The sequence below is a fragment of the Symphalangus syndactylus genome, chromosome 14, assembly GCF_028878055.3.
Source record: "Symphalangus syndactylus isolate Jambi chromosome 14, NHGRI_mSymSyn1-v2.1_pri, whole genome shotgun sequence".
NCBI lineage: Eukaryota > Metazoa > Chordata > Mammalia > Primates > Hylobatidae > Symphalangus > Symphalangus syndactylus.
The window spans coordinates 22,110,209-22,182,297 of record NC_072436.2 but is presented as its reverse complement, the minus strand read 5'-3'; the positions used below and the strand labels follow the sequence as shown (position 1 = coordinate 22,182,297).

The 72,089-nt window shown below is 40.6% G+C and overlaps 1 long non-coding RNA gene across 1 annotated transcript; it reads left to right on the top strand.

The window, feature by feature from the left end:
- Positions 1 to 34,926: 34,926 nt before the first annotated feature.
- Positions 34,927 to 70,214, top strand: LOC134732436 (uncharacterized). Its single transcript, XR_010115598.1, has 7 exons — positions 34,927 to 35,026; positions 53,959 to 54,101; positions 58,784 to 59,165; positions 62,358 to 62,465; positions 63,741 to 63,823; positions 68,513 to 68,666; positions 70,046 to 70,214. It is a non-coding gene; the product is annotated as an uncharacterized lncRNA (long non-coding RNA).
- Positions 70,215 to 72,089: the final 1,875 nt, after the last annotated feature.

Below are 72,089 nucleotides of genomic sequence, written 5' to 3'. Positions count from 1 at the left end.
AAAAGATGATTAATCATTTTAGAAATAGATACATGACTACAGCCTAAGTCTGTGGTGAACCAGTCATGCTCTCTTCCGTTCTCTGGGTTAGACTAAGTCCTACATTTCACAACCTTCCACTGTGTTCACTTGATAACTAGGAAAAGGCAAATGGACCCCATGTCTTCTACACTCTCCCTGTGTCCTTCCACAGATGTTGCTGGCCATATTTTATGAACTGGAAATCTGGACTTAGGGTCAAACTCATGAAACAGGGTATTAAAAATCATGAGTCATCTATCCCAGAAGAGTCAGGAACTATAGTTGCCATAACTGGGCACATATGCTAAGCCCTCACTTCCCTTTAATGTTCTAGATGCAGCCTTAGAAGGAGGAGTCAGTGGACACAACCGGAGCCCATGGTATCAGGTCTGGACAAACCAGTTTCAAAGCTGAGTGCTCAGTTTTGCAAAGGAAGGCAGTAACTCTGACTAGCAGCAGTAGAATCTAAGCAGACAGAGGACCCGGTAGCACCATATCTTCATGATGTATTTATTTTTAATTCTACAAATAATACATGAATATTCTCTCTTTGTAAAATATTTGGACAGTAGACAAAATTTTAGAGTGATAAGTGAAAGTCTCCCTTTCTTCTTCCTCTTCCCTATCTGATTTTCTTCCCCACAGGTAACCATTGTTGGTTTGATATGACTCCTTCCAATGCTACATATACTCAAGTAGCTTTGCCTCTACCTTAATAGTAATCAGATAAATGCAAATTAAAACAATTGACAATAGATCATTTGTTTCTTATCACATTTTCATTGCAAAAAAAAAGTGAACAAAATATCCAGAATTGACTAGGACTTGGGAAAGAAATTGTAAATTGAAGAAACTGTTCTGGAAGTTAATTTGGTAATGTAAATGCATACAGACTTTATATCAGTCAGGATCCAGTTAGGAGATGAAAAGCATACCAATTATTTGAAAAGGAAAAATTTAATAAAAATAATTATTAACTAGTAAAAGCGATAAGACATCTACCTGTAAAAGGGATCTAGAAGTAGCAGCTGCAAAAAAAATAAAATAAAATAAAGAAGCTGCTACATCTAAGCTGAGGAAAAGTGGATCTAAGGATGCGGAGGGTTCCCCTACCCTTAAGCCAAGGCTGAAGTTTAGACCTCATTGTAGAGAGCATGTTTACCACTGGAAAAACTTTCTGGATAGCAGGCCATGTTGATCTGTCAAAGAGCCCATGGGAAGGGCTACAGATGCCTGAGGCCATAGTCAGAGCTACTTTGGAAACAACCACAGAGTGGTGGTGGTGGGTAGTGTGACTTGATAGTGTGGTTGGAGCTAGTTGGTGAAGGCTGCAGGGCTCCCATGCTGAAATAGAATTGAGGACTGGGACCCAGAGAAGTGTCTTCTTGCAACTACTGCCTTGCAGAGTTCCTCCAGCGCCCTCTATTGACAAAGCCTATTATTGTGACAACTGGTAAAGGAGAAATGTCTAGAGGGTCCAGCTCCAGTTTCATAAAGCCGAACAGAGAAAGGTAGGTTTGGAACTGAGAGGCAACAAATTCGTAACTGGTACAGACTTTGACTTCTGAATTCCATTTATAAAAATCTGAGGAAATCATTAAAGTTGTATGTAAATATTTAGATAAAAAATGATTATTACAGTATAGAAAAAATGGAAATAAGTGTAATGTTTGAAAATTGAAAACTGAGCAAAATAATGGTTCATCTATAAGATGAAGCTATATTTATTTATTTTCATAAAAAGATGTTTATATCACTAGATGGAAAAGATGTGTTAATAACAATCATATCATTACCCATTAAAAACATATTTATATATATATTTCTATGTATGCATAGATTAAAACTTTGAGAAGTCTTTCTTCTTTTTTTTTTTTTTGAGATGGAGTCTCACTCTGTTGTTCAGGCTGGAGTGCAATGGTGCGATCTTGGCTCACTGCAATCTCTGCCTCCCGGGTTCATGCCATTCTCCTGCCTCAGACTCCCGTGTAGCTGGGACTACAGGTGCCCACCACCATGCTCAGCTGTTTGTTATTTTTTTTATTTTTTTATTTTCAGTATTGACGGGTTTTCACTGTGGTAGCCAGGATGGTCTCGATCTCCTGACTTTGTGATTCACATGCCTCAGCCTTCCAAAGTGCTGGGATTACAGGCGTGAGCCACCACACCCAGCCTGTTTGGTGTGTCATACACCAGCTCCTTAGTAAAATATCTGAGTTACAATCATTCAATAAATATTTACTGAATAAATATATTAGCTTCCTCAGGCTACTGTAACAAATTGCTATAAAGTTGCCATAAGCAACCAGACATGTGCTCTTCCAGAATTCTGGATGCCAGGAGTCTGAAATCAGAACACTTGTCATTATATATAGGGCCTACAAGATAATCCAGACTTGTCTCATTTTGAGATCCTTAACATAATTACATTTGTCTTTGCAAAGACCCTTTTCCCAAATAAGGTTACATTTACAAGTTTTGGGTGGATGTATCTTTTGGAAGGTGAGGTGAGGGATGAGTACCACTCAACCCATTGCATGCATAAATAAATATATAGCAACGTTTTGCATTGGTTTCTTTGGGTGGTGGGATTTATGAATAATCTGAATTTTCTTTTTCCTTTTTTTACTTACTAGTATTTTATGATTTTTAGGCAAAGATCTTTACACTACTTTAGAAATAAAAGGAAAGTAAAAATGTACTTGGCATATGAAAACTGAGAGACTACATTCAAAAATGCTGATTTGGTCATCTTGAAGTTATGATTGAACCCATGGTTCACAAGCTCTAAGTAGTTGTGTGCACTACAGAGAAGGAAACAGTAAGAGAAAATAAAGAGCCTCAGGATGAGGGCAAAGTCATCACACAGAAACCTAAGTTAATTTATGTTCTATGGGTAAGCTACAGACCTCCCAGCCGAAAGCTGACACACGGAAGCTGATAACCAGAAATCCACGCTTAGCCTTCTGGGCATCTCTGAATTGAGCAAACTTGTGGTCTGCATAACACTTGCCATTTAGGACAGCAGTTTGGAATCTTCCTGCACTCCGGACCTCCTCTTCCCCTTCCTTTTTGTGTTATGATTCATTGATGAATTTTTAGAAGGTGCTGCTCCATTAAAATAGGAAGGTCTGTGACGTCAAAAGATCTGAAGATAAAAGGCATTTTAAAAGGCTGTCATCTTCTTTCTTTTATTTAGAGAGGCAATCTTTTCAAAAGGAAAGACAGAAAAACATTGGAATTAGGGCATACTCATTTTTTTATTTCTCTTAAAGCAGTAGATATTTTATTTCCAGTCTCTTTTGGGGACTAGCCTTTTTTAAAATTAATTAATTAATTTATTTATTCCAAAACCAGAAGTTTAAACCTCTATCTTAAAACATGGCCGAATATCAAGTGTTGGAGTCAAGATTCTAATGTCATCTGAGAAAAAACACAAATGTCATCTGGGTAGAAGATAATTAAAAAAATTGATTAATTAAAAATAATAACCACCTATTAATCAAAGAAAAAGAGCATGCATTATGATCTTTAAAAAGAGTTATCTGATTTCAGATTGACACCTATTAACTGTGATGTTAACATGTTAAAATATCAGTGAAATGAGTGGATAAATAACTGAAATATAAAAGTACATGATAATTTTTAAACTAGAACAGGGGTTGGCAAATCTTTTCTGTTAAGGGACAGATAATAAATATTCTAGGTTTTGTAGGCCAAATGGTTTCTGTTGCAGTGACTCAACTCTGTTCTTGTACTACAAAAGCAGCCATAGAGAGTATTTAAATTAATGGGCAGGAATGTGTGCCAATAAAACTTTATTTATAAAACAGATGAGTGGTCAGATTTAGCTTGTGGGTGGTAGTTTGCTGACCTCCAAAGAGAACATCAGAGGTTTTCCATAGTACACCAATAATAGTGGCTCTCTGAAATTGAGGAAAGCAGATTTTTATCTGCTTTGTTGCTTTTCTTGTAAGAAGGAAATGCCAACATATTTGCAGGTATTCATGCTTTGCTTGAGAGATTAATTTGTGCTAAGTGATGATTGACATAAAAGGAAGGAAGAGAAAATGAACCTTTATCTTTGTGAAATAAGTGGTTGGATTCTCAGAAACAAGGACCTTTTCAATGAATTCTGTTGACAATACTCTTGGCCATTATGTTCTGGGAACATATTTAATACCTGCCTTATAAATTAATCTTATTATATTGAGCTTTTGCCATATGGAGTTATGTGTTGAATGATTGTGATTTATACCATACTATAGCTGAATGTGGACAGTATTCGGTAACGACGCACACAAAGGGCCTCGAATGCATTCCTTTACTTGTGATGTTGTTAATTCATTCTTACTCATTTTTCCTACATATTTGATTGCAAGATAAAACTTAAATTGAAAGTAAGACAACAGAAATGGACATTTTGGAAGGACTGTTGATGGAGTATGGTTTTATTCTGGGTTAAGAGAGATAAAAACCCAGAGAGGACTGAGCACATGAATGGGAAAGTGAACTGCTTTCACTAAGAACATCTGTGTCTGGTAGTTTTGGTAAGTTGAAGAAATCATTAACCTACCTCTTCACTTTGAAAGTAAATGATTTTATACATATTTAATCAAATCAAATAATACATGTTAACTTGTACAGCCTCTTAATATCCAGCTGGGTTTTCTGGCAAGGAGATGCTGAAACAGAGTTAGGTCGTCAAAAGATTAACTGGGCAGAAGGAACTATCTGCCTGTGATGCAGGTCTGATGGGCTCTATCAGCCTGATGGAGAGCTCTGGAACAAAGAGGGCCTGTTAGAGAAGTCCAGTTTTGGGTGGAAGTTTTGTGCCATGCATTGTTCAGTCATTGGCAGAGCTGCACTGAGAAGTGATCTTCACTTACCGTGTTACTCAGTGATTGGCCAGGAGCTAGCCCAAGAATAGTATGACCTTAAAACGGAGGTAGACCATGATGGAGGCTGTCAACCAATGACAGCTGGAGGCTGTCAACCAATCCCACTCCTTTCAGCTAGGCAGTGAGTCCTTTCTCGACTCACACTTCTTGTAGCTAGGAACCTGAGCAGGCCATCTCTAGGTCTGACACATCGTTCTAACTTTCTGTCTCTTCCTTCCAAGTGTCATTGGCTGACTTCTCTCCCTCTGCTTTTTGCATTGAGGTTCTCCAGAAATTGGTGCTTATTTTCCTCCCCATTGTATAGATTATTTCTGGAAAATCTCTTCCACTCCATGGCTCTAACGTGACCTCTTATCCTCTGTGGGGATTACCTATAAACAGATAGTGATTTAATGTATCATTTAGGATTGTACTTTGGGGGATAAAACATAAAACCCAAATAAAACTTGACATGTAAAACAAATCTGGAGGTGCTCGGTCCAGGGTTGGTACGGAGGCTCCACAGTAATTAGGAATCAAGGGTCCTCTTATCTTTCTGCTCTATTTTCCTGCTATATGGTTTCCATCTTCAAGGTCACATCATGGCCAAAATGGCTGCTGGAGCTCCAGCTATCATATTCTTGACCTCAGCAGAAGAAAAAAGGAAGAGTGAGAGGGCAAAGAGTCTACCTCCCATTTGAGTTACACTAGTTCAAGTAGTTTTCTTCAAAGTCCCACACAGCATTCCTACTTAACATTAACAAACAGAACATAGTCACATGGCTACATCTAGTTACTAGGGAAACTAAGAAGCATATATATATGTATTTTAACATTCTAGCCTCTGCAGGAGAGGAAAGCATGCAAGAAGAGGTTTGGGATGGGTATTGAGCATGTACATCCCAGTATCTTTCACACTCCCAAACCTGTGTTTCCAAATCTTTCTTCTGAGTTTTGGAAACATATATTTCCCTGGCTACTAGATATTTCCACCTGTATGTTACATGGGCAACTCAATTTGAACATGTGCTAAACTGGACTCCAGTATATTGACCCACAATAATTACAATCTTCCCATTTATACAATTATGCCATTAACTACTTGGTCAGCCTACGTTCTCATTTTATACTTTTCTGTTTCCCTCAATTTCCATACTCAATCTTATGAATTCTCTCCTAATTATTTTTCAAAAATATCCTTTCCCCTCCATTGCCATTTTCAGAGTCTTTGTTCAGGACCTCATGATTTTCTGACTAGAGAATTTTTATTTTGCTTTACGAATCTCAGTCTTGAACATTCTGATCCATCCTTCATAACGTTGCTGAAGCTATTTTTGCAAAACACAAATCTGATCATCTTTGTCCACAGCTAAGAGTCTTACACCATCTACACTATTAAGGCCAAGCTCTTTCAGAAGACATCTTTCATGATCTGACAACTACTTCTACTTTGGCTTTATCATTGGCCACGTCTTACCATGTACTGTGTGTTTCATCCATGCCATTGTGAAATGGCCAGAACACCCAGGCAGAACTAAGCCATATTAAGACAAATCTGAAATTCTGTCTGTCTCACCTATCTGTACTATACCCCCTACTTTGGAGCTCTTGGAACTCATGTCCTTTTAACAAAACTCAACGGGGTTCTTCATCTTAATGAAAATGATAAAAGGCTTCTTGATGTTAGGCGAAAACTGATGAGTTGGATTTGCATATGTTGCATTAAGCTGATGGTATGAAATCCAGGTGGAAACAATGGTGCCCTGAGAGTCTAGGAGGTGGGGAAGTTTGGAAATAAAGATTTTCATAAGGTCAGCATAGACCTCACAATATATTCTGTGAAAATGGATGACAGAAAGTTTCAGAGGAATGCTTCAATGTATTTGGTTGCAAATAATACAAACTTAGCCAATAGTTCCCTACTTATATCTATACCTGTTGTCATTCCAGTATGTGTGTAGTTGTAACATTGACTTGGCAGTTCCAGATGTCAGGACACAGCACTGGTTTCCATATTCTTCTTGGCCTTTTCTCATGGTGGCAGGATGATGCAGCTCAATGCTTTATGTTTTTAATGTGCGAATATCTCAAGAAGAAAGGGAAGGGCAGGAAGAAATGTTTTTTTCTCATTATGTGCCTTTTATAAGGAGTCAAATATTTCCCAAGACCCTCTTGGAGGTCTTCCTTTTACCATTGATCATAAATGGGCCATGTGCCTGCCCTTACATCAATCGCTGCCAAAGGGGAAGAGTTTCCCATGGTTGGGGCTGATCAGTTGTTGATAGACGGTGAGAATGGCAACTGAAAGTGCCTGCCACAGAGTTCACCAAGACTTAGGATTGAACCACAGTTTTAAAAGAAAGAACATGAGGCTAAGGTCAGAACATGATCAACAATGTCACATGTAGCAAAGATGTCAAGACAAATGAGGACTGAAGAAAGACTGAGGAGTGACAATGAAGAAATTGTTCTTGAACTCTAACAGCAATTATTTCAGTTGAGTGATTAGGCTGAAAGCAGAAGGTCAGGGAGCTATGGAGAAATCCAACAGTGTGGAAATACAGGTAGAACATGTGGGGTGATGTTTTTAGTTTTCTGAGAGTGAAGAGAAGGTGAGTGAAAGGGTAAGATAGCTAGAGGTGGGAGGGGACTGCAAATAAAGTGAGAAATGAGAGGTTTTTTTTTTTCAAAGCAGGGAAGCCTGGTGATATGATTTGGCTGTGTCCCCACCCAAATTTCATCTTGAATTGTAGTTCCCACAATCCCCACATGTTGTGGGAGGGACTAGGTGGAGATAATTGAATCATGGGGGCAGTTACCTCCATGCTGTTCTTGTGATAGTGAGTTCTCACAAGATCTGATGTTTTTATAAGGGGATTTTCCCCCTTTTGCTTGGCACTTCTCCTCGCTGCTGCCATGTGAAGAAGGATGTGTTTGCTTCCCCTTCCACCATGATTGTAAGTTTCCTGAGGGCTCCCAAGCCATACTGAATTGTGAGCCAATTAAACCTTTTTCAATCTCAGGTATGTCCTTATAGCAGCATGATAATGGACTCATATATTTGGCTATGTTTAAAGGTAGGGGGGAAGGAATCAGTGGAGAAAAATAGAAAGGATGTAAGAGGAATGGAGAAAAGTGGATATACTAGGTACTATGGGGGATAGAAGAGAGGAAGACAGGCATATAATCCAAGGCTGGAGGGAAGGATGGAAAAAGGTAGGTTTGCCTGTATTTTGAAAGCATAACAAAAGAAATACAAAGGCTTAAAATAGCATTTAGAGAATCAGGAGGCCTGGTCATCTATGGAATTTATTAAGAAGTAAAAGAGGAGAGGAGAGGTAGAGGAAAAGAATAGGTTAGAAGTGACAGATTAAAATGAGAGGAGAAGATCTATAAAATCAAGAATGTGGAACATTCTCCAAGTTTAGAATAGGAACTAGAAAAAGTAAACAAACCCCAAACAAAAACACAAGTCCTGGGAAATTAAATTTAATGACCAAAAAGAAAGGAAGCCAGAAACCTATAAATTTCTGTGAGAAGGGAAGGGTTACAGATGAAGAGAAATTTGACATGGAAAATCCATTTTTGGCTTTTCCCAACCTCATGCTGTTTGTGAAATAAATGATGTTTCTCAAGCCTTAAATGTTTCAATTTCCTGAGTTGAAAGATGCCATGTTACTGTTATGCTATTTATAAAGTAAGGCTTTGTTTGCTCAATCTTACTCAGGATGAGAAAATGGAAAATATGCCTCTGGGATAGAATTCAAGTCAGTTAAATTGAGACACCTATAGCATATGCGTAATATGTATGAGATGTTAGGTTTGAGATGACCTAAAAAACAACATCCTTCCAACCTGCCTCAATTGGAATGCGTTGAAAAATAGACATAAGAATCAAACAGATGTAGATAAAAATATCCCTTTTGTTACTCATAAAGCTCTATATCATAGGGCATAGCTTAGATCTAGCCAAGAGGCTTGCATGCACTACCCTGAGTCTAATTTATATCCGTCCCCCAAACTGGAGGCCTTTCATGCAGGAATAATCCTGTCGCAATTAGGGACATCTCAGTATATCCTCATTTGTTCTTTCTGGATGGCCAAGAACAAATGAGGATATACTGAGAAAGCAGGTTTCCTATAGGTGGCTGGATTTTCAAAGAGAGATCGGGGGGTGCTAAGTTAAGCAAACTCAGATCATTTCGCCAAACTCATGAATCAGATAAGTCACCTCTTCTTCTCTGGGCAGAGTCACTGAGGAAGGCAGGGAGAGTCCTTCAGTCTAGCTCTAACTGACGTCCTTCCCATGGCTTGCAGGCAGATGAAGTTTCCTCCCCAAAACGAGGAATTGTATTAGGGACAAGGGCACAGGATATATAAAGATAAAGAACATGGCCAGGCACGGTGGCTCATGTCTGTAATCCTAGCACTTTGGGAGGCCGAGGCCGAGGCAGGAGGATCACCTGAGGTCAGGAGTTTGAGAACAGCCTGGCCAACATGATGAAATCCTATCTCTACTAAAAATACAGAAATTAGCCAGGCATGATGGTGGGTGCCTGTAATCCCAGCTACTTGGGAGGCTGAGGCAGAAGAATTGCTTGAACCCAGGAGGCAGAGGTTGCAGTGAGTGAGATCACATCACTGCATTCCAGCTTGGGCCACAAAATGAGATTCTGTCAAAAAAAAAAAAAGAACATGCCTGAAGATCCAAGGAACTTATAAGCTAGCATGAAAGAGAGGAAATGGCATGAATAGCAATACAGACATGCAAACATTAGGGCAGGTGGTAGTCAGTGAAGGGTGAGGGAAATTGAAGAAACTGAAGTTGTAAGGGACCGGAACGTGAAGACCTTCATAAGATTTACCAGGGAATTTGGTCTTTATTAGACAAGCAATAGGAAACCATGGGAGGTTTCTGAGCAGGGGAGTGAGAAACTGAGTATCAGAAAGCAGTGTGTAGGATGGGTTAGAATGGAGGAAGGGCTTGAGGCAAGAGGAAACGAAGACCTGAATAAGGCAGTATTCAAGAGAAATGTTGGAGATAGAAACCATGGAAGGTTAGATATGAAGTATCAAAGGACATGGGGGAGTTAAAGGACATTCCAAGGCAATGTTTGTTTCAGGATATATGGAGTTTGGTAGGTTGGAAATATTTGTGCTTTGTTTTTTTTTTTTTTTTTCAAGACTGTTAGAAGCAAACAAACCCACATAGACAAAAACAAATAGATGAGCATTTACTATGGGGTGAGCCCTGTCCTAGGGTATGGAGATAGCAGCAGAGAGGTCCAACCTGGTCCTGTTCCTCATACAGCTTACAAGTGATCCAAACTGTTCTCATTTGTGAGTGACAGGGCCTCAACTCTCATCCACGCAGTGTCCTAGATACTTAGGAAATATCTCCAAGGGGATGGGCCCAGAAACAGATCTCTCTCCTGCATTCACCACATTGCATATGTTACACCCATACTCTCTGCCTCCGGCTTCCCTTTGTTCTATTCCCATTGCCCAAAAAACCAGTGCTCACGAGACCATCAATGTCGCATGCAAGGGTGCGACTCAGGTTAGGGCTTTGTGTATACTTTGTGTTATGCCTTGTCCTCTGCACTCATCAAGTTTCTCTTCTATTGTCCAGAGTTTCACAGCAGCTGTCATGGCTTGTCTCTAATGTCTTCACTCCATATTCTGGAGCTCCAAGGGACCTGGTGAGGTGGACGGTGCACAGACATTACTTCATTCCCATTCATGTGTCCTTCATCACTTCTTTTGGTCCATTCCCTAATTGTGTGTGTGTGTGTGTGTGTGTGTGTGTGTGTGTGTGTGACAGAGAGAAAGAGAGAGACAGGTGTGATCTATACTAGCAGCTGACAGCTCCAAACACTTTGCTACTTAAGCAACTGCAACCAAATACAATGATTGTTTAGTGAGGGAAGGTAAAGAGCATTACAAGGGCAGATTGTACCAGTGATAAGAGTCTAGAGCAGAGATTCCTAAACTTTTGGGGTTCACAGAGGCCTTAGTGTTTTAGCAATTCTTTTACAGTGCCCCATGGCAAAATAAATACCTAAGAGTTCCATTTATTAAGTAGTTAGGTCCTGATATTTTAATAAATTTTCATGTCCTAACAATTTAGTAGCTGCTTAAAAAGATACACAGGGCACACTGTAGAATGAAAACATGTATTTATTTTATTCCTAAAGACCATGGTTACTTCCTAGTAACATGTGCATGCCTGTTGGGCACTGCACAGCTTCTCGAACCTTGGAAGCAGATTGGACGTTGCCACCCTCATTTCTTTTTCCACACTGATTTTCATGTGGTACTTGCTTTTTAGATCACATCTACCACCCCAAAGCCAACTTCGCCAAAATATGACACCATCAAAAGGAATGTAGTGACTTCATGTGGAAACTGTTAGGTACCTCTGACTAGGAATTCTCGCAGTGTTCCACAGATGCCAGCCATCATTTTGTTTCCCTTGAAAATTTAAAATATCCCAGAATGCTCCATGTGAGTTTAAAACAATGCCCTGGGGCACCTTAATGTGTTGAGATGGGTGGTCAAGGAAGGCCTTTTTAGTGAAAGAACATTTGAATCAAGATGTTACCTATGAGAAAGGATAGTTCAGGCAAAAGAGTGCCTGTAAGAGCCTTCTTAACAGGGCAATAGCATTTATGAAGAAATCTTCTTTATGAAGGAATGTGGTGAGTTTGAACAGTGTATCTGCATTTCTAGAGCACTTATCACTATCTGATTTTATATTTCTATATATCTAGAAATCTATATCAATATGTACCATATATACATTTATGAATATTACAGACAACATATACTATATATTCTATGTCTTTATTATAAATTAATCTATCCACCTGTCATTCTATTATCTATCTATCTATCTATCTATCTATCTACCTACCTACCTACCTACCTATCTGTGAAGACACACACATGCAATCATTTCCTTGCTGTTGCAGGGGATAAGAAAGGGAGTTCACTGGGCATGAGTCACATGGTGTCTTGCCCAGGCTGTGAAGCCTGGATTTGTAGCAGAATGAATTAGCATGGTTTTGGAATTTCCTCCAGCAATGTTTGACAATCCAGGAGCAGAAACAAAGAAAATGGATGATTGGCTTGATTCAGGGTCAAGAATTGGCAAAATAGATGTGGCAGAAAATCAAGAGGTTTGAAGCTGTGAAGATTTGGAATGTTCATTGCCTTCACCTCCAAGCATGATTTACACGATGGCTTGGGGGAGCTGTTATTGGCAGGGAGGCCTCTGTGGCTCTAACTATGTTCTTTGCAGCCAGTTGCCTGTCTTCCCCATAGCTGCCCAAAGTCACCCACAGATCCGAGGTTGCAACTGCTCCTTCTGACTTTATGTCAGCATGGGAAGTGTGGCCTCACTCTGGACAAAGACTTCCAGGTCCCTGGGATTTATCTCACTCCTTCAAAGGATCACACTAGTAGATTTTCCTGAGAGCAACAGCATGAAAAATAAGCTTTTCCTTGACTTGCCAGTTTTGGTTTAAAGCACCAACAACTTGACAAAGCTTACTTCCAAATGCTTTATTTTTTTGTCCATATACATATATTTTTACATATTATGGTAAGCAGCTTCTAAAAGGGCTCTCAGTGACCTCTGCCTCCTGGTTTTCATGCCCTCGTGGAATAAAAGTGTGAGATGAACCTAGTGACTTATATCTAATAGAATAATGGCAAAAGTAATGGCGTGTCACTTCAGAGATTGAGTTACAAAAAACTGTGACTTTTCTCTTATTTGCCCTCTCTTGCTCCCTCACTTACTCATTTACATAAAGCCATCTGCTGTGTGTGACCTGCCCTCTGCAGAAGGCCATGGAGCAAAGAAATGATGGTCACCTCTGGCCAACAGCCAGTGAGGATCTGAAGCTGTTAATCCAACAAACCAGAAAGAACTGAATCCTGCCAACAACCAGTGAGCTGGGAAATAGACTCTTCCCCAGTCAAGTCTTGGGATGACCCCAGCCCCAGGTAACACCTCCATAGCAGCGTGTGAGTGACTCTAGAGCAGAGTCTAAGTTGTGCCTGAATTCTTGACCAACAAACATTGTAAATAATTAATGGTGTTTTAATCCTTTAAGTCATGGGATAATTTGTTATGTAGCAATAGATAATGAATATACAAACGTCACAAACTGTAATATGCCATTAATGGTAAGATACCTTTTATTTTATGTTCTCTAAATAAGAAACACTCCTGCCAATATGATCTGTCATAAGATGGATAGCACACTGTTGATTTTAATACATAGCTGAATTTCAGAGATGTGTGAAAAAAATGTGCATCTTACAATCAGTGACACTACGGTAGTTACAATCATCACATACATCAATTTTATATAATGTATTTTCCTAATTTTTTTTTTTTGAGACAGGGTCTCACTCTGTCACCAGGTTGAAGTTCAGTGGCTTAATCATGGCTCACTGCAACCTCTGCCTCCCACGCTCAAGTCATTCTCCCATCTCAGCCTTCTGAGTAGCTGGCACTACAGGTGCTCACCACCGTGCCTGGCTAATTTTTGTATTTTTTTGCAGAGACAGGGTTTCACCATGTTGCCCAGGCTGGTTTTGAACTCCTGAGCTGAAGCGATCCACCCACCTTGGCCTTCCAAAGTGCTAGGATAATAGGCATGAGCCACCGCGCCAGGCTCCTGGATGTTTTATTATGGACATAGTCCAAGGCTGTATGTCATCTTTATCCCATCCATTTTTTAAAGAGGCAATACAAACACATGACAAAAAATTTCAAATAGTACATGTCCATGATATGATTTCTACCAGTTTTGATATACTTCCGGGAATAGTCTGTGCACACTCAAGCATCCCTCTTCCCTTGTTTTCTCTTCTCTTTGTTTTTTTCTCTTTTAACACAGTTGGTAGCACACTAAGTGCGTTGTTCTGCACCTTGTGCTTTTCAGTTAACAATGTATCTTGGTAATAGTTTCATAATACTTTGTAAACATCCTCTTCAATATTGAGGCTGAGAAGTCTGACTTTAGCATTTCCTCCACCATTTTTTCCCTCTAAAATATTATTATTATTATTTTGAGTTGGAGTCTTGCTCTGTCACCCAGGCTGGAGTGCCATGGTGCAATCTTGGCTCACTGCAACCTCCGCCTCCTGGATTCAAGCAATTCTCTTGCCTCAGCCTCCTGAGTAGCTGGGATTACAGGCGCGTGCCACCACACCTGGCTAATTTTTGTATTTTTAGTGGAGACGGGGTTTCACCATTTTGGTCAGGCTGTTCTCAAACTCCTGACCTTGTGATCCACCCACCTCGGCCTCCCAAAGTGCTGGGATTACAGGCATGAGCCACCACGCTCGGCCTCTAAAATCTTTTTAAGATCTTTTATTTATTCATGATTTGTAAAGTTCTGTGATGATTTAGCTCTATTTTTGCTTCTGATGCTGGCTTCCTCGTATATTCTTTCAATCTACAGGCTGCTAGCTTTTACTCCTGTATGTATGTGTATAAGTGTGTGTGTGTGTGTGTGTGTGTGTGTGTGTATTTTTCTTTACCTGTTGTTTTCTGTTTGTCTGGAATGGAAACTTCTATTCCTATTATTTGACTGTTAGGTTTTCTGGGTTAATCTTTCTCTCAAGTCTTGCTTTTGCCCATACTTTTTATTTCCTGATCTCTATTTGCTATCTTTGCGGGAAGGAAACTGGGATGAACTTTATATTCATGGAAAGATAAAGTTCCATGGACATTTTTACTTTGTGTGCTCTAGCTTTATTTTTTAAGAGGTCTTCTTTCCTCACTGATTAATAAATTCTTGTTTTATGGATACATTATCTTCTCATAGCTCTCCAAGGATGACATTTAGCACAAATCCCTTCCTTCTTTTCTTTTTTCCTTCCTTCCTTCCTTCCTTCCTTCCTTCCTTCCTTCCTTCCTTCCTTCCTTCCTCCCTCCCTCCCTCCCTCCCTCCCTCCCTCCCTCTGTTTCTCTTTCTTTCTTTCTTTCTCTTTCTTTTTCTTCTTTCTTTCTTTCTCTCTCTCTTTCTTTCTGTCTCTCTCTTTCTTTCTGTCTCTTTCTTTCTTTCTTTCTCTTTTTCTTCTTTCTTTCTCTCTCTTTCTTTCTCTCTCTCTGTCTTTCTCTCTCTCTTTCTTTCTGTCTCTTTGTTTCTGTCTTTCTTTCTCTCTCTCTTTCTTTCTTTCTCTCTCTCTTTCTTTCTGTCTCTCTCTTTCTTTCTTTCTTTCTTTTTCTCTCCTTTCTCCCTTTCTGTCTCTGTCTTTCTCTTTCTTCCTCCCTTTCTCTTTCCTTTTTAAAAAATTAACCCAAACTTTAGGCATATTGAGAAATAATGTGGGAAAAGAGGTAACGCAGATGAAAGATCAAGAAACCACTTTTATTAAACAATTGAAGACTCAGGTAGAGGATGCAGTTTAGTCTAAGAGTCCAGTGGGCCTGCAAACTCAACCCCAGAACTGGGAGACTTAGGCAGCCAATCACGGGCAATGCTGAACTGGGACAGGACTCCTCCCATGGTACGACTGTTCTCCCTGAGGGGTAGAAAAAAAACATGCTCTGTCTTGGAAAGACTCACTCCCAGGAGGAAAGGGTGGAGCTGAACTAAGTCTGACTGGTTCTTTCTCCCAGACTCACCTTTGCTGCCCTGTGGGAGAGGCTAGTGGCAGGGTGGGCAAGGCCAGAGTGTGTTCTGCGTCCGTGTGGAGGGAAACATGGGAAGCTGGTAAGTCTCCCTGCCAACCTCTCCTTGGGGTGGAGGGTCAGTGCCTGGTTTCTGGCACTCTGTGTGTGGGAGTAGGTGAAGGCGCTGACTGTTATAAATATTGAATTCCATCTTAGCCTCCAGGGTTGCTCTTGTGTCCCCCTCCCACACTCCGTGATATCAGATGTCCCCAGTTTATGAGTTTCTCTGGCGCCCTGTGGTGGGGAGAGGCAGGTCTATTCTCAGCCCTCTGCTTTTATTCACAGCTTTCTCTGCCCTGCTAAAGAAGTCACTCCCTCTGCTGTGTTTCTCATTCCTCAAAACTGTTGATCTTTCCCATTCAGGACATCCCTTGTCCTGATGTCTCTGTTTGTGAGAATTTATATATTTTTTTCTCCTTTACTGTGGAAAGAGATGCATTAAAGCATGAGCTTTAAGTTCTTACACTTGCTTTGCCACATACTAACTATGTGACTTTGGACAAGTTAGTCAACCTCTCTTTGCCTTAGATTCTTCAATTGTAAAATGGATTGTTATAAGGCTGAAAAGTGACAACACATGTAAAGTGCCCAGATTAATGTCTGGCACCCAGAGAACATTCAGTAAATATTAGTCATCATCGTTACCATCTCAGCATCTTCTTAGTGGAGTTTTGGGAAGGGTAGGATGTAAATATGAGTGTTCTGTTAATATCACCAAATTTCTACATCAACTTCTCCAGGGCCTGCAGCCCACAGGCCACATGTGGCCCAGGATGGCTTTGAATGCAGCCCAGCACATTCATAAACATTCTTAAAATTCAACAAAATTCATAAACATTCTTAAAACGTTACGAGATTTGTGCATGGGCTTTTTTTTTTTTTCAGTAGCTCATCAAGTAATGTTAGTGTTAGTGTAATTTATGTGTGGTCCAAGACAATTCTTTTTCTTCCAGTGTGGTCCAGGGAAGCCAAAAGATTGAACATCCCTGTATCTACATGGTCTTCGTAGCTTTTGTTTTTATTGGTACTTTGTCCACACTGTAATTTCCATGGAGGAGAGGTCTATCTTTTTCTTATTCTTTATTATATCCATAGCACTTGGCAAACACATGACCTATGGTATGTACTCAGACAATATTTGTGGGGTGAATCAATGAAAACAAATTCGCTCATAACATTTCTTGTAGGAGACAATATTGTATTGGTAATCAAAAACATGGGCTTTTAAATGACACTGTTTGGGTTTGAACTATGGCTGGGTCATTCACTGATAGTGCAACCTTGAACACTTTCTTAATTTCTCTACCCTTCAATGTCCTCACCTGTAAACTGAGGATAAAAATTGTACCTGCCTCATAAGGGTAATATGAGGACTAACAGCAATAAACTGTGTGAAGCATTTAGCATCATGCCTGGCACATAGTAATTGCTCAATGAACATTAGCTTCGATGATTGGTGTTGTTTTTGTAATTGTTTATTGCCTATATGCCACTCACTGGGTTAGGCACAAGTATATACATCACTTACTGAGGCCCTATGATTTGCTGTATACTGTATTTAATACTGTACACAGTAGTACTTCCTTTTCTTTTCTTGTTTTCTGAGACAGGGTCTCACTCTGTTACCCAGGTGGGAGTGCAGTGGTGTGATCTCTGCTTACTGCAATCCCTGCCTCCTGAGCTTGAGCTATCCTCCTATGTCAGCCCTCTGGGTAGCTGAGACCACAAGCACACATCACTATGCCTGGCTAGTTTTTGTATTTTTTGTAGAGATGGGGTTTCATCATGTTGCCCAGGCTGATCTTGAACTCCTGAGCTCATGTGATCCGCCTGCTTCGGCCTCCTAAAGTGCTGGGATTACAGGCGTGAGCCACCGTGCCCGGCTTGTAGTAGTTTCTAGAGTCAGATACTGTGTGTGGTTTCTATAGTCGGTGGATTTGAATTCAACCCTGCTATTCAGACCTCAGCTGAATAACTTAGAACAAGTTAGTTAATCTTATTGAGCCTCACTATTAATATCTGTAGAATAGGGTAATGATAAACCTACCTATAGGGTAGTTATGAGGCAAACCATGTAAAGCCCTTAGCACAGAGCTTAGCACATAGTACATGCTCAGTAAATATTAGCTATGATGATGATGATGTTGACAACAACAATTATGGTGGCAGTGACAATGATAAAAAAAACCATAATAATTACAGTGGTGACAGGCATGATAGAGGTGACAACAGCGATGATTGTGTCCATGACAGTGTTGATAAGGGTGTCGGTGATGCCGGCAATGAGGATGACCATACTGACCTGAGAGGCAGGAGCATGAAGGAGTTATGTGCTTTGGTTGTAGAGTCAGAGGAACCTGGAGCCGAGTATCTGTTCTGTCTTAACTAGATGTGTGACTTTAAGGAAGCAATTTTATCTAATTAAATTTTGGCATCCTCTTCTGTAAAAACAATTATTGTTTCACATTTCACAGGGCTGTTGGGAAGTTTAAAAGAAAGTTATATATCATTCCTTAAAGATGCCTATTTTTCATATTTTAACATCTCTGAAATTAGAAATGCATCTTGCAGTTACTGTCAGCCAGGCAGAACTAAATTTGTTTTAATTTTTAATTTTTGTGGGTACATGGTAGGCATCTATATTTGTGGGATGCATGAGATATTTTGATATAGGCATGCAATGTGAACATTCAGACTGAATTTTTCTTTCTCTTATATTTTCTTTCTCATTAAGACACAAGAGTAATTCTATGACAGTCACTAAATATAAGTATAAAATAGTATTCTCAATAACTAGAAAATAAAACCTCAAACTGGAGTGCAGTGGTGCAATCTCGGCTCACTGCAGGCTCTGCCCCCCGGGGTTCACGCCATTCTCCTACCTCAGCCTCCCACGTAGCTGGGACTACAGGCGCCCGCCACCTCGCCCGGCTAATTTTTTGTATTTTTAATAGAGACGGGGTTTCACCGTGTTAGCCAGGACGGTCTCGATCTCCTGACCTCGTGATCCGCCCGTCTCAGCCTCCCAAAGTGCTGGGATTACAGGCGTGAGCCACCACGCCCAGCCTATTTACTTTTTAAAGGTACAAAAAATAACAGTTTGTCCTTCAGGTGATAGAATTTTAGTTTTGATGAAAAATAGTAACACGTTTTGAACACCACACAGTGCAACAGTTATCTCCTTCATCCTGTTTTGTCCCATTTTGCTGTAATAAGATTTACACAAACTAAGAAAAGTATATACCTATAGTAGCTAGTCTTCAGAGGGTCCCTTGTGATCTCTGCCTTCTGGTTCTCACACCCTTGTGTAATCCCCTTCCACTCTGAACAGGTATGATTTGTGTCTCGTATTGCAGAGAAGGCAGAGCGTGACTTCTGAGGCTTGGGATCCAAACATTGCTGCATCCCTTTTACTCTTTTTTTTTTTTTTTGAGATGGAGTTTCACTCTTGTTGCCCAAGCTGGAATGCAGTGGCATGATCTCGGCTCATGGCAACCTCTGCCTCCTGGGTTCAAGTGATTCTCCTGCCTCAGCCTCCCGAGTAGCTGCGATTACAGGCATGTGCCACCACACCCGCTAATTTTGTATTTTTAGTAGAGACGGGTTTCTCTGTGTTGGTCAGGCTGGTCTCGAACTCCCAAACTCAGGCGATCCACCCGCCTCAGCCTCCCAAAGTGTTGGGATTACAGGCATGAGCCACCGTGCCCAGCCCCTTTTACTCTTTAAATCCCTCACTCTGGGAAAACCAGCCACTGTGTCATGAAGACACTCAAGCAGTCCTAAGCAGGAGGTACACATGGTGAGGAACTGAGTCCTCTTGCCAACAGCCAGTGAGGATGTGAGGCATCCTGCCGACAGCCATGGGAGTGGCCACCGTAGAAGTGGGCATTCCAGCCCCTGCCTCCCCACCCTCCACTGACGTCCTGGTTGTAATTTTATGAGAGACACTGCTTCCGAGCCTTTCTAGTTGAGTCACCAACCCTGACTCACTCATCACACATTCTATGCATGTAACAAAATATCACACGTACCCCATAAATCCATAAAATATTGTATATCAATAAAAAAGTATTTTAAACATGAAACTGTGGTCACTTCTCCAAGATGAATACATGCTTCACCAAATGAGATTTTTTTTTTTAAGTGAAGGGATCCAGTTAAAAGCAGAAAGAGGTTAAGAAAAATAAGATAGGCCAGGCACTGTGGCTCACTCCTGTAATCCCAGCACTTTGGGAGGCCGAGGTGGGCAGATCACAAGATCAGGAGTTCAAGACCAGCCTGGCCAACATGGTTAAACCCTGTCTCTACTAAAAATACAAAAAAAATTAACCGGGCGCAATGGCATGCGCCTGTAGTCCCAGCTACTCAGGAGGTTGAGGCAGGAGAATCGCTTGAACCTGGGAGGCAGAGATTGCAGTGAGCCAAGATTCACTGCACTCCAGCCTGGGTGACAGAGTGAGACTCTGTCTCAAAAAAAAAAGGTCTGATGAATACCCAAAAGTCGGCTTTGGAGGTCCCTCTTCATACGAAGGGTAGGACCCCAGTGGTTCTGTTTCATTGTGTGTGTGTGTGTGTGTGTGTGTGTGTTTTCAAAGTTGGCAATTATGGAGTCTTTCCACTGATTCAAACTAATAATTCACCATCTCTCAGTAGTACAAACTTGATTTGGAGTTAAAAGTCATGTCAATCATGTATATCGTATTAAAATCTAATAAAAGTGAACACTGAAATTTTTAAAAATAACACCACGATGGAAAATTTGGCTGAAGACAGTATAGGTAATTTGTAAAAGGATAATTAGGAATATTCAAGAGACATAGGGATGTGAATGTTCAAAATTATTAATATCCAGAAGCAATAAATTGTAACTTTTTTTTCACCCACCAGATTAGTTAAAAACAAAAGAAATGTGATGTGTCAAAGTGAGGGGAGAGACTGTGGATGGGAATGTAAATACATGGTTCAATTTTTCTTTTACAAAAGACTTGTAATCAAAGTTATACGTGTATGGAGTTTTTAAAAAGTCCAGTGGTACCACGAGGAATAATATAAAAGATAGTAATCTCCTGCCCCACCCCTTCTCACACTAGATCCTGTTCCCTGGAGCCAACCGTTGTCCACTCTTTTAGCAATTTCTTTTGCTATTTGCTTTCTTTTTGTTGAGATGGCATTTTGCTCTTGTTGCCCAGGCTGGAGTGCAGTGGAGCGATCTTGGCTCACTGTGACTTCTACCTCCTGGGTTCTAGTGATTCTCCTGCCTCAGCCTCCCAAGTAGCTGGGATTATAGGCACGTGCCACCACGCCCAGCTAATTTTGAATTTTTAATAGAGACAGGGTTTCACCATGTTGGCCAGGCTGGTCTTGAACTCCTGACCTCAGGTGATCCACCCGTTCAGCCTTCCAAAGTGCTGGGATTACAGGCGTGAGCCACCACACCCAGCCTGCTTTCATATGTTAAAATAATATGCTCAAGGAACTCTTTCTCGATTTTTGATTTCATGTATTACTATTGACATCTTACTAGAAAACAAGAGGCTCTACCTCTGTCTTAGTTTTTGTTCCCCACAATAGTTGAGTTGTCACATAAAATGTAGGATGCTCATTTAAATTTGAATTTCAGTTAAACAACAAATCATTTTTTGTACAAGTATGTCCCAAGTATAGCATGGGCAAACTTGTACTAAAACATGATTTGTCATTTATCTGAAATTCAAATTTAGTGGGACGTTTTGTATTTTTATTTGCTAAATCTGGCAACCTTGCCTGAAGGAGACACAGAGATAAAGACAGTACATGATATGGTTTAGCTATGTCCCTACCCAAATCTCATCTTGAATTATAGCTCCCATAATTCCCATGTATGGTGGGAGGGACCCGGTGAGAGGTAATTGAATCATGGGGTGGTTTCCCCCATACTCCTGATAGTGAGTAAGTCTCATGAGATCTGATGGTTTTATAAGCAGAAACCCCTTTCGCTTGGGCCTCATTCTCTCTTGCCATATAAGAAGTGCCTTTTGCCTTCTACCACGATCGTGAGGCCTCCACAGCCATGTGGAACTGTGAAAAAGAACTCTTTTTCTTTTTTTCTGGAGACAGAGTTTCACTCTTGTCACCCAGGCTGGAGTGCAATGGCGTGATCTCAGCTCACTGCAACCTCCAACTCCTGGGTTCAAGCGATTCTCCTGCTCCAGTTTCCGGAGTAGCTGGGATTACAGGCGCAAACCACCACAACCAGCTAATTTTTGTATTTTTAGTAGAGACGGGGGTTTCACCATGTTGGCCAGGCTGGTCTCGAACTCCTGACCTCAGGTGATCTGCTCATCTTGACCTTCCAAAGTGCTGGGACTACAGGCATGAGCCACTGTTCCCGTCCACCTCTTTTTCTTTATGGATTACCCAGTCTCGGATATGTCTTTATCAGCAGCGTGAAGATGGACTAATACAGTACACAATTTAATCAAGAGGCACTCCCAGGAAGCACAAGCAAGAATGAAGGGAGAATGAGAGGATGAAGAGAGAACAGTCAACGAAGCGTCCATTTAGTGAGTGGATTGTCACTGTCAACCATCTGAGCTCAGTCATGCTGGGGGCCCTTTGAGACACTATGGAGTACACCTCAGAATTGTCCCGCTAGAGGGCAGGAGGGTGGAGGTACCGATGCACTGGCTGCAGTCCCTCCTTGGTTAAGGCTGGTCCTCACATGTCTGGGTTGCCCTCGTGCTGTATCCACGCATTTTTATTTCTCTCACCTCCCATTGTTGGGTAAATCAACATCGTATATTTACACTACAATGATTATATAGCTGTGATTCACCACTGAGCTGCAATTGCATGTCTCACACAACTTTTTGTATTCTTGGGATTAATAATTGCTTCCTCCATTATTCGCTTTAGGTTTCCATTGCATCCATTACTAATTCAATCCTTAACTTTCTAAGTGAATGGATAATCTGAGAATACATTTGACAGCTCAGGTACTCCCTCAATTTCATCATCTTTTCTTGACACCCTGTCTCTCTGATCCTTGTTCTGCTTTTCTCATCTGGTCTGGTTGCTTTCTAGGCCTACAGGTCTTAAGATGTCTCTTTACTGCCATTCCTGAAAAATCCTGTAACTCCTATTCTGGGTTGGATCTTTGTTTCTCAAATCACAAGCCCTCACTTTCTGGGTGTACTTTCTTATTTTGATGGAGAATATTCTCCAAGAACCTCCTGATATGGTTAGGCTTTGTGTCCCCACCTAAGTCTCATCTTCAGTTGTAATCCCCATAATCCCCACTTGTTAAGGGAGAGGCCAGGTGGAAGTAATTGAATCATGGCGGGGCGGGGAGGGGGGAAAGGGGATGGTGGTGGGTAGGAGGGAAGGGGGATGGTGGGGGGAGGAGGGAAGGGGGATGGAGGGAGGTGGGGGAGGGGGGCGGTCCCCCCATGCTGTTCTCATGATAGTGAGTGAGGTCTTATGATGAGATCTAATGGTTTTACAAGGGGCTCTTCCCTCTTTGCTCAGCACTTCTCCTTTCTGTCACCTTGTGAAGACGGTGCCTTGCTTCCTCTTTGCCTTCTGCCATGATTGTAAGTTTCCTGAGGCCTCCCCAGCCATGCTGAACTGTGAGTCAATTAAACCTCTTTCCTTTGTAAATTACCCAGTTTCGGGCAGTTCTTTACAGCAGTATGAAAACAGACTAATACACCTCCCAAGAAAGAATTCATGAGAAGTAAATTTTTGTATTCTTGCATGTCTGCAAATATCTTTATTAAAATAAAGAACATTGTGGCTGAATATCAAATTTTATATTGGGCATTATTTTCCCCAGAATTTTGAAGGTTCTGCTCATTGTTCAATTCCAATAGCATTCTGAAGCCTTGTTCATTCCATTTGATCTACTCTTTTCTCTTTATTCTGAACTTTGTTGTTGTTGTTGAATTTCATCGTTATGTGCCTTGTGCGTCTTTTCCCCCCTATTTATTGTGCTGAACACTTGATGAAAACTTTCAGTCTGGAAAATCATGGCCTTCACTCCTTGTATTATTTCTTTGCAAATTTCTTCCCGTCTGTTTTCCGTGTACTCTTTTTCTTGTAACATTTCTTCTTTTCTTCCTTCCTTTCTTTTTTCCCCTTTTTTGGAGGTAGAATTTCTTGAATGGACCCTTTAGTTTTTCTATCTTTTTTCTCTTATTTTCCTTATTTTATCTTTGAGTTTTACTTGTTGGTAGATTTTTTTCGACTCTATTTCCTTTCAAACATTCTATCAAATTAAAAATTTCTACAATTATGCTTTTAATTTCCAAGAGCTGTTTCTTATTCTCTTATTATCTCTTTTTATAGACCATCATTGTATAATAATATAACTATTTCTCTGAGGATATTATAGTTAAAAAAGTCATTTTGCCATCTGCATTGTCTTTGTTTCCACGAAATTTTTTCTCTTAGTTTGTTTCCCACCCTGTCCCCTGACACTCAACATTTTTTTTTTTTTTTGACATTCAAAGCTTGGAAGAGAGCTGGGACCCAACTTTGTAACATACCAGTTCAAAGCAATGCAAAACTACGTAAAAGCTGACGTCGATGTCTAGCTCTCCTAGGCTGTTCGTTTACACTTACCAGAGAGACACTAAAATGCAAACTCTACACTGGTGGGTAATTGACAAAACCCTGTCAATTTGGAACTTCACTGTCAAGTAATCAAGTAGTAACCTGGCATTTCACTGGGAGACTTTCAGATATCAGTGTCTGTAGGATTTTTCTCCTGGACTAATCAGTTTCCTTAAAAAGGAATCCTATAAGACCCTTCCTGTGGTCTAAGTCTAGCTGCTAGTGTTCTTAAAGCCAAGTGGAGATAGGGCTGGTACCCCCAAAACTGGATTTAGACTTCAAGTAAAAGAATGTTTTGCCTCCCAGGCTGGAGTGCAGTGGTGCAATCTTGGCTCACTGCAGCCTGGACTTCCCAGGCTTAAGTGATCCTCCTGCCTCAGCCTCCCGAGTAGCTGGGACCACCACCACCATTTGTAGAGATGGGGGTTTTGCTATATTGCTCAGGCTGGTCATGAACTCCTGGGCTCATGTGATCTTTCTGCCCTAGCTCCACAAAGTGCTAGGATTACAGGCATGAGCCACCATGCCTGGGCTAACCCACTCTTTAATACAATAATGCCTTGTAGATCTCTTTTCATTCCAGTAAATATAGATCATCATTGGGAATGAATACAAAGTATTCTATATAGATCTGCCTTATTTTGCTTATTAATCTCACATTAATGGACTTTCAGGTGATTTCTAGTTTTTCTCTATTGTACAGCATTCAGTAATGAACATCCTTGTATAATTCCTAGAATTGTGACTGCTTGTGGAAAGGTATGCTTATTTACATGTTGATATCTGTTGCCAACCATCCTCTAGAGGTCTTGCCCACCAGTGTTTCATTTTTAGATCGTAAAATCCATTTCTCTTGACTATTTGATTTCTTTGATTACTTCAAGCCTTAGGAATTTTTTTTTAAACCTGGCATAGCTTTATGTCATTTTTCTATAATTTGATTAAAAAGACAAAAACTATAATCCAAGTGAAGCACAGAGGCTTTCGACTTCCTAATTTTATTAGAAATCAAGTGACAAATCTTTTCTTTAGGGCTGAAGAGATCTTTTCTTCCTTTCTTTAGATGAGGAAGGGTTGATTTTTATAAATATTTGTTTATTTATTATTCTTATTTCTATGAGTCATTCAGGACTTATTCTTGTGCAAAATGTGAAAGAAAGCACACAGAAAACAATAAATAAAATAGTGCATCTGCCAATTCAACCACCTCTCTGTTGTCAAATTCATCCTTATCCCCAAAGGTAGTCTGAGTTTATCACTTTTGTGGGCAACCTTCCATTGACTTTCTTTTGCATTTACATATAGAGCATGCACAAACAGAAATACATAGATCTGTTGTGTGTGCGTTTTAATCTAAAAGTGATCATGCACACATATTCTGCAGAGTGCTTTTTCCAACCCATAATATGACTTTGTATTAGTCCATTTTCACTCTGCTGATAAAGACATACCTGAGACTGGGTAATGTATAAAGAAAAAGGGGTTTAATGGACTCATAGTCCCATAAAGCTGAGGAAGCCTCACAATCATGGTAGAAAGTGAAAGGCACATCTTACATGGTGGCAGACAAGAAATAATGAAAGAGCCAAGCAAAGGGGGAAACCCCTTATAAAATCATCAGGTCTCATAAGACTTATTCACTACCATGAGAACAGTATAGGGGAAACTGCCCCCATAATTCAATTATCTCCCACTGGGTCCCTCCCACAATATGTGAGAATTATGGGAGCTATAATTCAAGATGAGATTTGGGTGGGGACGCAGCCCAACTGTATCAGGCTTGGAGGCCTCTCTCTCCATGTCAGTTTCCCTAAGCTTACCTCATTCCTTTTATTTATTTATTTATTTTTGAGATGGAGTCTGGCTCTGTCACCCAGGTTGGAGTGCAGTGGCATGATCTCAGCTTACTGCAACCTCTGCCTCCTGGGTTCAAGTGATTCTTCTGCCTCAGCCTCCCAAGTAGTTGGGATTACAGGTGTGTGCCACCACACCTGGCTAATTTTTGTATTTTTAGTAGAGACCAGGTTTCATCATGTTGGCCAGGCTGGTCTTGAACTCCTGACTTCAAGTGATCCACCTGCCTCAGCCTCCCAAAGTGCTGGGATTACAGGCGTGCATAATATAGATGCACTGTAGTTTATTGAACTATTTCCAAATGATGGACATTTAGGTTGTTTTCCCTATTAAAAATGATGATATAGTCAGCAACAAATGACTTTGTTTCTTCCAGGGACTCTTTCTCTAAGACAAATAATGGAAGTGGAATTGTCAGAGGTGTGTGAACCATAGCAACTCCATCTTAAATAGGAGCTGGGCAAAATGAGGCTGAAACCTACTGGGCTGCATTCCCAGACAGTTAAGGCATTCGAAGTCACAGGATGAGATAGGAGGTCAGTGCAAAATACAGGTCATAAAAACTTTGCTGATAAAATAGGTTGCAGTAAAGAAGCCGGCCAAAACCCAGCAAAACCAAAATGGTGATAAGAGTGACCTCTGGTCATCCTCACTACTACATGCCCACCAGTGCCATGACAGTTTACAAATACCATGGCAACATCAGGAAGTTACCCTATATGGTCTAAAAAGGGGAGGCATGAATAATCCACCCCTTGTTTAGCATATCATCAAGAAATAACCATAAAAATGGGCAACCAGCAGCCCTTGGGGCTGCTCTGTCCATGGAGTAGCCATTCTTTTATTCCTTTACTTTCTTAATAAACTTGCTTTCACTTTGCACTGCAGACTTGCCCTGAATTCTTTCTTGTGGGAGATCCAAGAACCCTCTCTTGGGGTCTGGGTCTGGACCCCTTTCCTGTAATGGAATTGCTGGGTCAAAGGAGGAGTATATTTGAGTTATAGTTGCATTTAGAGCAGTGTTTCTCAACCGTTTTTTCTGTTATTATCCTCCCCTCAGAAAAAATTAAATTGAAATTATTAAATTAAAGTAACATGACAAGCTAATTTAATTGTAAAATAAGTTAAATAATTAAATTACATTAAATTTCTCCCTGATACGAGAAATTAAATACTAAATAATAAGATTTTGTTGAGTAGGGTTGTAATATCGCTCCCTTTGAGAATGCATGATTCAGATAAACACAAGTTGAAAACTTTTTGTTTGGCAAGTCTATGGAATAGACACATCCCTCTGTTGTAAGGGTTGTAAGATCCAACTCTTGCAACCTGTGCAGCATCTAGTAATTGTGGCTTGTCTGGAGCCCTTCAAAAATATTTACTAAATGGAACTGAATGTTGATAACACAACGTCTTAGAACATTATCATACCCGCCATAAAGCAGAGCAGATAGACTGGGTTAATTTCTTTTCCTTCCTTTTACATTAATTAACATTGTCAAAAATCACTAGAATGTCACTTGATAATTCACAGAGAAAAAACATGGAGAAGAAATAATTGGGCCAGAGGCTGTCACTCGTGAGAGCTTGCTTACTCATTCCTTTTGCAGAAGCTGTGAATCACTGAGGAGCAGGGAATCTGGCCCACGAGGCTTATTCTTTGACATGGCTCTGTGAAAAGTAGGGTGGCAGGAAAACCTAAGCTGTTGCATTTGTTATGTGAGAAAAAACTTGATGGCCCCAAAAGAAACTGCCCCCCACTGCGATGTGGGAAAACTGTAAAAGGAAAGGCAAGACATTTAGAAATCATTTCTTTAGCTCTGTTCTATGAATCCAGTGATCATATTAGATGTGAAAGGAATGGGACTTTCAATCATTACAGGAACAAGACAAAAGTCACCAAGCAGAGAGAATAGAAATAGGGGCACAGACACAGCTGTTGTCTCAGTGCTGTTGGGAGAATAAGGATGCTTTTGCCATCTCTACTACAGAAAAGCTGTGGTCTAATCTTTCTGTCCTGCACTGGCTGTGTTGCTTGGACAAATTGCTTGGTGGCTCTGGTCCTCAGCTGGGCTGCATGAACTGGAAGCAAAGGTTTTGCTCAAATCACTTGAGTGGAGAGATTTGATGTCAAAACATTTGGAATTACAGCTGAGAGCTAATAAAATGCTAATGTAGGAACGAAGAGACTTCCTGGAGTTCTAAGTAACATTTTTATGTATGTGTGAACATTTTAATTTTCATATTTATGGTTTCACTTTAACATGAATTAGAAAAGAATCACATTAAACTACTGACTTCATAGATAATATGTATTGCTTTGGATGTGTCTCTTAAGGAACAAAATTCATTGTAAATTGACTTAAATAAAAATAACACATAAGGGTTGTATATGGATATGGTTTAAAAAAAGACTGAAGGAGTTTTGGAATGAATACGGTTTGGGAAACAGTGACTATGCCATTTTTGTTTTTTTCCTAGAATTGACTCCATGCGCCACCACTTAGCATAGACTGGTCAGAAGCAGTTAAAATCATTCCTTGTGTTTTCTGTAGCTGAGAAGGAAGAACATGGAAGAACTCTCCAAGATGGTTTCAGCACTTTTGTTAGGAATCCAAAACATAAGACATTTTCTCTTAAAAATACTAATAGCTAACTTTTATTGAGGGCTCCTTGTGCCAGGCACTATTCTAAATATTTTATGTATTTTCTTTCTTCTAATCCTCATGACAACCCTGGGAACTAAATTCCAGTATTACCCCCCTTTTTTTTTTGAGATAGGGTCTCATTCTGTCACCCAGGCTGGAGTGCAGTGCTGCAATTTCGGCTCACTGCAACCTCCACCTCCCAGGTTCAAGCAATTCTCCTGTCTCAGCCTCCTGAGTAGCTGGGACTATAGGTGCATGCCACCACACCCAGCTAATTTTTGTATTTTTAGTAGAGATGGGGTTTTACCATGTTGGCCAGGCTGGTCTTGAACTCCTGACCTCGAGCGATCCTCCCACCTTGGCCTCCCAAAGTGCTGGGATTACAGGCATGAGCCACCACACCTAGCTAGTATTATCATTTTTGTCTTCATTTCACAGATTAGGAAATTGAGGTCCAGAGAGCATGTTGCTGAAGACTCCAGAGCTGATAAAGTAGCTAGGCTTTGAACTCAGGCAGACTAATTCCAGGGCCTGTCATCTTCTCCATGCCAGTCTTACGATTGCAAGACCTCCCAGAATGAGGAATCCTTCCTGCTGGAACAGCTAGGAGTCTCGTTTTTACCAGAAGCTTGAGGCTGGCTTCCTAGACAAGTGCTTCTCACCCTTTAATGAGCTTTCCAAATCACCAAGGGATCTTGTATGAAAACCAGGATTAAGGAGATGGGGGTTGGGACCAGAGATCCAGCATTTCTAACAAGCTCCCAGGCAGTGCTGCTCCTGATGATCCCTGGAGTGTGCTTTGAATAGAAAGGTCAAGAGCCTCTTATTTTTGTGGAATGCACCTCTCTTGCTTTTTATTCCCCTGCCCTGTCTCCAAGGCATCAACTGAGTTCAGGGTGCACATGAAGTTGGATACAAACCCACGTTGGTGAGACCGGACATTTAGTGATTAGATTCAGCATAGATGTGTCCTCGGATTTCTCCCTTTCTTTGTTGGCTAAAAAGGGAGCATATCTAACTCCTCTCAAAGAGAAAAGCAACCAATGGCATCACGTCCACAGGGCAAAGGCTTAGCTCTCCCTTTTCAGGGAAACAAGATTTCTAATACATTGGGAGAGCGTTCAGTGTTAGTCTTGAGCCTTGGGCTGCAAACCTGTTTTTTAACTTTATGTAACCTCTTGGCTCTTTTTCCAAAAAGAAGTGTTTCAAAATTGTTTGACATCCCTGCTCTGGGATGTCTACAAAGAGACAAATTGTCCTTTCATATGAGTTGACCTGGCAATGAAGCATGACCTGTCCCTTTTGCTGTCCAGAAATCTTCCAAACTTGTGGCTGGTAACCTCTTCCTTTCTATCCTTTCCCAAGATTCCCTTTGGATGGAAGTCAGCTGTGAATGCTCTCCTGATTTGCATTCAATTGTATAAATTGTCATAGGTATGAATCTTTGTTCAGAAGCTTGAGTGTATGAGAAAAACGACATATAATGTATTTTTGAAATTCAGTCTGATTTATATTTCAATCTCCTATTTCTCTAGGGTGGAAAAATGTAATCTCAGTTAATTTGAGGTTTCTTCCTGCCCTGGCATTGTATTTAAATTCAGGGGAACTGGACGTGTCATGGGTTTTTCTACTCTTAATATAATCTGGTTATATGGGCATTGGGTAAGACATCTGCCGCCCAGTTTGATCCTTCCTCATTGGCCCAAGCATGTCACCACAGAGACTTCCTTGTTCTTGTCTATATGGTTCATACATAGCCTTCCTCTTATTCAAGATGTTTTCCAAGAAATATTTTGTCTAAGGTAAGAATCCTTTCCAGACTCCTAACATCATAGGCTTTTAAAACATTGGAGCCAGGAAAAATATTGTTTGTTTTTCTGCTTCCTTCTTTAAGCTCAACCTTATGCCCTAACCAATAAGTATAAAATAGCTTTGCTGTTAAAAATGGAGAAAAGGCCAAAAAAAGAGATAACATAGATACATATTTAAAAAATATCAATTTGCTACAAAATCTAACGTCCCAGATGAATTGCCATGCAATTTGTGCAGATCTATGTATGTTTCTATTCTTTTTCCACGCTGCACCTGTTTAAATGATATGATCATTCTCCTAAATGCTCTTCCTTGTACTTGTCCTTCTCTGTTCTGGTTCACTCAGCCTCTGGCAAAGAAGTATGGAACTGGGAGAGGCGGAAGACTCAGAGCTAGAGGAGAAGGAAGGAGGATAATGAAGCACACCTGAAAACTTTGCTGTGTCATGGTTTTGAAAATGTGGCTTTTACTGTTGCCTATCATATGCAACTGAGTTCAGAGGGCACATGAAGCTGGATACAAACCACGTTGGTGAACCAGACATTTGGCGATTAGATCCAGCGCAGATGCGTTTATATGCAAGTTTTTAGTGAGATGAGATATAGTAATGGTGATTAACTCGATTGTTGATATAATACTGGTGGTAAGCTCATTTGAATGTGTAGTTTATTGGAGTTGTTAAGGACATCATTTTTAGAGTAAGAAAGCCACATTTGATTCCTGGCTTTGGCACTTCCACATAGTTGACTTGGGCAAGCTACTAAACCTTGCCAGTTATTGCAATGGGAATAACAGTGGTGTCTATATGGTAGGATTGCTGTAAGATTTAAATAAGATGATATAATGCACACTAAGAGCTAAGTATAATGAGTGCCTGGCTCATGGCAAGCAGAATGAATGTTAATTTATAATAACAATCATATAAAAAGGGTCAATTTTCTGAAAATTTCCTCATTTTAGTTATCTTTAAGTAGGTCTTTTCTTTGTCCTTATTTCTGAACATGGAAAAAACCCCAGAGGCAAAGATCATTAGTCAACTGATCTTAAGGACCAGCAGACAAAGCTTCTGATGTAAATTTGCAATCATTCCCTTCACCTCAGAAGTTATGTCTCTAACATATCTTACGTTGAGCGTGCTGACTTAGCAAACCTGAAGCCCTGGTTTTAATACACAAGACTTGCAGCATGACCACCAGGAAAATGTTTCCGAATGCTTGTTGTGGAAAGAGTAGTTAGTCTGCACCTGTCAACATCGCAACTGGATTCGTCTCAAAATGCAAGACACATGGTTTGGAGCTGGCAAAGGAAAGGATATTTTCACCCTAAAAACATAGCTCATTTCCATTAATTGAGTCTGAATATTCACAAGTTGCAAAGCTCCAGACAGGTTTTCACAAGCCCAAGAGCAGGGACTGACAATATTTCCAGCGCTCTAAGCTGAATCGTATTACTAGGAAGTTCATAAATATGGAGGATGCCTGCTCTGCTGTCACTTGTGTGATATCTGGGCTTCTGCTGTGATTTTCTGGGCTCCTTTAATCCAGGAACCTATGGTTGGGAATGACAAACATTTACCAGTTTCTGAGTTCCAACTCACGTTGGTTGCTATTATGCCACCCAGGTCACTCTCTTGGGAGGTCTCCGTGGAGCTCCTCTTTCCATCTCGATAGACACTCTCTCAATCCTTGCATGTTTCTCTCATCCTTTTCTCTCAGCTTTGCTTTTTTCCCATCTAGTTTGCTCTTCAACAAAACAAACATCAAAGAAATGAACTGATGTCATCCAGTTTGGCAGAAGTTATGTCTTTATGGGGTATTATAATATTTACCTCGTTCCAAACTTCTTGATATTGAAGTTTCCTCTGACTTCTGTAGTTTCCTCTCTTAGGACTCTATAGAGTTGGGAATTTTAGTTGTTCTTCCACTTACGTCACCAGAGGATGAACATATCTGTTTTTATATGTTGCACAAGGATAGCATAAGAGACAAATGAAATATTTCACTTCATGAACAATTAAAAAAAGAAAGATAAATAAAGTAGGAGCTTTTGTTTTTAGGCAATGATGTGAATGAATTTAAATTGATATTGATTATATAAGCAATAATAATAACACATTGTGGGATTTAAAATATATTTAGATTTAAAATGTAGGCTAATTTAAACATAAATAAGAATGGGGCTGAATGGAGTTAAAGTGTTTCAAGGTCTTTGTCTGGAGAGTAGGTAAAGACACAAATTAATGTTCTGCTTTGATAAGCCAAGGATGCATGTTATAATTTCCAGGTAGCCCTAAAAGAATGGTTAATGCACATACAACTTTCATGCTAATAGAGAAAAGATGTAATAATAAAGAAATCAATTCGAAACAAGATGAGAAAAGACAGAAAAAGAACAAAGAACAGATGGAACAAATAGAAAACACATGATAGATGGTAGTTTTATTTGCTTGATCACATACTTACTACTGAATTATATCCCCTTCTCTCCCTCAAATTCATATATTGAAATTCTAACCTCCAATACCTAAGAATTTGTGACCGTTATTTGGAAATAGTGCCTTTATAGAAGTAATCAAGGTTAAATGTGATCATTAAGGTAAATGTGATCCAAAATGACTGGTCTCTCTATAAGAAGAGAATATTAGGATACAGAGACACAGAGCAGAGATCATGTGCAGACAGAGGGAAAAGATAGCCATTTACAAGTCAGGGAGAAATGCCTCAGAAGAAACCAGCCCAGCTGATTCCTTAATTTGGACTTCTGGCCTCCAGAACTATGAGAAAACAAGTATGTATTGTTTAAGCTGTCAGGTCTGTGGTATTTTGTTGTGGCAGCCCTAGCAATCTAATGAAGCTTCCTAGACATATCGGTATTTATGTCAAATGCAAATGGACTCTATGGTCAAATTAAAAGACACAAATTGCAATGAAAGAAGACCCTTGTTGGTTACAAGAGACATATCAAGAACACAAGAATGTGGAAAGATTAGAATAAAAAGGTGAAAAAAAAGATACACTATGAAAACTCTAACCAAAAGAAATTTGATGTAGCTATGTTAAGATTAAAAATGCTGTTTTTAACGCAAAAAGACTGGTAGAGATAAAGAGGAATTTCATAATGCCAGAAGGATCAATTTACCAAGAAGGTATAAAAATTCTCAATTTGTATAGATCCAGTAATATGGAATCAAAAAGGCAGAAATGAATAGAGTCACAGTCATATTGACAGATTTTTATCACACTTGTCAGTGGCTGATAAAATAAGTAGATATAAAACAGCAATAATACACAAAACTTGAATAATGCAATCAACAAATTTGATCTAAGTACATGTAGAGAATATTGCAGCCAACAGCTGGAGAATACCTATTAATTTCAAGCACAATAAAAATTGGCTATATGCTGAAACATAAAGGAAGTCTCACCAGATTTCATGATGCAAATCATATAGTGTTTGATTTCTAAACACATTTAATAAAGTTGAAAATCAGTAACAACAAATGGTCCTGGAGTAACTAGGCATCTATATGCAAAAAGTGAACTTCAACCTGTACGTTATTCATAAAAATGAACTCAAAATAGATTTTAGATCTAAATGAAAAAGCTAACATTATAAAAAAATTAGACAAAAACAGAGGAGAAAATTCTTCATGGCTTTTGGAGAAGAAAAGATTTCTTATACAGATCACAAAAAGGCACTAGTCATAAAAATTAGTCATAATAATTGGACTCCATTGAATTTAAAACTTTGCTTTTCGAAAGATACTGTTAAGAATCAAAGAAGCAAGCCACAGACTCAGATAAAATATTTGCAATACACATATATGACAAATGATTTGTGTCCAGAATGTATAAATAACTCTTGCAGCGGAATGGTAAGAAGATAACAAAAACTCAATAAAAAATGAGCAAAAGATTTGAATGCATACTTCACAAAAGATATCTTAATGGCCAAGAAGCACATGGAATGGTGCTGAACATTATTAGTCATAAGATAAATACAAATTACAACCACTAAGATGGTCAAAATGTAAAAGGTTAGCAGCAGCCTGTGTTGGTGAGGATGTAGAAAAACTATAACCAGGCTGAGAGTGCTGGCTCACACCTATAATCCCAGCACTTTGGGAGGCTGAGGTGTATGGATCACCTGAGGTCAGCAGTTGGAGACCAGCCTGACCAACATGGTGAAACCCTGTTTCTACTAAGTAAAAAAACTGGCCCAGCATGGTGGCACATGCCTGTAATCCCAGGTACTTGAGGTTGTGGCAGTGCTCATCACAGTTTCCCACACAGGGCACCAACTGTGGCAGTGCACCTCTCATGGGGGCGCCAGCTGCTGGGGGCGGGGGGTCTGTCCGTTGCAGACCCCTGACCCAGCGACGGATGAATAACGTACACTGACACACAGATATTCTGCTTTGCCTGTCCAGCTGAGTGTGTCTCAGCCGCTTACAGACTCCCTGCTGAGTCCTGTAAACAGTCGCGACTTGGCCCTGATCAGCTAGTGAGACTCGCATTTATTAGGTAAGATTAATTAATAAAGGCTTGAGTTAACACCATTAAAAAGTAATTGACACTGTGGACTTCCTGAGTAAAAAGCACTTAAGTACCTGTGGTACAATAAAGGTTAGTCTTAAGATCATATGAGTAAACAAGCTAGCTAGGTAAAACTACTCTGCCTTCCTTTGTTACTACTTTAATTTTGTTTAACTAAAGATAAAGGGACCAGGCCACCTTCAGCCAGATCTATTATAGAAGTTATGCAAACTTCTCGGCCTTCCAAGAAGATTTGTGTCTATCTCTACACTATCTCTAATATTTTTCCCACCAGCCTGATTGAACCGAATGTTAAAAACACAGTGAGGTAACCGTACACACCCACCAGAATGGCTAACATTAAAATCAAGCAGTGAGGAGGAACTTGGGTAACTGGAACTCTTACACACTGCTGGCTACAGGATAAATTGGTTATAGTCACTTTGGAAAATGGTTTGGTAGTTTTTACTGAAGCTGAAGATTCATATACACTATGACCCAGGAATTTCTCTCCTAGACATATAGCTAACATAAATAAGTGCATGCAGTTATATACAATAATTTCAAAGCAGTATCATTCATGATAACCCTGAAGAGAAAACAATACAAATATCCATCAACCACAGCATGGATAAATGCATTGCAATATAGCATACAATAAAAGTTTCTATTGCAAAAATTAATAAATTATAGCTACATAAAAAATGGGGATCAGCTGGGTGTGGTGGCTCTCACCTGTAAATTCTAGCACTTTAGGAGGCTAAGACAGAATTGTTTGAGCCCAGAAATTTGAGACCGGCCTGGGCAACAGAGTGAGATTCTGTCTCTACAAACAAATTTTAAAAATTAGCTGGATGTGGTGGTAGATGTCTGTAGTCCCAGCTACTTAGGAGGCTGAGGCAGGAGGATCACTTAAGCCCAGGAGGTGGAGGTTGCAGTGAGCTGTGATCATGCCACTGTACTTCAGCTTGGGTGATAGAATGAGACCCTGTTTCAAAAAAATGTGGATGAATCTCACAAATATGATGTGGAGTGAAGTAAGCTATTCACAAGGTTGATGACATACTCTAGGATTCCACTTATGTAAAGAACAGTATAGACTGAATAAAACTATAGATTTTAAGGATGAACAAATAGTAGGTAAAAATGACATAAAAAGGCAAGTAAGTTATTACCATAAAAGGTGGATGGTCCCTTGTGGGGGAAGGATGGGGTTGTGATTAGGAAGAGGTAAGCAAAGAGGTGCTAGAGTCTTGGAAAGTTATGTTTCTTGAACTTGATGGTTGTTATATGGGTGTATGCTTTATGGTGGCTGTGAATTTCTTTTTCACTTTTCCCTCTGTGCTTTATGTTTCACAATAAAATGTTAAGATTAAATGAGGAAAGTGAGCACCCCAAATTCTTTAGAAATAAAAATGTAAGTTTCATGAAAGGTATTGCTATTAGTTCTAGCCTTTGTAATCTTACATCCATTCACCTATTCATCCATCTGCCTACCACCCAACCATCCATCCATCCACCCATCCATCCATCCCTCTATTCATCTATTCTTCTATTCATCTTTCCTTTTACCATTTATTCATTCCCCCCCACCTGAGGCAGTTCAGTTCTCCCTAGAGAATTATAGGGATTGGCAGTTTGAGTAATAATGACTAGACCTTGAGAGGAATGATTGAATCATTTCCGAGCTACCTAGTTTTCCTCTCTTGAAAGCTCAGTTCCAAGAACTGGACATGGGTTTGGTTTTCTATTGATGTGAAGCCTTACACAGTTCTAAAATCTGTAGATCTGGGCTAGGGTACACAGAAATTGACTGTCCACTTTCTTTTAATTTGCATTCATTAATAAGATCATTCTGAGCCTGTTCTGACATAGCTATAATCTCAGGGAGAGGCACACACAGTCCCATGTTGCATAATAATGTTTTTGTCAATGAAGAATCACATATATGACAGCGGTCCCATTAGATTATAATACTGTAATTTTACTGTACCTTTTCTATGTTTAGATACACAAATACTTAGCATTGTGTTACAATTGCCTACAGTATTCAGTACAGTAACATGCTGTACAGGTTTGTAGCCTAGGAGCAATTGGCCATATCATGTAGTTTAGGTGTGCAGTAGGTTATACCATCTAGGTTTGTATAAGTGCACTCTTGGATGTTCACACAGTAACAAAATCACCTAATGATGCATTTTTTGAATGTATCTCTGTCATTAAGTGATGCATGACAAATAAATGCCCATATACCTGGAATCAGAAATTCCATTCCTAAAAATCTATTCTCAGAAAATACTAGTGCTGGCACTATAAAGATGCAAGTACAAAAACTGTTTATTTCTGAGTTGTTTGTAATGGCAAAAGCAATGTAAAAATATCTTCAATTTCCATCATCAATGGACTGATGAAAGAAATTATGGAAAAGTCATATGATGAAGCATAACATCACCTTTTATAAGTGAAATTTATGATGACCTAGAAAGTTCTCCAAGTTATATTATTAAATGTAAAAGGCAAGTTACAGAATAATACATTTGATAATATGATATCACTTGAATAGAAATGGTAGCTCTCAATATATATGTGCATGTACTTGCATATGGAGTCCAAAAGGATATACATACACTCCGATTTTAATGGGTGATTTATGGGGAAAGAAATGAGATTGGGGGAGAGGAAACTGAAAAGGGACTTTAAGATTACAGTACTTTATAATTCTAAATTTTAGAATTGTTAGAAGAACACATTCATGCATTACTTGTGTGTTTTAAAAGTAATTTTTAAACCTTTAGTTAGCAAATTAAAAAGTAATGCCTGATCATTTTTTAAAAATTAGAAAATATACAAAATAATGAAGAAAACATTTAAAAATCTGTATTTTCTTATCCAGACCCCTTCAAGTCTTATTTTAATAATTATAATACTATATCTTTACTGTGCCTTTTCAAGCCTGGTTTGTGCTTGACAGTCGTAGAATGAACCAATCTTTCCAAGCCTTGCTTCAAGCACCGAATTCTACTGAAATAAAAGACCTTGCCTTGTACAATGAAGATGACATTGAGCTAGGGATTAGATGATTTAATTTAAATTGCATCCATAACCCAGGTCACCTTGAACAAGTTATTTAACCTCTCCGAGCTCAGTGAACAGGTTTGCAAAATGAGGATAATAACGTCTGTCTTTCTGCAGGACTACTGTGAGGATTAATGAGGTAATCTGTGAGATTGTGCTTTGCCTCTACATGGACCTAGTATATTATTAAGACTGAGATTTTTCTCGCAACAAAAAGATAAATGAAAGATACTTGTGACAGTTAATCACTTCCTTCAGGAAACAGGTTCTTCAGATTATTGGAAGCATTTATCAATTTACCATGTCTCTGGTATAGACATCAGCAGAGCCAAGAGTAACCGGAATGGGTACCTCAATCTGAGCAACCAGGAAACAGAGTTATGCTTCAGGAAAGGAAACAGACACTTGTTTTGCTTTTGTCTTGAACACAACGCTTGGATTTTAACATACATGTAGTCTTCGCATCACCTCTTGAGATTGTGTAGTGGGTATTTTTTGTGGTACAGCCCCAGCATCCCATGATCCTGTCTTTGTGCCCTTATCAAGAATAGTGGACCCTGGAAGCCATTTTGTATGATATGACCTCACCCTCAGTCACCGATGATTGGCTTAAAAAGGGGCAGCTTGCTCAAGCCGGCCCAATCAGAGTATCTCTTCCAGGAGCGAGCTTGGAAAATGCCAGCCTCTCTATTGACGGAAGCTGTATCCGTTAACCCTTTGATGGCATAATAACCTTCTTCTTTACAGTTATGAAAAGTGAGATTTTTGTATTCCATTGATTTTTGTCCTAACTCAGATGATAGAATTCATCAGTAGTGGTAAGACTACAATTATACTTGTTGTGTTTTTCTGGCTCTTCTATCTCTCATGCTTTCTTTCTCCCTTTCTCCCCTTAACCCTCCTACCCTCACTCCCTGCTCCCGTCCTTTTTCTAATCATGCACATAAACAAAGGGATAGACAAATTCACAAGACAGTAGTACTTGTCATGAACATTTTTTTTCCCACTACTGTGAAAGTTTAAAAAAACCAACGAAATAATAATAGGCTTTCCCGTCCACAACCCCCATTCCTTACCAGCTGTTGAATTTTATAAGCCAACAAAACAAGCTTGTGGCTGGACAAAGCAGCTTCCAGAAGAGGCAGGCAAATTCATTTCTAGGCCAGCAGTTTAATTGGATGCAGCAAAGAACATGGTGTGGCTTTTCTGGGCACTTGAAGTAGAGGCAGGCTTTTTGTTCCAGCAAACACAGGCTGCAGAAGCTGTATGATTTGTAGTAATTCATTCGATACGAGCAACAATTGTGAAGAAGCTTTGTGTCATCGATATGAGTCCTCAAACAAGTATTTTAAAATAATGACCTTCACAGCCAAATTTACACCGGTATCCTCTCTACTACCCACTGCCCCCCTTGAGTAGCTGAGAAGCCAATCTGGGGGGTGTGGGAAGGTAGGATCCTCCCAAGAGGAATGAAAACACTGGAGAGAGAGAGAAGAAGAAAAGAATAAGGAGAAGTCATTCTTCCTGGTCTCCTGATGGCTTTCCTGTTCCTGGTTCCTGTTGTTCTTCAGTTCCATGAGACACTCCAGCTGCCTTATAATAAATCACCCTTTATTTATTTATTTTGCTGAAGTTGGCTTGAGTGAAGTTCTGATACTTGTAACAAAAGAAATCTAAATAATCCTAAGAGATATAACTACCCTCCTTTTCCAGTGAGGAAACCAAGAGTCAACGGGGTGAAGTAACTTGCCCAAGGTCAAATGGCTTTCCTTCCCAGGTTTATTTAACTCCCAAGACCAGGACCTTTCCACAGAGCTGATGAGGACAAGAAATGTCTAAGCTGATGGCAGCCTGAATTATGAGGGCACGCTGCCTTGCTGATCTTCTTCTCTCTCTGCAAGAAGTCATCTAATAAGAATCTCATTCCTCATTTATTTGTTTTTCCTGTGCTTTCTTATAATTCGTCTTCCCATTTTTCTGGTCAGGAGGAAAACCCTGCCTCCAGCCATAGCCCTGAAAATCTCTGAGTTACGGTAGGTTGATGAGAGAGGGATTTGGAAACGAGATTTTGATTCATCTCCTCTCCGATCTAAGGCCAAGCAGCGTGCTTGCTGTTTAACCCCTGTTATTTAATTGTGTACTATGAGATTAAATATATCTATTAGACTACTAGCCTTTACCATCATCATTACAAGTCCATGAATGTTAAAATGTACAGGAGGAATTGTGAAGATTTACTGGCATCAAAAGTTCTTCTGGAAACAAACTTTGTAAAAAAAAAAAAAGATGTATTAAATTATTTTAATTGTGGAAAAAAAAAAGCAAGTGGAGAATTTTAGTCTTGTCAGTCTTCCAAAGATCAACACACTCTAGCTTCCCTTCCACCTTGTCTCATACACAGGCATTTCTGAGATGAAAGAAGTGGGCCCTGCCATTGAACAGAATTTATGCATTTAAATATTCATTATTTCTGTGAAAAAGAGAAGAAAGTAAGTATCACCCATAAACCTATAATCTTAGCGCTATCCGTGTTTGGAATTTGGTACATTTTTTTTCCCCATCCTTTTTCTTATGCATCTGTTTCATTCAGAGCTGTTGTCAAATGTCTATTTAATTTTGTAACATGCTTTTAAAAAACTTAATATGACAGTATAAGCATTTTCCACACTGCTGCCTGTTTTTTTACACCCATAAATGTAAGGACAGGCAAAATTTATGATTGTACTGTAATTATGGTGGACATTCGCAGGCTGTATGTAGCCTTCCTTTCTCCAAAGGCCAATACGCTTATTATTAGGAGATGAGCCAAATATTCCTTCTCCCCACTCCTCAGAAGCCAGGACAGGGGAACAGGGTATAAGTTCAGCCACATAATGCTTTAAGCCTAGTGAGAGGAGTGCAAAGGTACAGGAAGATGAAAAATTATTCCGTGCGTAGAGGTGGCACTGAGGGTCTGTCAATGGCAGCTGGGTGTGAACTGGTGGATCCAGCGGCAGCATATAACATCATTCCTGGGGCGTGACCCTGTCTCTCTTCCCACTTCTCAGCCTCTCTTGGTTCCTGCCATTACCAATCCAGGTTCTTCCTCCTCATAGACTTAGAACTCTCTGTTGTCTTTTTAATAATTTCTTTTCTGCCTACGTTAGCCAGAGGCCTATCATAGCCAGAAACTCTGTCCCTGGAACTAGGTCTTCACAGCTTGGACATCTGAGTTCATTCATAAATAGTTAAAAACTATTTATTAAACCTCTACCATGTATCTTGTGCTGCTCTAGGAAGTAGAAATACAGTAGTAAGAATCAGTTTTTAAAAAATCATCCCTCGGCTGGGTGTGGTGGCTCATGCCTGTAATCTCAGGACTCTGGCACGTTGAGGCAGGTGGATCACTTGAGTCCAGGAGTTTGAGACCAGCTTGGGCAACATGGCGAAACGCTGTATCTACAAAAAATACAAAAATTAGCCAGGCATGGTGGCGAGTGCCTGTAGTTCCAGCTGTATAGGAGGCTGAGGCGCGAGGATACTGAGCCCAAGAGGTCAAAGCTGCTGTGAACCATGATCATGCTACTGCAGTCCAGCCGGGGTAACAGAGTGAGACTCTGTCAAAAAAAAAAAAAAAAAAAAAAAAAAAAAAATCACCACTCACATGGAACTTACTTTCTAGTGGAATTCTAGTATGTTTTAGTGGAAGAGAACGTTGTATCTGAATTACTATTGGTAAAGGTGAGCAAAACTTAGAGTGATGTAAACAGTTGAGGAGAGGTGCCTATAAAGTTTCAAATGGTTAAACCGTATGTAAACCCTAGTTCAGAATGGAAAGCCTGCGTGACCTCTACTTGCTTTAAGTTATGTAGTCATGTGTCGCTTAACAAAGGAGGCACGTTCTGAAAAATGTGTTGTTAGGAGATTTTGTCATTATATAAACATTATAGAGTGCGCTTACACCAACCTAGATGGTATAACCTCCTACACACCTAGGCTATATGGGGTAGCAAATTACTCCTAGTCTACAAACCTGTACAGCATGTTACTGTACTGCATGCTGTAGGCAATTGTAACACAATGCTAAGTATCTGTATTTCTAAACATATCTAAATATTGAAAAGGTACAATAAAAATAAGGTATTATAATCTTATGGGATCACCTTCATATATGCAGTCTGTCATTGAACAAAGCATCATTACGTAGCATATGGCTGTATTTGTGTGTTTCCAAACATATCAGCAGTGTATGAAAGTGCTCCTTATCCTCCCTTATTGCTGACATGGGATATTATCAGTACTTGTTAAATATTTGCCAGACATCAGGAAGAATAGCTAATGGATGCTGTCCTTGATACCTGGGTGATGGGTTGATCTTGCAGCAAATCACCATGGCACATGTTTATCTATGTAACAAACCTGCACATCCTGCACATGTACCCCAGAACTTAAAATAAAAGTTGAAGGAAAAGAAAAATATTTGCTACAATAATTTTTGTCTCTTTAGAGTTTAAAAAAGGGTGAGCATATTTTCATGTTTGCTCATGGTTTGTTTCTTTTTGGGTAATCTGTTTTCTTTACCTCATTTTGTTTTCTGTTGAGATGTTTGCCCATTTCTTATTGATTGGCAATAACTGTATAGTCTAGATATTATTTCTTTATCTATCATATTTGCTGCAAATATTTTCTCCCAGCCTACTACTGGTTTGTTTTAACTTTGTTTGTGGTATCTTTTGTAGTGCAGATTTTTTTTTTTATTTTTGTGTAGCCAAATCTGTCAAATCTTCTCATTTTTACTTTCTCAGTTTTATGTCTTGCCCAGAAAGGCTTAGCTTTAGAATTATAAAAATATTTTCTAATGCTTTTATAGTCTTGTGCTTTATCTTTAGGTATTTAATACATCTAGAATTCATTTTTGTAAGTGGTATGAAGGAGGAATCTAACCTCCTTTTTTAAATGGAAAGCCCCAACACAGTTTAGTAAATGCTGATTCTTTTTGTCCTCCCCTTCAAAAATGCTACACATACGCTATATGCCCTCATATTCATGCTTCTGTTTCTGGGATGAAAAGAATTAATTCTAACATACAACTGACTCCAAATCAATATTTCTTATGGAGATATGTAATTTCCCAATATCAAAACCAAACTAATTTTCTTGCAAGAAGCGGTTCCCACCCAACTCAGATTATTCTTTTGATTTCATACCTTCAGCATTATGGCTGATTTTCTTTCTCACAATGCATTTACCCTGGGTTGCTCCTGCAACAGTTTACCATATAAATAGACTTCATTTCCCCAGCAAATGAGGGCAGGTCTGGTAGTTTTTTCTCTTTCACATGTTCCCCAACCCTATAGGGTTTTACATGGAGCTATGAACTAGCCAATTTCAACAGACTTTGCCTTTGGAATATTCTTTATGCCTTGTTCTTATTTGCTTCTAGGAGAAATCATAATATTAAGGATTCTTAGGAGTGAGAAGGAGACATAGGTTATTCTAATAATATTAGAATCATACACACATAGCAATCACATAGGTTCCTAAGTTCTATCCCTAAAGTTTCTGATTTATTGGTGTGAGATTTAGCCCTAGAATTTGCACTTTAAAAAAACCGGGCCTTTGCTCTTCCTGCAGCCTACTCTATTATTTGTAAATAAGATAGCAATTGGGCAACTAGAGCGGTGAGAAAAAAAAAATCTGGTATAGCAAGCGGTTCTTTAGCGCCACTGTCGCTATTTTAATAACAAATTAACCCTTCAGTCCTGTCATTCCCAAGGCCATTTTGACATTTATTTCATTATTTCAAGCTGGAGGTGTCTTCCTAACTAAATGAATCAGCAAGCCCTCCCCCACAAAAAGAAAAAGGAAAATCCAAAAGGACCAGATTATAAACATCACTGTTGAGTGTCTTTCAGAATGAATGGAGATTATGCCATTACACCCACACACTTCTGTCTCTTCTAAAGGCACCATCCGTGGAAATATTCTGATGCTAACATCAGTCAGTTGTTGTGGAAGCTGACCTAGAATGAACCACTGCATCTTTTTCTACTGTCTGTTCTGGAAATTATTAAGAGAGAGATTCCAGAGCCAAAAGTTGAGAAAAACGCTGGGAGTTTGTTTATTCTGATCTGGATTTTTAGAGATGCAAATACAGCAAAGGAGTTATGAACATAATGAAGGGAATCATAGTATTTTAACCAGCCATCTGTACATCAAGGCCTCATTGTGTCTTCCTGAAAAAAGGTAAATGGGTGCTCTATTTGTCAAGAGAGGAGAAGTGACTTCCGGAATCTTTACTTCTGATAACTCAAGTCCAGACCCAGCAAATTAGTTCATTTATAAAGCATCTTATTTCTCAGTGCCAATGCATATGCACATAACTATCCTTGTCTCAGCACAAATATACATGCAAATGCATGCACATAAGTTGTGCTGCTTTTGTTTTCACAGTTGCAAAATGATTGCTGTACCCAAAATTGCATTCCTATTTAAGGCAGGAAGAAGGGGGGAGGGCAAAAGGATAAAAACTCAAGCCAGTTGAGTCCATTCTTAACAAGAGCTCTTCTAGAAGCCTGTCTAGCAACTTCCATTTACATCTCCACTGTTGAGTCCAGTAGCATGGATAGCTGGGGATAAAGAATATTGCAGTAGGGAATATTCTATCTTGAATATTGAATATGAAGATGGGGATGCGGTGGGTAGGTAAAAAGGGGAGAATGAATACTGATAGTTAAGTAGCAGTGTCTGCCTTGGTTTACCCCAAGTATTTCTCAAACCTATCCAATTTTCTCCTTCCCTACCGCCAACATCCCAGTGAAACCACAATCCACTCTCACCTGGACATTCTTCTAATTGGTCTCCCTGCACAGCAAAAGGATATTTATCTTTTAAAACTTACATCTATTATGTTGCTCTGCTGGTTAAAACTTATAATGTCTTCCTATATTAGTTAGAATAAAATCTACACATGTTTTTATGACTTAAAATGCCCACATGACTTGATATCTCCCACTTATTTTTTCCCTTCTTTCCTCCTAGTTTGTAATAGTCTGGGCACGTTGGCCTCCCTGCAGTGCTTTAAGCATGTCATGCTCTTTCCAATCTTAGGGCCTATGTACTTGTTTCTCCCTCTGCCTGCCTTCTCTCATTCTTCAACTTTCTGTTCAATGTCACTTTTTTTTTGACCACCCCATCTGGAACACTGTGATGGTTTTTTTGATGTGTCAACTTGGCTAAGCTACAGTCTCCAGTTCTCAAACAAACACGAGTCTAGGCTTTGCTGTGAAGATCTTTTGTAGATGTGATTGAAGTCCATAATCAGTTGACTTGAAAAAAGGATGATTATGCTAGATCATCTCAGTGGGCCTGTTTCAATCGGTTGAAGGGATTTAAAAGCAGAACCAAGGCTTCCCTGAAGAAGAAGAAATTCCAACTGTGAACAGCAGCTTCAATCCATTCCTAAAGTGCCAGCCTGCCCTGTGGATTTTGAAGTTACCTAGGCAGGTCCCACAACTGATTAAGTCAATTCCATGCAATAAACCTCTTAATATATATCTCCTACTAGTTCTGCTTTCCTGGTTAAACCCTGATCGATACAATCCTCCTCCTCCCACCTACTAGTTGATCTTTATCAAACTACCCCATTTATTTACTCAAAAGCACTACTCTTCTGGAAAATTATCTTGCTTATTTATACATTTACTGTTCTATTTTTTTGTCTTCCCTGCTCAGATGTCTGCTCCATGAAGGCAGAATCAGTGCCTACCACATTCAACACTGTAGAACAATACGTAGCCCATAGTCCATGGTCACTAAATATTTGTGGAAAGAAAGAATGAATGGGAATCTAGTAATAAAATTTGGCCCAACAATTCACTCCCAGGTTACATTAAATTACACTTCTTGGCCGGGCACGGTGGCTCACGCCTGTAATCTCAGCACTTTGGGAGGCCAAGGCGGGTGGATCTCCTGAGGTCAGGAGTTCGAGACCAGCCTGGCCAATATGGTGAAACCCCATCTCTACTAAAAATACAAAAAAATTATACGGGCAGGGTGGCAAGTGCCTGTAATCCCACCTACTTGGGAGGCTGAGGCAGGAGAATCGCTTGAACCTGGGAGGCGGAGGTTGCAGTGAGCCGAGACCGTACCATTGCACTCCAGCCTGGGCAACAAGAATGAAACTCTGTCTCAAAATAAATAAATAAATAACACTTCTCAGTTATAACTGCAGAAATTATTTGACAAGACTGCAAGGAAAAATATTTGAAGATATTGATTATATTGGGAACTAACATAAATATTCACTGATAGGACATCTGTTAAATGAATTGTGGTACATTCATTCACTGAAATGCTATACAACTACTGAAAATGGAAAGGTAGCTGTATATGTGTAGATAAGAAAATAATTTCAAGAAATGCTACTAAGTGAAGAAAGGAGGCTGTTGGAGCACATGTATGGTAATTAATCTTCACAAGTGTTTAAAAGAAAAAGATAACATGAGAAACACACATTTTCAAATGGCTGCTTCATAAAATATACTTGTGACTAACAAAAACCCTAAGATAGCTTAAAGTATGAAAGATGGTGAAATCTGCTGTCTAAGTCATCGAGAAGAATTATAAAACGTAATGCTTAAGGAAAGTTCAGACAGATGGAGTAACTGTTTCTTTTCCTTTTGCCTGGAGTTCTGTGTTTGTTATATGATGGCTGGGGTGGTAGGTTGTATAAAGGTCATGCTTTCATTCTCCTCTCCCCTCAAAATATCACAGGTATGTAATTGATGACTTTTCTGGCTACAGTGTATTACTTATTTGGAGTATTCACATCTGGATCAATTGTCAGCACGTTTCTTGGCTGTTGGCTTATTCATTCATGTATTCAACTAATATGTTGAACTAAGTACCCTGGTTGGGCATCGAGCATAGGAAAGTACCTTCATGAGATAGTTTCTCTCTTCAAGGAGTGTTATAATTTACTGCTGAGCATCACTCACATTGTGAAACCCACATATTACTCCAAACAGTTGTTAGAAGATGATAGGGCAGGTTCTGTTACTTTCAGAAAACCCCAAGAGGCTCAATGACTTATCTGGGAGAACCTGGAATTATCTCTTAACTGGCATTCAGTGCTCACTGAAAGCCAGCTCACAGACCCTTTCTTTCATCCCAGAAAGTGATTCCAGGTTTTTCCTTTGGCTCTTTTATAGAAGGGTGCCTCTTATGGGTTTCATTGTGTCTCTGCAAAAATTCATTCGTTGAAGTCCTAGCTCCCATCACCTTAGAATGTGACCTTATTTAGAAACAGGGTGGTTGCAGATGTAATTAGTTGAGATGATGTCATACTGGAGTAGAGTGGGTCCCTAATCCAATATGACAGGTGTCCTAATGAAAAAGAGAAAGGCTGGGTGTGGTGGCTCCCATCTGTAATCCCAGCACTCTGGGAGGCTGAGGCGGAAGGATCACTTGAGGTGGAAGGCTAGCTTGAGGCCAGGAGTTTGAGACCAGAAGTTTGAAACCAGGAGTCTGAGACCAGCGTGGGCGACATAGTGAAATCCCATCTCTACAAAAAAATTAAAAAATTAGCTGGGCATTGTGGCAGGCACCTGTAGTTCCAGCTACTTGGGAGGCAGAGGCAGGCAGATTGCTTGAGACTGGGAGGTGGGGGATGCAATGAGCTGTGCTTGTGCCACTGCACTCCAGCCTGGGCAACAGAGTAAGATCCTGTCTCAGAAAAAGCGGGGGAGAAATTTGGACACGGACACTCAGGCACACAGGGAGAGCACCGTGTGAAGGTAAAGGCGGGATAGGGGTAACGCAGTAGAAGCCGATGTGCACCCAAGACTGCCAGCAAGCTGCCAGAAGCAAGGGGAGAGGCAGGGAACACTTCCTCCCTCACAGCCTCAGAAGGAACCAAGCCTGCCAACACCTTGATCTCAGACTTCTGGCCTCCAGAACTGGGAGACAATACAGTTCTTTTTACCTTTACTTTTTTGAAAAAGTGTTTTAATTTTTTTTAACTTTTATTTTAGGTTTGGAGATATATTTGAAGGTTTTTTACAAAGGTAAACTCTTGTCATGGAAATTTGTTGTCCAGATTATTTCATCATCCAGGTATTGAGCCCAATACCCAATAGTTATTGTTTCTGCTCCTTTCCCTCCTCCCATCCTCCCCCCTCAAGCCCAATACCTAATAGTTATCTTTTCTGCTCCTCTCTCCTCCCACCGTCCCCCATCAAGTAGACCCCAGTGTCTGTTGTTCCCTTCTTTGTGTTCATAAGTTCTTATCATTTAGCTCCCACTTATAAGTGAGAATGTGCGGTATTTGGTTTTCTGTTCCTGCGTGAGTCTGATAAGGATAATAGCCTCCAGCTCCATCCATGTTCCTGCAAAAGCCATGATCTCATTCTTTTTTATGGCCGCATAGTATCCCGTGGTGTTTGTGTACCACATTTTCTTTATCCAATCTGTCATTGATGGGCATTGAGTTTGATTCCATGTCTTTGTTATTGTGAATAATGCTGCAGTGAACATTCACATGCATGTGTCTTTATGACAGAATTATTTATATTCCTCTGTGTATATACCTGGTAATGGGATTGCTGGGTCGAATGGTAGTTCTGCTTTTAGCTCTTTGAGGAATCACCATACTGCTTTCCACAACGGTTTAACTAATCTACACTCCCACCAACAATGTGTAAGTGTTCCTTTTCGCTGCAACCTTGCCAGCATTTGTTATTTTATGAAATTTTAATCATAGCCATTCTGACTGGTGTGAGATGGTATCTCCTTGTGGTTTTGATTTGTGTTTCTCTAATGATCAGTGATATTGAGCCTTTCTTCATGTGCTTCTTGGCCACATGCGTGTCTTCTTTTGAGAAATGTCTGTTCATATCCTTTGCCCACTTTTTAATGTTTTTTTTTCTTGTAAATTTGTTCAAGTTCCTTATAGATGCTGGATATTAGACCTTTTAGATAATAGAGTTCTGTTGTTCTAAGTCATCCAAGTTTTGGTACTTTGCATGGCAGCCCTAGGAAACTAAAACTATGACAAATCTTATTTCTTAGAAAGTATATGATTTTTCACTATCGCTGACTGAACCAAAAAAAACAGTTTTGAGGCTAGATCATTTGGAGACTAGTGATTACATTGATTTAAAATTTGATTCAATGAAAAGCAATTTTTTTCTTTTGTTTCTATTTTTTCAATTTATGGTTGGCACATAGTAATTGTATATAATTATGGGGTAGAATGTGATGTTTCAATAGGTGTATACATTGTGTTGATTGAATCAGGGTAATTAACATATCTATCACCTTAAACAGTTATCATTTCCTTGTGGTGAGAACATTCAAAATTCTCTTTTCTAGCTATTTTGAAATATACAATGCATTATTGTTAACTCTAGTCATTCTACTATGCAATAGAACACCAGAACTTATTTCTCCTATGTAACTGAAGTTTTGGACCCATTGACCATTCTCTCTCCATCACCCCTCCTCTCCCTATTGTCTGTTAATCACAATTACACTCTCTACTTCTATGAGAACAACGTTTTAGAGTCTACATGAGTGAGATCATGAGGTATTTGTCTTTCTGTGCCTAGTTTATTTTACTTAACGTATCTTCTTCCGGGTTCATCCATGTTGTCTCAAATGACAGGATTTCATCTTCTTTATGGCTATATATAATATATTGTGTATATATATATATACCACAGTTTCTACATGCATTCATCCATTGATGGAAATTTAGGTTGATTCCATATCTTGGCTATTGTGAATAATGCTGCAATAAACATGAGGTACAAATATCTCTTCTATATACTGATTTCATTTCCCTTGGATTTTTTTTTGGATAAAACCTCAAAAATATGGGCAACAAAAGCAAATATATACAAATGGAATTACATCAAACCAAGAAGCTTCTGCACAGGAAGGAAAACAATCAACAGAGCAAAGAGACAACCTATGGGATGGGAGAATATATCTGCAAACTATACATCTGATGAAGGGTTAATATCCAAGGCTGGGTGTGGTGGCTCATGTGTGTAATCCAGCACTCTGGCAGTCTGAGATGGAATGATCTCTTGAAGCCAGGAGTTTGAGACCAGTGAACAAAGTGAGACCCTATCTCTACAAAAAATTTAAAGATTAGCCAAGTGAAGTGGCATGCACCTGTGGTTCCAGTTATTTGGGAGGCTGAGGTGGAAGAATCAGTTGAACCCAGGAGTTGGAGGCTACAGTGAGCTATGATGGTGCCACTGCACTCTAGCCTGGGTGACAGAGCAAGATCCCATCTCAGAGAAAAAACATAAAATAAAGACTCAAACAACTCAACAACAAAAAAACCAAATAAGCCAATTACAAAAATGGACAAAATACCTGAATAGATATTTCTCAAAAGAAGACATACAAATGGCCAACAGGTGTATGAAAAAATGATCAACATCGCTAATTATCAGGGAAATGCACATCAAAATTACAGTGAGCTAACACCTTAGTCAGAATTGCTACTATCAAAGACATGAAAAGATGACAAGTGTTGGTGGGGATGTGGAGAAAAAGGAACCTTTATATACTGCTGGTGGGAATGCAAATTAGCACAGCCATTATGGAAAACAGTATGGTGTTAAATTAAAATTTAAAAATTAAAACCAAAACTGTTCTGTGATCCAGCAATCCCATGATTGGGTCTATACCTGGCAGCAAACTTCCTCAACACCTCCTCAATCAAGTGCTATGTGCTAAGTGTTTAAGGGCTCTAACTCTATGACACTTCTTAGTTGTCTGTAACGAATAGCTAGTCTAAGGAGGAATAGGAAGAGATAAGAAAAGACACATTCACATAAGACAGTACTGTAATAGAAGTTCAGATGTTACTGGATTTAAGCAACAAGCAAATTAATTCTGCGTCTTCTAGGCTTTAAACACTGGTAAGATTCTGACAGGTCTAAATTGTTGGGAGAAGGAGGGAGGACATTTAAGGGAGAAAATTTCAAAGTGGTTTCATTTTACGTGAACCTGAGTTAGAGGAATTTGAAAATATGATGCATAGGTATATTAATGGAGTTTCATTTACTGTACAGATTTGGAATTATTCTCATTTCTCAAATAAAAAAAGCCAATTTATTATATAACTTCCAAGCTGGAGGGCTGAGTGAATAATAAAATTTGTTTGAATTTTTGTGAAACGTTGATGCGTCTTTTCCTGGTTAAGCAAAATATTCACTATTCCATGTCGCTGTCATTTAGTCCAAATACCAATCTGTTGTTTATGGGTATTGAAAATTCTGATTGTGGTGATTAATGTGTTGCTATTTTAATATTTACAGTTATTATAATTTTTAAATCTTTTATATATTGTGAAATAATATTATCTAGACTTTTATTTTGTGCAGGTGCTAAGCCTGATATAAAAAATGTGCCTAAAAAAGTCAATAACTTTGGAAAGCTAGATGTATTAAAATGCCTGAAGGAGACCAAGCAGTGGTTATGATAACTGTAATAGTAATTTAGAAGAATGCATTAGAGCTAATGTTGAGAAAAAATAAAACAAGAGTATGGTAGGTACACCTTAGGTTCACAAAATTCTGTAATTGGACAAAATTATGGTGAAAATGAGGAAACTGATGGCTACATATCTGTAAGAATAATTTTGCTTTTAACTATATATACTCCAAACATTATATATGTTCCTGCAGGACAATTGGTCCTAAGATATGTTAATTGAAGAAAGAAATTTCTGGCATAAAATGTGACTATCTCTAGCTTGGAAGTCAACTTAAAGTGGGAAGTAGTAGAGGTAAGAAAAGCACAGAGGAGTGGAAGCTAAGAATAGGAAAGGGTGCAAGAAGCACAGCTGGGCACGGTGGCTTATGCCTGTAATCCCAGCACTTTGGGGGATCGAGCCGGGTGGATCACCTGAGGTCAGGAGTTTGAGACCAGCCTGGCCAACTTGGAAAAACTCCGTCTCTACTAAAAAAATAAATAAATAAATAAATTAGCTGGGCCGGGTGGCACGCCCCTATAATCCCAGCTACTTGGGAGGCTGAGGCATGAGAATCTCTTGCACCCGGGAGGCGGAGGTTTCAATGAGCCGAGATCACACCACTGCACTCCAGCCTGGGTGACACAGTAAGACTCTGTCTCAAAAAAAAAAAAAAAAAAAAAAAGGAAAGGGTGCTAGGAGTACTTGTGTTGTGGAGGGTCTCCAATTCTCAGGTGAGGCACTGATGCTTAGCTTAGTTTACCAGGCGACAGGGGAACCTCTGAAAGGGTTAGAGCAGGCCAGTGACACTGTGCCTGAGATGGTAGATGCTCAGTGAAGTTGAGTGTTGAGTGAATGACTGGTCAGAACCACCCTGGAGAAAATCGTTAGTACCTTTACAGGGAAGATAATAGGTAAGATGTACCTAGGGTCCTGAGATCCAACAGGAGTGAGCTCATGAAATTCCTCTTCGGCCAAAATAAAGTGCCCCCCCAGGCTTCCACTGCTTTCAAAGAAACAGCAGTGACTGGCTCTTGCTCTTGATTCCTGGAATCTCAGAATTCTGAGAAATCGGGAAAATCAGGAAATGTGAAATACATTTGGTTCATATAAATGGCAACTCTTTTTTTTTCTTCTAATAAGTGTTTGTTGCTGGCAGAATCACACAGCTGTTTCCTAAATCAAAGATCAATTTGTTATATTATTTTTACTAGTGGCTTAGGGGTAATTGTTTCTGGAAAACATCTGTTCCATAATTAGAAAACAAAGATTTATTTTCCCTGACTGGGTGTAATTACTTTTGGGGACTAAGGGAAAGCTTTAGAATTGCCATGTCAATTCAAAGAGGATTGTTTGCAGTGAAATATGTCTTTTTAATTTTTCTTAAGTAGCTCAGAGGCTGGAAGAAAATCCATGTTTATTAGCATTGTATAGGCTGTAATAGAATAAAGCAAAATTCCCAGATGTGTATGGGCTTGTTAATACAAATAACTCCAGTGATTTCAACTCAGTCAATTACAAAGAATTCCATTCTTGAAAAGAAGTGAATCTATATCAGAGTGTTAAGGGCCTTTCCTGGCAAGTCCATAGATAGTTCTAATTCTAATTCTCTAATTAGAATTAGATTGATTGCCCCTTTGGCAAGCAAAGACTCTTACAGATGCCAGGGACTTGCTTTGATTTGCTTTTTGTGGTGACGTAGGTTGGAGCTCACGTGATTCCGTGCACCCTAAGAGAGTCCTGCTCTGAGGCTTGATTTTCGGCCCTGTCTTTTGCTTGTGAATGTGTCGCCCTCCACCCCATCCCTGCCACCCCTCACCACTGTATCCTGAGCTCTCACTCATTTCTGCAGTTCTCCTGATATTACATCCAAGCCCTGATCACATGCTGTTCATTGAGTCACTTGACCTTCCCAGTCCCAATTCTACCCTGATGTCACCAGTTTCCTATTGACATGTGACAACATCAATGAATCTCAAAATAAACTATGTTGAGTGAAAGAAGCAAGGTGAAAAAGAGTACGTGCTATTTTGTGGCATTTATACAAAACTCTAGAAAATATAAACTCATCTATAGTGACAGAAAGATCTGTGCTTGCTTGGGGCTGGGACTGGAGAAGACCAGGAAGGAGAAATTCCAAAAGGAAACTTTTGAGGGGGATGGATGTGTTTGCAATCTTCATTGTGGTGATGGTTTCATGAGTTGTGTACATGTGTCAAAACTTATCAACTCGTACACTTCATCTTAAAGTCTGTTTAGTCTGATGTTAGTATGCCATGCCAGCTCTCTTATGGTTGAAATTGTCTACTTTAAATATGTTCAATTGATTGTATGGTGATTATACCTTAATAAGGCATTTTTCTTTTTCTTTTAGAATAACCCAGTGGAAATCTCTCACACAAGAAGTGATAGAACTACACATCTGAATGCAGGACGATCTGATTCTAAAGTCCGTGCCTTTGACTACTCAGTAATTATTGCTTCCTCTGTAATGCAGATAACCACTTTGTGTATTTGGTATGGCTGAACTTCTTTAATATTGGAAGGTTTGGGAACAGGGAATAAGGTTCTTTCCTATACCTCTGATGGGGGTGGCATATTAGAGCTTCTGCAGAGTAATTTGGTGATGTCTTGAAAGCTTTATGAATGCACATATGCTTTCATTTATCAATTATATCTAGGAACCCATGTTAAGGAAGTAAGAATAAATTTCTGCAAAAACTTATTTACAGGCATAATAAGCACAATTTGTTTCATAAAAATGAAAACTTAGAAAATTAATCTGTACTATGCAGCCATTGACATTATTTTAGTAGAAGAATATTTCCTAACATAGAAAAACATTCAGAGTATATGATTATGCAAATAGATCCATTTTAATAAAATACATAAGTTATCTATCTGTGTGAAGAAAAAAGTCTGGAAGTAGGTTTTAAATGGTAATATGGTAGTTACTTCTGATAGAGGAGTACAGATTATGGGCGATTTTAATTCTATCCTTTGTGCTTTTTTTATATTTTCCACATTTTTCACAAATGACTATGCAGTGATTTCATTTATCAGATAAAACCATAAGTAGGTACCACTTAAAGAGTAGGTATACCTGTGTGTAAGTTTGCTTTCCTGGGTGCTCTTAAACTTCTGGATATTTCCTTGGATGTAGTCATCCATTAGGATAGATGGAGGAACATCCCAGGTGTGGGTGCATATTTATAATGACACTGAGTTTACAAGTGTAGTTTTTAGGATTAGAAAACCCAATCGTTCAAAGAAGCAGTGCTCCTACCTGGGTCAGGTAGAAACCAGGTAATTGGGCCAGCAAGGTAATTGTGGCAGAGAACTCATGATTGGGAAAGAGATCACATCTTATCCTGATGGAGATCCCATGCCCAGATCAAGGACAGGGCCTGTATAAATAGGATTTCTGGATAAAGTCCTAGACCACCATTGAGTGTGCAACCTCACCCCTTCATTGCCATGAAGTTGCTTTACCTCCTAGCTCTGTTTGAGACTTTGAGACGCGGTCATCACACCATGTCTCACTTTACCATCAGCCTTGGTCTCTGCCATGTGGCTGCAGATGCTCTGCTACCTTCCTACATATACTGTTCCTCTCACTTGGCTCTTCCTTTCTTTCTCTCCCACTCAGCCTTACCCTGTGTCCTCTGGAATCCCTGTGCATGACCTTCAAATTCCCCTACATTCTCCATCTTTTTACACACTGCTTCTCTTTGGTATTAAAACATAAGTTTACCCAGTCTTAAAGAAAGTCTCCTTCTACACATCCAACTATCCACTGGACTCTAACAATTTCCATATTCCATAGACAACACATATAGTTCCTTCCTACAGCCTGGAAGGAATGTTGTGAGAGAATAGATACATTCTTCACCAGCTACATAATCTACAAATAGAACTTGTGAGTTGGGCATAACCTTTAGGCCAATTCTCTATACATGTAAAAACAATAGACCACTTTATTCACCAAAGTATGAATAAAACGTATAAAACAGAACACTTCATCTTTCCCCTTAAATATGTACTTTCTTCATATTATTTTACTTTTTGAAATGTGAAGTAAAATTTACATACATACTTTTCATCCAGTTGGTTAATACTTTAACCTAACCAGTCCCCATAACTAGCCATAGCCCTGTAATATCAAGGATGTCACTGGAATAAGATTTTTTAAAACTTTGCAGAGCACAATGCCAATGTTTCAATTTGACGTCTTGCGACTAGCTGCTTTTTTATCCCTCTATGTTTTCTCCCTCCTCAAATAATACGCTTACATGTCTTTGCCTCCACAACATTATAAATTCATCATGTATTTTCTTCATCTGCACGCACTTGATATAGGAAGCATCCAGCATTGCACATGAAATAATATGTAAGGCAGAATACTCAAGGAGTTAGGATTGACTTGATTTGCACTGTGACTTAGAAGCTGAGTCATAAGGAGTCATTGCAATGTTCTCCTTTAAAGTATTTTAATATAGACTATGCAAAATTATGCATGGGCAGTTAGTTTAAGCTTTAACTTTATATCCATCCAGTCACCCAAAATGAGAATTCACATTGGAAAGGGTGGTAGATGGAGATGGGAGTGTGGATATCTAGTTAGCTACGTCAGAGGTACCATACCCAACGCGGTTACCATCAGTGCTCTGTTATCCAGATTTTGATCAACATACGAGGCTTTGCTAGATAACATAGTGATGATGCAGGATCTTTTTCTCCTTAGCTCAGCTAGGTCCGGGTTCTTCTCTCACAACCAGGAAAAATTAGTCATGTAAACACTCGAAGAGTGAGTGAAGTAGAACTTATTAAGCAAAAGGAAAGCTCTCAGCAAAGAGAAAAGTCCTGAAAGCAGGTACCCGGTTGTCCCCTTCACAGTTGAATACAAGGGCTTTTACATACATGCTGATGGGGCTGGCTTCCCTATTTGTATAAGGTGCGAATTCCTTGTGGCTCCGCCCCATTCCCTCAGTGCACATGCAGGCCCTTAGTCCACTGCGAGCATGTTGCGCAGGGCAAGCCCCCTGTGCAAGTTCCCTTATCTGCACAAAACACGGGTGGGAGGTTCTCCGGGAACCCTTCACTTACTGTCTGCCTAAAGCAAGCTGGCTAACTCCTTTCAGTGATATTAGAAATACCCTTATTGGTGAACATGATAGCTTGTTAATTAACACAACGATTATTAGAAATGCATTCTCATTGGAGAAATCAAAGTATTCAGGTTTTGTGTGTTGGCTAAAATATTTTAGAGACACCCACTACCTTCCATGACCAGGGCATGAACATCTTACAAGACTGTAACACGTACCCTTAGACCAGGCATCTGAGGCTGGGTCACTGACCTTGGCTGCATTCTCTGACTTGGAAGCATTTCTAGTCTTGGGAGGATAACTGAGAGTAACTGACTCCTGCTTCTGGTATGTTTTTATGTCTGTCTTGACAAAATTTGTCCTATAAATGTGATGTTTATCGTTCCCAAAAGAGAGCTGGGAGTTCATTTGAGCCAGTGGAAATGATTGCTTGAACTGTGTTGAGCCTGCTTGCCAATAATTATTTACTGAATAAATGTCCATGTGATAGGACAAATTTGGTTTGAGACTTGCTTTTCTTACAGCTTGGAAGGAACACTGTGAGAGAATAGATACATTCTTCACCAACTACCATTATCCACAGATAGAACTTGTAAGTTGGCCGTAACCTTTAGGCCAGTTTTCGATACATGTAAAAATAATAGACCACTTTATTCATCAAAGTATGAATGAAAAGATTAGACTTCAAATAGGCAAGTAGAAAGCCCTGTATCTGGACGATAGAGTTGTTGCTTTAAAGGAAAATTTCTTTTAAGCCTCAGGAACTGTCTAGGGAACGGTGGACGAGGAGGATTTCGAAGATTAGCTGATGGCCACATTAAAGGCCAGAGGGCAGGGACTGGAATGCCCATTCTGGGGAGACAGCCATGGTGGAGAATGTGGAGATGGAGTCCTTTTGAATCCAGTGGCAATGAAGAAAAGACTTTGGTTAGGAAAAACGAGTCCCATTGCAATTATCTTTGCCCATAAGGATTTGTGACTTATTTCCTTCCCTTAAATCAATACCAGACCAGACCCAAATGCCAGCAAGCACATAACAGCAGTGACCTAGCAAGTAGTAGGACAGTGCATTTAAGGACAGATCCGTCTGGCCTGAGGAAGCAGTAGTTAAGGTTCAAGTCCTGTCTTATCATTGTTTTCCCGTTCTTCATTTCCTTTGGTTTGAGACTGGAGGTCAGTATCTAGGGGACTAAGGCAAATGACACACAAGAGATTTTGTTCCTGGGTGAACATCTCCTTGACTAACCAAATATTTAACTGTCTATTTTCATCTCTGGGCAGGATAGTGGTAAGAATGGGAGGTGGTTAAATAAGGAAGGATCTGTCCTCTGCTCATTCTTCCCTGTTACAAAAATGATCCCACATTGACTTCCCTTCGCTCCAAATTAAACTGCTCTATTTCTCATTCAGGCATCATAACACATTGATTGTTTTAGTCTGCCAAGGGTACTGTAACAAAGTACCATAGAGTGAGTGTCTTATAAACAACAGCAATTTGTTTCTCATAGTTCTGGAGGCTGGAAGTCGGAGACCAGCGTGCCAGCATGGTTGGGTCCTGGTAAGGGCCCCTCCCAGGTTACAGATGGTCAACTTCTCATTGTATTTTCATGTGGCAGGAAGAGGGTAGAGAGCTCTCTGGAGTCTCTTTTTATAAGGGCGCTGATCCTGTTCATGGGCACTCCTTATGACCTGATTGCCTCCCAAAGGCCTCACTTCCAAAAACCATCCTACTGGGGATTAGGGTTTCAACATGTGAATTTGGGGAAGACACAAACATTCAGTTCATTGCACTAATCTATCACTTCACTTCTGAATCTATGTTGTTTGCAGTTTCAGGAGGGACGGTGAGAAAGACTGGCCAGCCCTGAAGGGAGGGAGATAGGGAAGGTATTATTTTAACAAATTGAAAAGAATGATGAACTTCCCTGCAGGCTCTGGCTGTTCACTTTCCAGACGTGAAACTCTCCACCTTAAAGTGGAGCCCAGAGCAGTAAGACAGGAGATTGGATCCGAATTGGAGGCAAATCAGCTGTGTGATGTGGGAATATACAATGATGCATGTTTGACACTTTTTTCCAACTTCTGTGGCAGGTGAGCCTGCATGGCACAGTGAGCCCGCAACTGTGAACTCAGGAAATTCTGTACCTTCCCGTGCAGTCACTCCCTAGCCATGCAGGTATTTCCAGAGCCTGGAGATCCCAGACTACCTTTCAAAAGAATGAATTTCAGAACCAGAGAGGCCCCTGGAGGAGATACATGGCAAGCAGCCGTACGAAATAACAGAAGCCCCAGAGAGGGGAAGCGATTTCCTGCCTAAGTCATCCATCTGTCAGTGGCAAAGCTAGGACTGGAACTCAGGATTCTCCATCCCTCTTCCCAAACCTGGCACTATCTTCCTGGCTTTCTGGGTCTGGAGTCCCATGCTAGAGGCCCCTGTTTTCAGAGCAGGGCTTCAAGGATCCTTCCTGGAAAGGTAAGAAAGGGGTGGTGGATCCTCCATAGATATGGATTGTCAATTATCTCTGAAGACTAGATGAGGAATGGGGGTGGGAGGTGTTCTAAAAGAAATGGGGTCTGGGTTGAGAGAGTCAAAGCACACAAGTTGGCACTGCCAATTTGCCTCTGAGGCACAAAGTTGCTCATGTTTTCTATCTAAGAGGGTCCCCTGTCTCTTCCCATCGTGTGTTACCAGGCCTCGGTTCCAGACCAGTGCTGTCATGGCCTCACCATGTCATAGAATTCCCATCATTTCACTTGTGACTCCCTTCTTCCTAGGACCCAGGCATAAATTCTTGAAGAGCTGATCTGAGTGACAGACTCCCATGCTATGCCAAAAATGGCCTTTTATTTCCCAATGATTGAGACCCTTTATTTGATCAATCTCATGTGCTCACTGGACCCCAGTGATACCTTCACATACCTGACACCTCAGGGAAACACAGCTTCCGTTCAAGTCAAGAGCCTTGCTACACTGCAAACTCTTATGAAAATTCTAGGAGAATTTTTAGGCTCCTTTGTGTGTGGAAAAAGGTCAGATGAAGCTCCAAATTCTTCAGCATGTGTAAAAACTTAAGACAACTACATTTTATTTTTATTTTATTTTTTATTTTTTTAATTTTTTTTTTTTTTTTTTTTTTTTTTTTTTTTTTTTTTTTTTTTTTTTTTTTTGAGACAGTCTTGCTCTGTTGCCCAGGCTGGAGTGCAGTGGCGCAATCTCGGCTCATTGCAACTTCCACCTCCTGGGTTCAAGCAATTCTCGTGCCTCAGCCTCCCAAGTAGCTGGAATTACAGGCGTGCACCACCATTCCCAGCTAATTTTTGTATTTTTAATAGAGATGGGGTTTCACCATGTTGGCCAGGCTGGTCTCGACCTCCTGACCTCAGGCGATCCACTCGTCTTGGCCTCCCAAACTGCTGGCTTTACAGACGTGAGCCCCTGTGCCCAGCCAACAACAACATTTTAAAGCAACTTTATTCTCAACTGAATGACATTTTAATGACTTTCTTGCCCATGTGGATATGGATAAGGATATTTTGCCAATATTCCTGTTTGTGTTTGACTATGATGCTATTGTTATACAAAGAATGGGCAGGTGGAGCTAAGCAGAAAGAGACAGTCAGGTACCTGTACCATGGAAAATGGAAGAGAGCCAAGCTGAGTGCATCCTTAGCGGGCAGGGAGGTCAGTGCAAGTGGGGACAAAGCCCAGCTGAGTCGGTGAGCACTTCATGGCAGACTGGTCAAATTATATCTCTTGGACTAAGATCTTCATTAAAGGCCTGCACCTCAGAGACATTTCAGCCTACCAAGGTGCATCATTATGGAAGACTGGGCATGATGATAGTAATTTAAATGAAGTTAAAAGAGCAGTCTAAATTAGAACAGGTATTCACATTCCAACTTCTCCTGAGAAGAGCCTCTGTTGGATAAAGAAAACTCACTGAGCAAAGTAAATCGATTGGAGGTAAACTTTACCAGCCCTGGAGTGCAAGGTTTAGAAACATGCACACATCCCACGGCCTTGGGGTCCTGTTGTTTTCTTCCACGTCATTTCATCACAGAACAATTTTCTACAGCAACCTGATCTACCCTGTGGCCCAGTAAGGCATGTGAGGGTTTTTGTTTTGTTTTGTTTTGTTTTGAGACAGAGTCTCACTCTGTCGCCCAGGCTGTAGTGCAGTGGCATGATCTCGGCTCACTGCAAGCTCTGCCTCCTGGGTTCACGCCATTCTCCTGCCTCAGCCTCCCAAGTAGCTGGGACTACAGGCGTCTGCCACCATGCCCGGCTAATTTTCTGTATTTTTTTTTTTTTTTTTTTGAGACGGAGTCTCACTCTGTCGCCCAGGCTGGAGTGCAGTGGCGCAATCTCGGCTCACTGCAAGCTCCGCCTCCCGGGTTCACGCCATTCTCCTGCCTCAGCCTCTCCGAGTAGCTGGGACTACAGGCGCCCGCCACCACGCCCGGCTAATTTTTTGTATTTTTGGTAGAGACGGGGGGTTTCACCGTGGTCTCGATCTCCTGACTTCGTGATCCGCCCGCCTCGGCCTCCCAAAGTGCTGGGATTACAAGCGTGAGCCACCGCGCCCGGCCAATTTTCTGTATTTTTATTAGTGACGGGGTTTCACCATGTTAGCCAGGATGGTCTCGATCTCCTGACCTCGTTATTCACCCATCTCGGCCTCCCAAAGTGCTGGGATTACAGATGTGAGCCACCGCTCCCAGCCAGGCATGTGAGGGTTTTAAATCAAATGTTACCTTGTCCCTATTAGCCTTACCACTGCTAAATATCTACATGGTTCCCTGTTAAGGAGAGTTTCAAAATGACTCTCTTGAGAAATCCTGGATAAATGGGGAATGGAGCATTTTTCCTGCCTCTAAGCTTTGCTCCACAGCAATATTTCACATGCTCTGTACCCAGAGGGTGACTGCCAGATAGCTTCTTGGAGAAAGGGAGGAGGAAAGGGTCATTTTCTTGCTGCACCTTCTAACACCCAACAGAGGAAATGCACAGCATAGGTGTGTGGGAGTTTGGCTGACTTATGGTAAAAAATAAACATGGTTTCCTGTTTGTCTCTTGTTTCCATTCCTTCCTTCATTCATTTCATTCTTATTTTCATTCAAGCGGTGAGGAGTGACTGGTACTTCCTGCCAGGAATAACATTTTATGCGGGCAAAGAAGGTGTCATTTGGGGACCAAAAAATATCAGTCCTTCTTGCAGGCTTCCAAAAATTCTCACCTTTCACTCATCAATCAGTATCATTCCTTAAACTAATGTTGAGTATTTCAACTTGTGCTAAATCATCCTGTTATTTAGAATGCTGAAAGATTGGCATCTTGATGCATTATAATTTTCTCATATATCTGATTAGCTGGGAGCAATTCCAAGTGCAGAGCATATTCCATTACCCATTTATCCATCCACCTACCCACCCACCTACCTTTCCATCCATGCATCCATCCATCCAGCCATCCATCCGTCCATTCATCCATCTACCTACCCACCCACCCACCTTCGCATCCATCCATCCATCCATCCATCCATCCATCCATCCATCCATCCAAAGAAGGAAATGAGTTGAGTGTTCTATGTTCTGTGTTGAAGAGACAGACAGTGCAAAGGCACTGAGGAATAACAAGCTTGGTGTGTTTGTTTGTTTCTTTTAGATACAGATTCTTCTCATGTCACCCAGGCTGGGGTACAGTGGCATGATCATAGCTCACTCTAGCCTAGAACTTCTGGGCTCAAGAGATCCTCCTGCATGACCCTCTCAGGTAGGTAGGACTACAGGCACATGCTATCACATCCAGCTAATTTTTAAATATTTTTTGTAGAGATGAGGTCTCACTATGTTGCTCAGGCTGATCTTGAACTCCTGGCCTCAAGTGGCCTCCCAAAGTGCTAGGATTACAGGCATGAACCACTGTGCCTGGCCAAGCTTGGTGTAGATTACTGAGCTGAAGCATAGTGAAGTGTGGAGAGAAGAGGTAGAGAAAAGGTGGGAGGGGGAAGGGGAGATAGAAGGAAAGAAAGGGGAGAAATTAGGGGCCATACCATGGAGAGCCCTGCAGACCATTGTTGAAGACTTCTGGTCACTTTATTCTCAGTGTAATGGGAGCCCACTGCGGGGGGCTTTAATCAAAGGGATGGCATAATGTAATTTACATTTCAGAAGCATCACTCTGGCTGCTATGTGGAGAATAGACTTTAGGATGGCAAGAATAGAAGTTAGAGGTCCAAGAGAAAGGTAGTGGTGCTGAGGGAGACAAGGGAACAAATTGAGGTTGTGGAGCTCATAGGGTTTGCTGGTGGACTGGACATAGAGTGAGAGGGAAAGAAATTAACCAATGATGGCTTCCAGGTGCAGGGTTTGAGCAGTCGGTTGAACGCTGACATCCTGGCTGGGACAACAAACACTGAGGGGTAGTCAGATGTGGGGAGTAGGGAAAAACTAACAGCTTTGTTTTATATACTGAAGTTTGCAGCGTCTATGAACCCTGTGACAGAAGGTGCCTAGTAGGCATGAGCATATACAAGATGAGCCCGGGAGAGAGAGGTCAGGCAGGAGATAGACATTTGGAAGTCATCAGCACGTGCAAGATATTTAACACTGTGAGACCACAAAAGATAACCTAGAAAAGAGTGTTGATAGAGAAGGAATGCTGGAGAACTCCAGCATTTAGAGATTGGTAAGAAGAGGAGGAGCCAGCAAAGAGGAGGTTGAAGTCATTATCAGCTCAGTTTGTAGCTTGCGAGCATAGGGATTATGCCTCACAATAAAGAGTTTTTACTGAGGCTTGGAAAAGTCTGATCTTCCATATCAGAAATCAACATTTTGCAGGTACATTGGCTATTAGGGCTCTTCAGCTGAATCAATTACTCTGCATAATATATATCCTGCATGGAGTAACCTAAAAGTTTTGGGAAGCAGGCAAAAGATATAATTTCTATGGTTCTTAGAAACATTGCCTAGTGATCTAGGGACCTGGAGAAATTCCACATTATTGAAGTCAAGATGTTCCATATCTATTCTCTGTGTATCTACTTAGGTCAGTGCAGTGGTAAGAAGAAGTCGAGAGCCTGGATTCCAGTGTTGTCCTCATCATCTACTAGCTGGGTGACTTCGAGCGAGGTGATTAACTTCTTTGAGCTTTCCTTCCATTAATATACCATATTGAGTTGTTAGCAATACTCGTAAGATTGTGTGTGTGTGTGTGTGTGTGTGTGTGTGTATGTGAAGAATGCTGGAGATAGCGCATGAAAAGTACTTAGCACATGGTCAGAGCTCTGTAAACAGTCATTTTTATAGTGATAGTTATTGTATCCATCTTCTTCCCTTCAGACTCTGTTCTGCTCCACATTGTGCTCATTTCTTACTTTTGTCAAGATTTCCCTCCATTTTGCAGTGTTTTTTCTCCTCCTTTCTGCCTTTCCACTTCCTACCAGTCTCCTCTTCCATGTCTTTTATTCAAACATTTTTAAGCTTGGCCTGTGTGTTAAGTTCTGTGCCTGGAAATGAACACCATAAACTCTTCCTTAACTATCTCAGCTTACCACCTATCTTCCACACATCCAGCCACCCACCCACCTGTCCACTCACCCATCCATCCATCCATTCAATCACCCATCCATTTATCCATCCATCCATCCATCTACCCATCCAACCATCCATCTGTCTGTCTGTCTGTCCTTCTGTCCATCTGTCCATGTGTCTGTCCATCCATCCATCTGTCCGTCCATTCATCCATCCATCCAACCATCCATCCATCCAACCATCCATCCATCCATCCATCCATCCATCCATCCATCCATCCCCTAGGTATTTTTTTACTCCCAAATGATTTTGCACAATCTAACGCTTGATCTTACCTGGCCTTGTGACTTCTGATAATTCCAGGTGTATATATTAGCTTTCTCAGTGAGACTGTAATTTCCTGAGTGGGAGGGGAACATCTAACACTTAAAAGAAAAAAAAAACCTCATTAGAGCGTAGAGCAAAAGGCCAGATACTGAATGGGCATGCAATATATTCATGTTAAAATAAAATGAGACCTGGAAAATGATTTGCCCAGCCTGACTGGGAAAGTCCTTCACACAAAGTCCTGCTCGGTTTCCCTGCCAGACTGCTGCCATGTGGCTGTTTTCAGACTGTGATTTAAGAGATGGGGAGAACTGCGTTAATTATGCAAATCACACAGAGCTGCCTGAGGAAAATGCCTGCCAATTTCAGGGGAGTCTGCCCATATTCATTTATGCTTGTTGAAGCTTTTTAAACATCCCATTGGCCCTCTGTCACAGGCACATTCACCTCTGAGTCACCTTGTGCTGTCTCTAGTGTCTTCTCTGCTCCCTGATAATAGCTGCTGTATTGGTGCAAAACCACACCCAATTTCTAAAGCCTGGGTGCCATTTTTTTTTTCATTCATCCACTTCTTTGCCAGACACTTAATGAGATGCTGTTGAGGACTAGGCATGGACTGGGCATGGGGGAATATAGTGGTGAATAATACATAATCACCACTCTTGAGGAAATCAGAGCTCTTAAGGCAGACAACAGACAACCACCATTCATTGTGATAAACATTGTAAAAGCGGAGCAAAATAGAGAGGAACTAATTCTGCCTGTGAGTTGGAAGGAAGCTTCCCAGAGAAGATGAAAGATAAGTAGGCATTCCCTAGGAGATAAGAAAAGAAGAAAGAATCAAGACAGAGGGAATATTATGTGCAAAGGCACAGAGGAATGTAAGAGAGCAGGACATTCAATGGCCAAGAGATGGTTGGTGTGAAGGGAAGGGATGAAAGTGAGAGGGAGGATTTGAAGGAGGTGGGTGAGGAGAAGCAGGAGATGAAGCTGAAACCGATGAAGAAGGACCCCGTGTAAAATGATCAGGATTGTGGCTCTCATTGTGTAGAGGCAATGGGGAGCCATTTCAGGAGTGAGGACATGGTTTTATTTGTGTTCAGAAAAATCTCTCTGACAGGGAGAAGAGTTATTGGGCAATGGTAAGTGCAGAGCAGAGATGATGAGGGCTAAAACTAATGTAGTGGAAGATGGATGGGGATGAAGAACATAATTAATTTGAAGGATGTTTAGAAGGTAGGAGCTATAGGTGGCAACACCAAAAGTGAGAGGCATGAAGATTGATCCCAAGATTTCTAGTACCAATAGCTTGGTAGACGGCAGCTTTATTGAATGAGTTGGGGAAGATGGGAAGGAATCAAACTTTGGAGGGAATGTGATGGTTTGTGTTTGGGATATGTTGAACTTGGAGATATCCAGTCAAATCTAGAACTCAGGGGAATAGTATGAAACTACCAGTGCTGTTGTTTCTGGGCCTTAGAACATCTCTGTCCTTTGCTTATGGATCAACAACTTTAGAGTAAAATGGGAATCTTTATCATCTTGAGTTTCAGCATTAGACTAGTTTAAGTTCAAATTCTGTCACTCAAATTTACCAACACCCTGACTTTTTTTCTTTTTTTTTTGTGACAGAGTCTTGCTCTGTCACCCAAGCTTTAGTGCAATGGCACGATCTCAGCTCACTGTGACCTCTGTCTCCCAATTCAAGTGATTATCCTGCCTCAGCCTCCCAAGTAGCTGGGATTACAGGCATGTGCCACCACATCTGGCTAATTTTTTGTATTTTTATTAGAGACACGGTTTCACCACATTGGCCAGGTTGGTTTTGAACTCCTGACCTCAGGTGATCTGCCCACCTCGGCCTCCCAAAGTGCTGGGATTAGAGGCATGAGCCACCACACCTGGTCCCAACATCCTGACTTTATACAGGTTAACCCACAGCTACCAGACAGCTTTCATGACAGAAAAATGGGGCCTGTTAATATCAATCTACAGGGTTTGTGATAATGCACTGAGATGTGGAGACACTATAGGCAATAATCAGGCAGTGAAGGGTTCTAAAAAGACAATTCTGGCCAGGCGCGGTGGCTCACGCTTGTAATCCCAGCACTTTGGGAGGCCGAGGCGGGCGGATCACGAGGTCAGGAGATCGAGACCACGGTGAAACCCCGTCTCTACTAAAAATACAAAAAAATTAGCCCGGCGTGGTGGCAGGCGCCTGTAGTCCCAGCTACTCGGGAGGCTGAGGCAGGAGAATGGCGTGAACCCGGCAGGCAGAGCTGCAGTGAGCCGAGATCGCGCCACTGCACTCCAGCCTGGGTGACAGAGCGAGACTCCGTCTCAAAAAAAAAAAAAAAAAAAGACAATTCTAAGCACTCAAAAAGGCTCTGCACAGATTTAGCTATTCCCAAGTTTCTCCACTTAAAAATAAAATCCAAAAGATTATTTTGGGAAATGGACTTAGGCTGGGAAATGCATTTGGCTTACCAAGGCCCTATTTCTTCACCTTAATTATTTTTGGAGGAAGGCTGCAGATTCCAAAGGACACCGGGCCATGAGATTCAACTCACGTGTTCTCTTTCCTGGCATTTCAGAAAAAAATTTTTGGAAAAATCCCCAAAACCTACTGTCCACACAGCAGCCCTCAGTGATTACTGCAATTGCTCAATTGTATGGTTATTCACGAGGTGCAGATTATAGGGTTACTTAGCTGAAGTCTCTGTGACTCCACCAGATAAAACTACATTAAAAAAAAAACATGCAAACGCTGGATATTTTCTGAGCATATGGCAGCACTTAGTTTTAGTCAGCAAGAAATAGGAACAAAACAAAACAAAGCCAAACTGCGAGCAATATTTTTTGTTCTCTTTTTCTGTTTTGTTTTGCTTTTCAAGGATGTGGATATCTGAGACCCAGGCTTGGTTATACAGAACAAGCCTCTTTTGAAAACACCTGATATTAATAAAATGATAAAAGTACAGGCTATTCACAATTTTTATGGAGGCCTTGCTTCAAAAGTTTGTTGCTAGATCTGTATTTTGAAACTTGGAATTCAGGTTTGCGTAGAGATGGTAATTTATAGGTCTCCAGGCCATCTTGGGCAAATAATCCTGTTCTAGCAAACACCATCATCCTCCATCCTGTTGTTCAAGCTAGAAACCAAGAAGCTATTTTGAAAAGCTCCCACCTGTTACGTCCACTCAAACCACACATTTTGTCCACCCCAAACTGTGTGTCCCATCATCTTCTCTGCCTCCACCTTGGTCCAAGCCTTCATATCTCTTGCCTGAACCATGACATTAGTGTCCCAACTAGAGTCTCTTATCTCTGATACCCTGACACTCCCTCCACATGAAGGGTAGATACGTCTTTTTTTTTTTCTTTTTTTTTTTCTTTTTAAGATGGAGTGTCACTCTCATTGCCCAGGCTGGAGTGCAATGGCGTGATCTTGGCTCACTGCAACCTCTGCCTCCCGGGTTCAAACGATTCTCCTGCCTCAGCCTCCCGAGTAGCTGGGATTACAGGCATGTGCCACCATGCCTGGTTAATTTTGTATTTTTAGTAGAGACAGGGTTTCTCCATGTTGATCAGGCTGATCTCAGACTCCTGACCTCAGGTGATCCGCCCGCCTTGGCCTTCCAAAGTGCTGGGATTACAGGTGTGAGCCACTGTGCCTGGCCAAATATGTCCTCTCAATAGGCTCTCCCACATTAAAAACACTTCAATGGGTTCCCACTGTCTATGGGGTAAGGCCTGAAGTCTTTGGCATGGCTTCTGAGGTCCTTCTGCAGCAGGGCCTGGTGCCTCTTCCCCTCACCTGGTGCCTCTTCCCCTCACCTGGTGCCTCTTCCCCATTCATTGTCTCCTATTCCAGCCACATAGGCCCCCTTTCAGTTTCTTGAAAGCATTGTGCTAACTCACCATTGGGACTTCACTAATACTGTTTTCCATGTCTGGTAGATGCCTGCTCTATGACTGACTCATTCCTGTCTCAGTATAAATGTCACTTCCTCAGGGAAGCCTTCCCTGATTCTCCGGGTAAAGCTGTTTTCCTGTGGAGATCGTTCATGAATCTGTTCTTCCCACTAACCTCTAGGCTCGAGGGATAGTGTAGGTGGGTAAAGTCCATATCTGTCTTGCTCCCTGTGATATTCCTCATACCTGTACCATGCCTGGAACATGACAGGCACTCACTCAAATATTTGCCAAATGAATGAATGTGCCCGAGGTGCAGGCACTTGTGACTGTACGTGACACTATGTCCATGCGAGAGGTGCTCAGAGTTCCACTGCCCCCCATGGCCACAGGGCTTGCCCCTCCCCACAGCCACCCCACTGGGTGAACAGTCAGGATAGAGATGGCATCAGGCCAAGCCATGGTGGTGGCTGCCACAGTCTGTAACCAGCATCCCAGCGGGGCAGGGGGTGGGAGGGAGCCATGACCTGAGGACCACAGAGCAGGGCGACAAGGGCTCAGGTAATGGGCTGAGAACAGGTAGCAGGGAGTGTTTTAAGCCCAGAGCCTGGTCCAGACCCAGAGAGTGGGAGATGCACAGGAAATGACTGCTGACTACAGACGGAGATGAATGCAGAGTCTGAGGTTGGGGGACCCCTTCTTGCTTTTCCTTCTTCCCCAATCCCTCCCTGCCTCACTCCCTTACCTGTTACCCCTAGGACCCAGAGTCCCCTGCAGATGTAGGGCAAGGGCAGGAAACCATAGATGGAGGCTCATGTCAGAGCATCTCTCCTTCTGGCTCAGGACCAGCCCAGTTTAACCAGGATCACTAATTTCCACCTTGAAGCATTTCGGGAGGGTTTTCGAGGGCTGTTAGGAGGCGTGAGCCACATCCATCTTTACCCAGTGACCCTATTGGAGGTCACAGTGCAAAGCAGATGGGGAAGTTTAATTAATGTACAATAAGAAAGTTATAATTTCTAGAATTTCAAATAAAAGGTATCCCTGATCCCCACAAAAATGGAGCTGAGCCCATTTCTGTGGGCTTTAGTCTTGCTTCCTCCTTGCAAATGGCAAACTGCAGGCTCTTGATTTTACCCTTAGCAGTGGCCCTTCCCTAGCAACTGGGTCTCTCTGTCTATCCTCAGGCCTGGCTCTGGGCACCTAGCAAAGGGCAGTGCTTTTCTGGTCTGGGCTGTAGGGAAGGGTGAGGGCCCTGCTCTTCATGGTAGGAATAGCAGCACGGGACATCTTCACTGGAAGGGAGAAGAGTAAGTCATCAGAGAGACAGGCACAGTTCCCGGGCTGGGTGAGGGAATGATTCTAGAATAAGGGGCTGCTTTGTTGGATTTCATAGCCCCAGTCATGTCTCTCACCCCTCTAGCCGAATTCATTACATATATATGTACACACACACACTCATGCATGCACACCAGGGTCATAAATGGCAGAGCTTCAGCCTGAACCCATCTTCCAGCTTTTGACCATACAGGACTAACTTTAGCTTGCTCCCCTCCTTTCCTCTGATTTTTCTTACAGGGCTCTTGCCATGGAACCTGCCTGCCCCACTCAGCTGCCATGAGATTAACGTGCTCACTTTTATGTCTTAACTCTAGAAGGCAGCAGTCAAAATTGGAAGAACAAAGAAAGAGATAGAAATAAAATGAATTTGTGTACATGTATCAGCATGTATTAATTGTTCAACAAATGTGTTGGATTTTATTATAAAAAAAGAAGAAACAGTGGCAGACGAATCCATTAGCATTTGTTATAGATGCACAGGCTATTTTACCAAGAGAACTGAGAAAAGAACACAGAACAAATAAACTGCAGGGCAGGATGGGGTAAGAATGCATGTGGTGGCTGGGCACAAATGTGCAGGATTACTTTTTGCTGATGAGGTAGAGAGAGGGAGGTAGGTATATGGCAGCACTGTTAAAATATCTTGGAACTTCAGTTTTTTCATGGTTAATAATACTGGATTATTATAGTGGAACAATAGTGTGGATTAAAAGAGGTGAATCCACAAAAGCTTTTAACGTAGCACATGGAGCAAAGTAATTACTCAGGATATTTTGTCTGATACGAACATTATTAATTTTCACTTCTGAGTTCTTACTTTCCTGAGTCCTCTGAGTAGAAGATACACTTTTTTTAAAATGTAGATCTTGCTTTGTGTAATTAATGGGCTCCTGCAAAGCTGTATATACCTTGGATCTACTGTCACTTGTGAAACTAAGTTGACAGTTCTTCTTTTTAGTGCTTGGGCATGTGATCTAAGTGTTGGAAATCTCCTCTGTGGGTCTCAAGCACTTGTTGGTCTCCACTGAACTTCGCTTGGGTTCTGGAAGGCTATTCCTTGTCTGAAAGAAAACATGTAGGTAGGGGAACACTGATTTTAAGCCCTCATTGGCACCTGTATGGGGCCAACTGTATGGAACCTTCCCTCCCTCCACAGATGGAATAGAGAAGCTCATGGCTAGAACAATAGGAGAGACAGAAGTTATACACAAACTGCCAGGTCGTGCACAAGGTATGCAGGCTGGTTTCTGAATACAGACGATAAATTAGCCTGTGGGCAGGTAGAGCAGTGATGGGGATGGCACTAGGCAGATGCCAACTATAGGTCCTTCTAGGAAGGTGTCTTAGTTCATTTTCTGTTGCTTATAACAGAATACTTGAAACCGGGTAATTTATAAAGAAAAGAAATTTATTTTTCACAGTTATGGAGGCTGAGAAGTTCAAGATCAAGGAGCCACATCTGGTGAGGGCCTTCTTGCTGGTGGGGACTCTGTAGAGTCCCGAAGTGACTGGCATAGGGCATCACATGGCTAGGGAGCTGAGCATGCTCATCAGGGCCTCTCTTCTTCTTATTAAACTACCTGTCCCACCCCCTCGATAACCCATCATTCCCATTAATCCAATTAATCCATTCAGGAAGGCAGACCCCATCGACTCTTAAAGGCCCCACTTCTTCATACTGCCATATTTGGAAGTAAATTTCAGCATGCGTTTTGGAGGGGACAAACATTTAAACAAAAGTAGAAGGGAACAGGATAAGTCCTTGACTTTCTTTGCTGGCAAATTAATCTTCGAGAAGGTAAAGAAAACCACACAGAGATCTTCTATCTGGAACTTAAACCAGTAAGGAAAAACTGGGAGCACAAAGGTGAGGGAAGCTTTGGGAGAAAATAACCTCACTGGGCAGGCAGATAGCACAGGGGTAAGTGTATAGGCACTGAGATCATGCCCCATGGTCCAAATGCTGGCTTTGCTACTTATCAGCGACATTCCTTTACCTTATTGTGCCTCTGTTTTCTCCTCTGTAAAATGGGGATGATAGTAGTACCTACGTCATGTCATGGTTGCAAAAACCAAATAAATCAGTCCATTTAGTACACAGCAAATATTTAATAAACATTAGCTGTTAGTATGATTGTTACTTGAATTCATACTTGTGAGGGAAAGTTTAGATGGAGAGTCACGGGCCCTAGACTTTAGGGAAATCTAAAAAATAACTTTTAAATTAAAATTTAACTAAAACTTTAATTTTTTAATTAAAAAAGTCAAAGATAAATGAAGT